Source organism: Manduca sexta, chromosome 24 (assembly GCF_014839805.1).
Source record: "Manduca sexta isolate Smith_Timp_Sample1 chromosome 24, JHU_Msex_v1.0, whole genome shotgun sequence".
Lineage (NCBI taxonomy): Eukaryota > Metazoa > Arthropoda > Insecta > Lepidoptera > Sphingidae > Manduca > Manduca sexta.
Window position 1 is genome coordinate 7,676,449 of NC_051138.1, and position 61,965 is coordinate 7,738,413.

General features: G+C 34.0%; 4 protein-coding genes and 2 long non-coding RNA genes across 7 annotated transcripts; 5 read left to right on the forward strand and 1 right to left on the reverse strand.

Moving 5' to 3' along the window:
* The first annotated feature begins 8,504 nt into the window (after positions 1–8,504).
* Positions 8,505–20,110, forward strand: LOC115446663 (piwi-like protein Siwi). The gene is made up of 19 exons (XM_030173416.2): positions 8,505–8,728; positions 9,344–9,648; positions 12,148–12,288; positions 12,655–12,814; positions 14,055–14,166; positions 14,355–14,480; positions 14,571–14,672; positions 14,747–14,840; positions 15,104–15,231; positions 15,657–15,917; positions 16,080–16,222; positions 16,357–16,502; positions 16,691–16,802; positions 17,380–17,509; positions 17,633–17,870; positions 18,096–18,172; positions 18,256–18,428; positions 18,582–18,681; positions 18,809–20,110. The coding sequence occupies exons 2-19, from the start codon at positions 9,348–9,350 to the stop codon at positions 18,971–18,973; spliced, it is 2,709 nt and encodes a 902-aa protein (XP_030029276.2). The 5' UTR covers positions 8,505–8,728; positions 9,344–9,347; the 3' UTR covers positions 18,974–20,110.
* Positions 20,111–21,155: 1,045 nt separating this feature from the next.
* Positions 21,156–32,827, forward strand: LOC115446670 (coiled-coil domain-containing protein 170). Of its 2 annotated transcripts, XM_030173427.2 has the most exons (12): positions 21,156–21,290; positions 23,744–23,833; positions 23,919–24,657; positions 24,745–24,917; positions 24,992–25,192; positions 25,331–25,474; positions 26,252–26,332; positions 26,800–26,904; positions 27,271–27,438; positions 28,602–28,852; positions 29,605–29,802; positions 31,625–32,827. In XM_030173427.2, the coding sequence occupies exons 1-12, from the start codon at positions 21,213–21,215 to the stop codon at positions 31,707–31,709; spliced, it is 2,313 nt and encodes a 770-aa protein (XP_030029287.1). In that variant the 5' UTR covers positions 21,156–21,212; the 3' UTR covers positions 31,710–32,827. The 2 variants fall into 2 exon arrangements, with proteins under 2 accessions (XP_030029287.1, XP_030029289.1); XM_030173429.2 differs by lacking the exon at positions 26,252–26,332 and having other exon boundaries at positions 21,213–21,290.
* A 2,560-nt stretch (positions 32,828–35,387) lies between these two features.
* Positions 35,388–37,632, forward strand: LOC115446678. Its single transcript, XM_030173443.2, has 3 exons — positions 35,388–35,533; positions 35,673–35,995; positions 37,421–37,632. The coding sequence occupies exons 1-3, from the start codon at positions 35,401–35,403 to the stop codon at positions 37,508–37,510; spliced, it is 546 nt and encodes a 181-aa protein (XP_030029303.1). The 5' UTR covers positions 35,388–35,400; the 3' UTR covers positions 37,511–37,632.
* A 19-nt stretch (positions 37,633–37,651) lies between these two features.
* On the forward strand, positions 37,652–57,505 carry LOC115446676. Its single transcript, XM_030173437.2, is given in 4 exon segments — positions 37,652–38,094; positions 53,589–54,699; positions 54,702–54,880; positions 54,882–57,505. Coding segments are annotated over 4 exon segments (1,767 nt in total). The 5' UTR covers positions 37,652–38,061; the 3' UTR covers positions 55,326–57,505.
* LOC119190475 lies at positions 50,794–51,626 on the forward strand. Its single transcript, XR_005112924.1, has 3 exons — positions 50,794–50,880; positions 51,059–51,215; positions 51,504–51,626. It is a non-coding gene; the product is annotated as an uncharacterized LOC119190475 (long non-coding RNA).
* Positions 51,642–52,128, reverse strand: LOC119190476. Its single transcript, XR_005112925.1, has 2 exons — positions 52,061–52,128; positions 51,642–51,768 (listed from the first exon to the last, which is right to left on the reverse strand). It is a non-coding gene; the product is annotated as an uncharacterized LOC119190476 (long non-coding RNA).
* Positions 57,506–61,965: the final 4,460 nt, after the last annotated feature.

The following is a 61,965-nucleotide window of genomic DNA, read 5'->3' on the forward strand; positions in this document are numbered from 1 at the left end:
GCTGAATCCAGAGATCGGTGTGAATGGGCCCTGATGAATCATGCCCGTTCATACGGAACGATGTACAGCGCATTAGGGCGCGATATACCCGTAACCGCGGACTGCTATTAAAGGGGATTTTAAACATTACAAACAGTTATCTGTTGTATTGAAATATATAATCGGCCTTTATTTTTTAATTCGAAAATGATTACTTTAGTTGCATGTTGCTTATTTTGGCAACACAATGTATTATCAAATCAACTACGATGTTAAAAACATTGAGTTCAAATCCTAAGAAAAGTCGGATAAGTGCAAATTGTATTTGCGCACCGAGGATACTATAATATAAAACTGTAGGTAAGGTATCTATCTAGATACGATCTATATATATGCTAATTTTATAGATAGATATCTAAGTTGAAGCTTAACTTTGTCATTTGATGCCTAGACACGGCTATCACACCGACCACAAATTATAATAGTAAGTAAATTTGCCTTTTTTGTTATTAAATTATATATTTACTGCTTTCATATTTTTTCCTTTACACGTGTAAGACATGAGTTTTTGCCGAATTTCGTAATTCTAAGTCAACGGGTAGTGCCCTATAAATTTTCATTCCCATGTAAAATCGAAAAATATTGGAGAATATGCGACATAATCGGTTATATCTTGTGAACGCGTTGACTTACAAGTTTTATTTTTCTACATCTGAAAGAGACCTTAGACCCGAGTATTTGATATAAATTTTAACTTGATAGCTGTACACATCCCTGAGAAAAATGGGCTTCACAAACAGACAGGTAGATGGAGAACAAAGTTTTCTGCTAAGTGTGCCTTTTGCGGTACAGAACCCTTAAAATATTCCAAAGTTAACAAATTGTTCGTTTGATAGTTAAAAACAAATATAAAGACCTCTCAAATAAAATACTCTGTCATTTCCTGTTTCATAATCTTTTTGTATATCTCATCGGACGTACTTATATTCAAATCAATATTGTAATGTGCCGAATATTATTCGGTCAGATATCTTTACTAACTTTAAAATATTACATTATTTCTGATTAAGCATTCTAAATGAGTCGTAATTTTTTTATATTGTCATTCAATCTAAATTGTTATTTCTTTTAACTTCATTTTTGAGTAACATTTATATCAGTTGTAAATCCATATATATATTGTTTTTTTACTTACACCATAATTCTAGTATGGGGACTAGACTATTAAGACTTTTTCACTTCTAAATTAAATTATATGATACAAACCTTATTACAAAGCGTTTAGAGCAATGTATTTTCTCTAAACCTCTGGTCAATAAATAGCCACAAACAACTCAGCCTTAAACCTAAACCTTCATCTCTTAATGTAGTTTGGAACGCAGGAAAAATAATACTAATTCAAAATGTTGAGAGTGTCAGCGTTGTTCGCAGATAACGAACCTCTACGTTCTAATAACCAAGATGACAATTACCGACTTCGAGACGACAGCCAGACTCATAAGTCTTCATTACCAGTTTCCCCAACCGACTCTGCGAAACTTTGATGAGCCGATACTGAAGCTTATGATCCATAAAACACCACGGCCATTTATCGTCTGCTCAAGATACTCATCCTCACTTATTCTGATTTACAGCATCTTCAAACTTGAATTGATTTGTGTCTAATGCGTGATAAGTTTTATTTCAATATAATGTACGTAAAATACTGTTAATATCCAAGGTTAAAAGAAAATGTTTAAATAGTGCAATATTCTACGTTTAAGGATGTCGCTACATTATAACACAAGTTAAATAATTATTTCATAATATGTGAAATAAAAGGCTGTGAAGTGGTGAAATACGCAGTGCTGAAATAGTGTATAAAAATTTATAATAGACTGCTAAGACACTAGATTAGCGGTTTATTTGCCTTATATAGGTAGATTCTTTGTGAATTATGGCTTGCTTGGTGACCAGCGTGGTGGACTAAGGCTTAACCCCTCTCAGAGCAGGACCGTGCTCAGCAGCGTGACAGTATATATTACAGTGCTGATATTATTGCCTCAGAGATAATTTCCTTTTAAAAAAACACTGTCCTGCCAAAAACAAAATGAAATTAACTAAGAGCAAGTCATTAAGCTATAACAGCAAAGTTTAAATTTAATAGATCACGCGAAGTAGGCGAGCTCTCATTAAATGTGACGAGACAACAGGGGCGCGACAATGATATAATATTTCTCCTCTAATTATTAAGGTTTCATTCTTCAACCATTAAATTGATTAATGTTTTTAAAGTTTATGGATACTTTATTTATATCTTCTTCTACTAAACCTCCATCTTCTTCCGCTCCAATTCGAAGCATCTGAGCAACCATTTACACGCTTGTAAAACTCCTATACCTATATTTATTGACTGAATAGTGAATATATTACTTACAGATTTCCGACTGAGCTTGCCCCTTCATGACAGCCGAGACGATGTATGACTGATTTTTTTTAACTCTACGGACGTTACTTCGTCGATATATTCTGATAGGTTTTCCATTACGTTCTGTGTTCCTTTTAACATTAGATTATGGTCGCGACTTCGCCTGTAAGTATCCTTTCCTCGCGTAAAAGTCTTGCTGTCCATTTTTCTAGAATAAAAGTAACATATTTAAATCAAACTTCTCTTAATCAATGTGCTAAAGATGGTGTATGCGCTAATTTCTAACAAATATCTAAACACAAACTTCCATTTGTAATATGAGCAGTATTGTAAATTAAAAAGAATTTAAATATAGTAAACATCTTATCAAAAAAACATTTAGCAATATAAATCTTAAGGGTGAATTTTGCAAAATCAGTACATTGTTGAGGAGGGTCTGAGCAGGAATGAACGCGCTAGTCCACAAACATACTTTAATTATTCTAAAATATACAATTCAAATAAACTGAATTAAATAACATAATATTGTGTACAGTGTAGACATCTAGTATACGAGTCTAATCTCTAAGCATACATATCACCACCTAGTACCTGCTTCCACCGATTCTTCCACCTAGCAACACACTCCAAATACCAGATTATAGTCCGAAATATAAAAGTACAAATTCAGAAACACTACAGGATATTATCAAAATAATCCGACGATATTTTATTTATATACTGTAGAAACAAATATTGAATATAAGATTATATTCGAAATTAAAAAATTCGATGCGGATTTTTGTTAAGCGAGTAGTAAGCCGGCTTACACACATCGGCATTCGTTACGCGTATCCATCATTATCATATTGAGGGTACATTCGAACTGCGGAAGCGAGTGAATCGAGAATGGCCTCGAGGCGCATCGATATTGCTGTTTGCTGCCGACAAATATTTGTACAGCCAGCCTCCCTCCCCGCTACTTACTGGAGTTAAATCAATATTGAAATGAATTCAAACTTTGATTAATTTGCAGACATTCACATTGTTTAGAATGATGTCTTTCGAATCGAGATTAATAAAACCCACTGTTGATTTAGCTAGAATACCGTATATTGGGGGATGAAAGCTTGGTAACGAATATTAGATAAACAGGAAGAAAAGATAAAGCGAAATACAAAAATTGTCGGGAATAGTTAACGGCGACAAGGTTTTACCACATATGTAAACAAAATAGATGGGTAGTCAAAGAGCACAGAGAGAACATCTCTCCATCTAAACTGCGGCTATTAAACGGTTTTAGGGCATGAATATTTGATGCACGGCGGTGTCACCCGGCTCCCCGGGGAACGGTACACACAAAACACTACTAGCACTTAATTAAGGGGAAGCAGCAAAGGGAATAGATTTTAATTAATATTACTCGGTGATTCACACAGAGGCCTCATTGTTCGAGACAAATTGAAAAGCTTAAGGTTTTCCCGCTTGTATAGGTATGGCTTCAAGATCTTTAAAATGTTGACTTTGTGTCACATAGATTTATTTTAATAACATAATTTTAACAAATATTTCAACAATTAATTTAATAGGTAATTTAAGCGCAATTATCAAAATAATAGTTTATAACTATAATATAATCAAAACAATTGCATATCAATTGCTTAGTTTATCTGCAGAATGAAAATACCTATTTTGATTTACAGATTATATTGATTTAGACCGATATATACTTATCACAATACTGCTTAGAGTATGTACCATAATTGATTCAAACTTCGTCAAATGAAATAAGAAAACTGCATAAAACAATAACAACGTAACTAGTAAACGAAAAAAATAAAACCAACTCACTTAAGACTTCCGAATCTCGAAGAAAATGGAAAGACAAAGAAAAGGAAATATTCTTTTAAGAATTTAAATAAATTTCAACAAAAGAGGGAGAGTGCCCGATCCCGTTACAAAAAGGAAAACGGGAGCTAATAAAAATGCCAATGTAAAAATGCAGTGTCAAATGAATATGAAATCTCTGGTTACTTTATTGTAGCTTGCAAACATGCGGGAGGTATGAATTCTAATGAAATAGCCAACTTTAAAGTAATTTAAGTAACTAAGTAATTTATTAAACTATGCTTTACTTTTAAAAAAAGCGGTGATAGCCTAGTTGGTGGTGGAACGGACTGCTGAGACGAATGTCCACAGGTTCAAATTCCAAAGGCACACATCCCTGACTTTTGTAAAAAATATGTGTGTATTCTTTGTGAATTATCGCTTTCTTTAACGGTGAAGGATAAAATCTCTATAGGAATTTCAAGGGTGTGTGAAGTCTACCAATCCGCACTAGGCCAGCGTGGTGGACTAAGGCCTAATCCCTCTCAGTAGTAGAGTAGGCCTATGCCCAACAGTGGGACAGTATATAATACAGGGCTGGTATTATTATTTATTATATATGCTCTACTTTTAATATTTTGCCAATCCTTAACTATACCATAACATATTTTTCAATAATTGAAATGACTGCATTCTTACTTTAATGAATTCCTTGATAACTATGATTCACACTGTTGAATTTGCTGGGCAATTATACAAGAAAAATCTAGAATTAAATCATTTATTATTTGCATGAATATACGATAAATATCTTAGCCTTATGAATTAACAAATGGACTACCATATAAAACCATTAGGACGTCATTTCTTATTAGAATTATCGCATATATTAACTCGAGAAATATAAAAATCTAGAGGATTACAGATACAGACAGATTACAGATAGCAATTTGTCAAAATATGATTATAGGCTGTAGGATCAGGTAAACAAATTCCTATTTTGTACTGGTTTATTGACTCTTGACGTGACAGGTTTATTTTGGATAACAATTCACAATTATCGCTCCTCGCAATACTACGACTACTCATATTTATTTTGAACCTCTAAATAGCTATCACTTTATTGACACAAGAGCATTGCAATATCGCTTCCCCTCTGATTTAGGATAAAACAAACATCACTTAAAAGCTCTCTTATGATCAAGTTATATTATTTTCTTGCTTTTAACCGGCTTCGAAAATGTGAGTTACCTACTATATTTCCTATGTGTGCATTAATGTAAAAGTATTTCTTTAAATTATAATCTAATGATTTCTTATGTTTACGCGAATGTTAGTCATTAAAATTAAACTATTTGTCTGATTTTATCGCGGTATTTATATTTTAATTTTCTCCCAACGTTTTTTTGTAGCTGCAGCTTTCGTGATCACGGGGGAGACTGAGGTGTTGGTCATCCACAAAGTCAAAGCTACAATATCTACCTACATTTTACAATTATACAACTTCTTAATGTTTTAGTTGATGAGTCTACGCAGATGCAATCTACGCAGAATGAGCTCACAGGGTCTTGTGCTCAGTCTCTTATAATCTAAACAATTAGTAAAATATTTTAGTTTCAGGGTCTAATTTAGGTACAGTTGGTATTGTATACAGAAATATTGAATAAACCTCAACGTAATGCCGGAACAAGTTTAAATCATTATATAAATGAAAGCCTTATATTGTAATGACTGTCATTATTTTTAGCTAAGAAGCCATCTCAAACGACACCGTATATCTGACACAAGTGTAAATGCTGTAAACAATACTTCAACTTAGCGATACTTTGAAATTTCGTGTATATTTTCTTACTTACTTTTTTTCTTTTATTACATTTAAACTACACTGTACGCTGATCCATATATTATTAGTAATAGATTTTTTACTATTCATATTTTGACAATAGATTTCGCCGAATTTGATAGTTCTGCTCTATATTTAACTACATCTATCTTATTTAAATTCTATAGCCTCTGAACTTATAGGAATATAAAATGAATAAAATTATTAATATTACCTTAAGAAAAACTGTTGCAGATTTAATTATGATTTCCTTTTGTGAAAAAAAATTAAGGTGCTGATTTTTAAAAACCTATCTGATACACTTTCTTCGCCTTGAGAATACCAAACGACTTTATATTCTGAAATACCGGACATTCTATGGTTCATTAACGTTGCTAAAGAAATATTTCACAACCTTTGAAGTTCTATATACATACCATGAAAATAAAAGCTCGGGTCGGTTAATGGCCGGTGGAAGCCGTACGTATTCGTCACGCGGTCACACAACCATTAATTTCTATAGAAAAATACATTGGAACCTTTTACGGCTCCTTCGATAACATCAAAACCACATTAGAGCTGCATTTTTTCTTCTTTACTACCGACTAGAATGAAATAGCCATATTACATATACTTAGGTTTTCAAAGAATGTGGTCCGTGAGATAATTAAGAGTTATGTCGGATGAAAAACTTATATTTAAGGAACATACGAAACACGTTTGGCAAAACCAGAAAATAATCAATATTTTCAGGCTCCTAAGAAAAACACAGGTATAACTGCTATAGTAGTAGGAGCCACAGCGAAATCTCTATACAAATACTGCACAAAAATGGAATCAGGCAGATATCATTCAGAAACAGGCATCCAACCACACAACAAAAATAATCAGTAAAGTTCTAGGGGGTTCCCTTTTTCACTTAAAGGGAAACTGGGCCATCCTTTCCCTGAGGGTGTCAAGGGCGGACGCTTCGTACCTAAGTAAATTTAACTTAGCTCGAAAAGAAGAAGACCTCAACCTAATAATATTATATTATGATTGTGGGAGTGTCTTCTGACGTAGATGGTCCGGCTGTAGCGCAGTTGTGCCGTGACATTGGAGCCGAAGTCCGTGCAGGAAGTGCCGAAGGTACCAAGCTTGCATTGGCAGCATGCATGTGGTATCCTTAGTTGCGAGTGCTGGCTGGCTGTGCGAAGTGTTGACTAGATGGGAAGGAAGTGGCGAATGGCGAAGTGGTGCGAAGCGACGATGATGCAGGTGCGGCTGGTCTCGTTGATGACGGTGCGATGATGTTCAGCGTCAGGGGTCACCACTTTAGCGGTTCCAAGGTTGTCACCGCTGTAGAGGAACAGATGGTTGCATTCCTCTATGGAAGGGAAAGTTTTCCAGTCAGGCAGATGTTGCGCCTGACCGGCCGCGGCCCCTCCGATGGTTCCTATTCGGAGATGGTATATATGCTGTACGTCGCGCAAATTGTGCAAGCGGAATTCAGAATCGTCTGTCGCCATCTTGCGTGATTGCTATGCGATAAATCACTATAGTTGTGTCAATACCACATAGGTCTTCTCGAAGTTCTGCTGATGTTGACGAGAAGGCGGTATGTATAATAATTGAACCGCTACATCATAATAAAAAATATGTATAAGCCCACCATAGTGCGTTATGAGTTTATGATTACGCTTTCGAATTTTTTGTGATTGAAATAAATGAATCCCTTCCAGCCGACTTTCGAGAAAGTTCAGCCAGGTACGTAGGAAATATTGTAGTGCACAAGTGTGTCTGCAATATACAAATGCACTGTCTGTTCCTTCACGGTCATAGTCCGGTGAGACAGCAATCCGACCTGACCGGAAAGAGAACAAGCGAAGGGCCAACGACTTTTCATGCTTTCCGAGACATGTGGGTATCACACCGCCAACTTCCTGACTCCGAGTGGTGACTGAGTAATTTTTACGATGAAAAAACACAGTCACAATTATTTTTAGCCCAAACTAGGATTCAAACCCAAGATCTCAACGCAGTAGTCATACTCGTATCGCGTACGCATTACAACTACGCCACCTAGGCAGTCATGAAGTATAAGCCCAGGCTAAGAGTCAACATTCCAGTTCTTAACATAATATATACTACCTGTCGATCGAGATTAGATGTGACTCTATGGTTTTGAATATGATAAAAATAAAAAAATGTCTACAGTTGTAGTGTTGCCATTTATGTAGATTAGCCACCAAAACTGATGGTTTAGACCCCCTTTTTAGTTGAGAAATATTGGTTTGTGGCTGGTGCTTTTGAAGCGAAGTAATTTATAACATTTAGGTGGGAGAAAAACGTAAATCAACTAAAATATTATATACATTTAGGCATATTATATAGCCATTCTCAACTAAAACAGTAGTGTGCGGTCGCCGAGAATATCGAAAAAAATATATTATCGCCACCCTGAACCCTCGTCAGAAAATCAGACTTTTGAGGTTTTTAATGGTTCGAGCAATCATTTACTGCCGGTAGGGATTCAGCAAAAAAGCGTTTGCAACACTGATCATACTTCACTCTCATTTCCTTTTGTTGATAGCTCGATCTTGTATGATGTATCCGGTTTTATTTATCGCCATTTCTTATTTCCTGTCTTCTCGCGTCCATACATGTTAATTGCTTGTAAACAAAAATATTTGAAATAAAAAATACATTAGTTTTCTCGTACAGTGATCAGGAAGGTACGTAAAATTAATTTAAATAGTTCATTATTTTATTAATTCGTATATAAACTGGAATAACTCGTGACAAAATTGTAGTAGTATCCCAACATAGGTAACATGTTACGACAAGCAAATATATGGTAGGTGTACAAATATTCATATTTAAAGGCATTCATATCAATAAAGATTCATTAGTAATAATAATTAACTAGAGTATCCAGTTAAAAGTACTTATTTAAAAGTTTCATCTTCAAAAAGTTTTAACAATATATATTGCTTACCTTCAAAATATTTTATTAATACTAGCATCAGCAATTTCGTCTCGAGCTGGCTTTAATCTGCCTTCGAAGCGGTAAAACGTATCGCCTTACTATTTGAGTAGTAAGTACTACCCACTGAATGCGCCATGATGAAAATTGCAAATCCGTTGTAAACTTAAAATATGAAAGCATAATAAAAATATGAAATTTAGCGAAGGTTGAAACTTCAACTATATTATACTTGTTAGGTACGTTATTTACTATATTATTAGAACTTAATACCCCCTACTTCACATAAAAACTTAAAACATACAAGCTTACACACGCATACTTTTGAATCTGCAAGATTGTTACTATTCAAATCTCATTTTAGAACAATGTCAGATCGTGGTCGGGGAAGGGCCCGTGGGAGGGCAGGTCGAGGTGGCGATGGAACTGGACCGGTCCCGCGCAGACCCGGAGAGCAGGCGGGTCCGGTACCACAACAGGCCGCCCCACCAGGCCCACGGCCACATCCACCCACCGCCTGGGGTCCACCACCAGTAGTGCCGCCAGTCCGAGCGGGAGTACCCACGCCGACAGTCCAAGCTGGCCGCGCGTCTCACCGATCAACGCCATCCACTCATGAACATCCGGGTGATATTGATATTCAGCAACGCATGCAAAGGATTGACTTGGGTATGTGTTACATATGGTTTTTTTAAAGCTTTGAATTACGAGATAAGCTTGCCGTTCGCCTGATGGTAAACAATACGACCGCCCATAAACAGAAGAAACACCATCCAACCCTTAAATTACAAAGTATTGTTTGGTATTCCACTGTGCTCGCCATCGTGAGACATGAGATGTTAAATCATTGTATAGTTCTAATGTCTTGAAAGGTTTTGATTTTGTCTCATTTTATGGAAAAAAATATTGATGGTGCTATTTCTCAAGATTTTTGAGTTAATTAACTACTGAGACAGCATTCATTGATCTGCTTGGAAGCGCCCCACATATTTTTCAAATGATTACTTGCTAGGTTTTGCTTGCAACTCGTAACTGGCACCACAAGATAGGTCTTACCTGGGGTAAAAATCCTACTAAGTATATACTTTCCACACTAACAAGTTGCCTATTTGTTACAGGCATCTGTCTATCTCTATGCCAAATGTCATTCAATTTATTCACTGGCATCTTTGCAACTAGTAACATAAAACCAAACTTTTACAATTTACACATATTACATGCTCAATAATAAACTGAAGATTGCAGTTTATGTCAAAACGAGTTAAGCATACAAAGAGTTGCTTTAACAATTATCTATCTTCCTATTTCATATTTTTTTAGATATCTTGTTTTTACATTGATTTACAACTATAGTCTCTTCACTTTTCACAGATATTTATTACAACCATACATATTGTTATGTGCCCAATAATGCTAAAGAAAAAATAAGATGTTTTTATATTAAAACAATCTATTGATAATTAAGACTGAAAACAAATTTGAAAATGTTTAATATTTTAAAGTTTAACAGGCTAATACAAAATATGTCAAAAGATATATCAACATGTCAATAACTTTTGATAATAAACAGACATAACTTATGTGTCAACTTTCCCCATATTAAAAAATAATAAATAAAACAAATTTCATAAAATATATATTTTTTGTATTTTTATTCACTATTGTTATTATGGTTTATTAACCTAGTTATATTCCATTTTGTAAGGCAAATCATGACTACCGAAACATTTTTTTATTTCACAAAGCTGCCTTTGAGTTAGGTTAGTCAATTATTGAGTGTGCAATATTAACAAGCTAGTTTTGCTGACAAGTCTAATGAAGCCACTTTGATATAGTTTCTCAGAACTAAATACTGTCTTTATTCTTAGAGAAACGGTAGTTTGTATGTTAATCCCTGAATCAACTTGAGTACAAAATGCATTCATTTCCGAATTTTCCTTTGTCAGTTTACTTACAACAAATTAAATATCTTCATAAACTTTTTAATTATAATGAATAGGATGAGTATTTCACATGAAAATTGCAGGCATTTAAATTCTACCAATTTTGCTTTATCTTTGCGATTGTGTGCATTTAATTTCTACCAATTTTGCTTTATCTTTGTGATTTAAGTCAATTTTAGGCACAACTCACCTGTCTCAGGCTGTTCTTAGTTCTTTTTTAATATTGACTATCGCGAATGTTTTTGGCAGCAAAATTTGTCATTAATTTATGCAATAAAAATGCAACTGCTTAAATTTACAATATTTATGTTATAAATTCATCCAATTCTTCCAACTTTCTAAAGACACTTGAACTTCTTTGAATTATTCTTTTACTGATATCCAAAAGTGATAGGGTATTATTTATGAGATCTCTTTTTTGTTTTCGCTTTAAATGACGAGACGAGCTTGCCGTTCTTTTGATGGTGTGCGATACGATCGCCCACAAACAATAGAACCACCATCCAACACCTTAAATTACAAAGCATTGTTTGGTATTTCACTGCGCTCGACTTCCAAATATGTGAGATGTTAAGCCTTGTTATGTCGAGTAGTTACACTGGCTACAATTTTCTTCAAACTGTAACACAAATGTGACTACACACTGCTGCTTGACGGCAAAGATAGACATTGCAAGGCTATCTACCCGGTCTGTCAAGTATGGGAGACCTACCACTTGTACTTTCTGTACCTAATCTGATATACCAAATATAAAATGTAGTATCTACTTCAATATTATTATGAAACTAATTATGAATTATCACAACTCACTAATATTTATTAATAACAAATGTTTTTGTGTAAACACAAAGGGAACATAACAAATCGAATGTTTTCATAATGTTACTGTAAAAGGCCTTATATCTGTATATCTTAGGTAGTAAATCTCAAGATTTACCAATGTGTACTAGTAATTAATGTGAGGATTTTATAACAACGAATAAGTTTTCTGAATATTGTCTTTAAAATGTCGTTCAATAATTGTTTTGAGCGACATTTTAACGTATTCAAATGAGCTATCTGCCGATTTCAGTAAAGGGTCCCAATCGATCTTTTCGATCGATCGTGATAATTTACTAATCAGAACAGTTTTTTACATGTTTACTTTGATGGATTTATTTGCGGGTTTGGATCTAATCTTATGACTGGAGTCATTTATTAAAATCGGCCTGACATTTGCGCGCAGGACAAGGTTCACAACCGGGGGCCAGCGGCGAACCCGGAAGTGCAGTTGTAGGCAGGGGGTCGCGCCGCGGTGGCGGTCGCGTTCTGCCAGAACAACTCAGCGTGCTGCGGACTCGTCCGGCCACTGTGCAGTCCAAGAAAGGTATGTTAACTATTACATAACATTGGTCAACTAGTAGTAATATAACCAAATCTCAATGGAGGTCAGGCCTGCTCAACAATACAACTTTTCCAATGTGTGCGCGCATGTTGCTTATTGCTTGATTCAAGATCTTTTCTGTTTTATACACTATAAACAAAAAATATATTAATTAATTGTATCACTGCCATTTAGGTGTACATATTGCTATGGGTTCTTTATTACCTGAATGAAATTAAATAAAACAATTCAGCATATAAGGCTCATCATGTTCATTTGTCAACATTTTATTAATATTTTTAAAAAATTGGGTACAATAAATGCCACTACAAGCAACACGCGAAATTAACCAAACATACAAATCCACAGGTACATCTGGCACTCCGCTGGATCTATGCGCAAATTATTTCACGGTTCAGACAACTCCACAATGGTGTCTATATCAGTACCACGTGGACATATCGCCCGAGGAAGACAGCACTGGTGTTCGTAAATCATTATTGCGCATACACGCCAAGACATTAGGAGGGTAAGGTCACTTTAATGATTTAAAGTATTACAATTATATATATAATATAGCATCTCACAAAATAGCGGACCTTAAATAAGCAGGTAACACAAAATAATTTCCTTTCTTGTTTTACGAGTATGGATATAGTATGCATTTGCTGACAGCAATTCGACTAATTTGACGATGTAGAGGCGTGGGAAGATGGGGGTCTTGATAGTGTATGGAGTGCGACATATTGTTTTAAATAACGTGAAGTGAAATGAAACCCTAAATGAAAGTAATTGGTGACCCCTTGGTACTTATACCATACACAATAAAAATAGATCCTATTAAATAACCATTTTTGTCGACGTTTTTTGTAGAAACTCGTGAATATAGTAAATTTAAATTACGAAGCATTTACATTTGTACTATTAGAGACATATTTATTAACATACTTGACAAACTTTATAAGTTATATCAATCGCTTCACTTAATTTCATTGTTAAAATGAATAAAACCCTCTCCTGAAGTGATAAATTACTATCTCAACTTGTATTTTCTACAGTTAGAAGGTATTGGCAGTTCACTGTTCATTTGCAATTTGTAAGCAAAATGTATATTTATTTTAGTTGGGTTAGCACAGGATATAGATTAAAATATACAAAAAACATACTATGATAAAATATTTATTACAAATTACTTACTCTGAATATTCTTTTCACCAATTTAAATAATAATCATAAATCGAACAAAGATTTTTAAAATAATACATTGGGAAGTACTTTTTGAAAGTTGAATTTTTCATTTTCTATTCTTGTTCATATAAACAGTACAGTAAAACATATTTACATACATTAAAATTATTTAAATACTATTATTTTTTGCTCATGTGATGTTACTAGATCAAAATGTGCAATGCGCCTGGTGCACCGTCAGTCCTGAGAACATGAGCACAGGCTGAGTCTGTATAAAAAGGTTTTTCTGTGTGTGCTCACACACACCTCGCGTTTCGTACTGTACCTCTCACAGAGCAAATGTATGTCCATTGAAAAAAATGCCAGGGTAAAAACAAGCCTGTATGTTAATCCAGGACATGATCTACCCAGGTACCATGTGCAACCAAATTCAGCAGTTTCTGCATTTAGTTCTTATAAACATTTTTTTTTCTTTTTTGAACTTTCGCCATTTAGTTCTTATAATTTTTTTTTCTTTTTTAAACTTTCGCGTGATCTTTTGACTAAAGCCAGTTATTGCAAAATTTGTTCCTCTTCCACAGGTATTTGTTTGATGGCACTGTGCTATATACAGTGAAGCGTCTTCACCCTGATCCATTGGAATTATATTCCGATCGCAAGAACGACGGAGAACGCATGCGTATTTTAATAAAAGTAAGGAAATTTTCTTATTTAAGCTTAGTATCCCCTTGCCAGTGCATAAGCGCACTTAATGGAAATCTAAAAAAAGGTTTCAACATAAGTTACAATAATTTGTTGTGTGTCCTAAATACATTCATTTATTTATACAAGAGATATGCATGTACTAGCTGTATAATTACAAGTACAATATATTGTTACAGTTGACCTGCGATGTCAGTCCCGGTGACTACCATTACATACAGATATTTAACATCATCATAAGGAAATGTTTCTATCTGCTTCAACTGCAGCTGATGGGCCGTGATTATTTTGATCCTGCTGCAAAGGTAATGTAGCCATAACATTAATTAGATTTGTTTTGCATGAATTTGACCTGTACAACTTTACCATTGAATTCATGCATTTATGTATTACAGATTGATATACCAGAGTACAAACTGCAGATTTGGCCTGGATACAAAACCACGATAAACCAATATGAAGACCGTCTCCTTATGGTGACTGAAATAGCACATAAGGTACTTCATTTATATATTTTTGGAGTTCAATTATAGGGATTCTAGAATCGTCATTTATGTTAAAATATTTCAAGGTTCTACGTCTCGACACAGTCCTTCAGATGCTTTCTGAATATGCTGCAACAAAAGGTAGCAACTATAAGAAAATTTTCCTGGAAGATGTTGTTGGTAAGTGTCACTTACTTTATCCATACTTATAATTGCGAAAGTAACTGCCTACTTTGTATTCCAGGAAAATTTATAGCAGGACTTATATCTTGAGAAAACCTTTGTGACCTTTCTTTAACTGAGAAAATCTATTTACAAATTTCTGCCAGACTAACCAGTTTAAACAATCCCACTGACTAAAATGATAATGTTTTTTTTTTAGCTAACCTAGATTATAAGTTTAATGTGCAGTCAATATCCTATGAGTGTTAATCATATTTTAGGTAAGATTGTAATGACTGATTATAATAAACGGACGTACCGAGTGGACGATGTAGCCTGGACCGAATCCCCGCGTTCCACATTCAAGATGAGGGATGAAACTGTTACATACATTGATTATTATTCCAAGGTAAGCGAGTATTGATTTCTTTTTTCATTTGATGTTCTCTTTAACTTACACATAGCGTAGAAATTTTAGCTCGCCTTACGGTGTGTGGCGGGATTTTCTAACACCGTTGCTAGTGGTAGGATATATTTTATATTTGTCCGGATAATGATCACCGTACACAAGACGTTAAAAAAGATGGCCCACGTAAGTGTCGCGTTCCTGGATCAGTCTATGTACATCGGGTTCCAATAGGCCATAATAATTGTGTCGACTGCCGAAGGGTTATCTCTCCTCAGTCGACACTCTATTGGACCCTACTCAACTTACTATCAAGTGCAGTGGGGCCACCTTGCAATGCACATAAAAAAAACCAAGTGATATTCAGAGCTTTATATTAGAAAAGCACTGCATAAATAAATAAGTTAAATATAAATACTTTATTCTAGAAATACAACATAAGGATCCAAGATGCAGGCCAGCCTTTGCTGGTGTCGCGTTCCAAGCCACGCGAGATCCGCGCCGGCATGCCCGAGCTCGTGTACCTGATACCAGAGCTGTGCCGCCAGACCGGCCTGTCCGATGAGATGCGCGCCAATTTCAAACTGATGCGATCTCTCGACATCCACACCAAGATTGGACCGGACAAGAGAATTCAAAAATTACTCAGCTTCAATAAAAGGTTCACTCAGACACGAGAAGTAGTGGAGGTTTGTGTATACTACAATATTGCTATTTTTTGCCGGCGATGTTGCGACCTTGAGTAATTTTTTGAAAAAAAGCCACTGTTTTTCTTACTATCAAATATTTCACACAGAACTAAGAATATGATATTCAATTTTAAAATTATTCATAATAAATTCCATTTAAAGGAACTAGGCACCTGGTCCCTGAAACTGTCAAACGACCTGGTGAGGTTCAAGGGTCGCCAACTGCCCCCCGAAAATATAATTCAAGGCAACAACATCCGGTACCCAGCTGGAGATACAACAGAAGGCTGGACCAAAGACATGCGGTAAATAATTTATTATAAATAAATTACCACTAATTAAATCTTCCTTATTGCTGACATATAAACACGGACTGCTACATAAGTAAAAGATTCAAAAATATATCTCAGCAAGAAACATATAATTACTTTTGTTATAGATCCAAGCCATTGCTGACGTTAGCCAACATGCCATCGTGGGTGGTGATAATTCCGGACCGCCAGCGACGCGACGGCGAGCCATTTGTCGACCTCATCATGAAAACTGGCGCCGGAGTCGGCTTCAGAATGCCTCGTCCAGAGATTGGTAAAGCAATTTTTTTTTTAAAGTTCGCTTCAACATTATCTATGTTTAATACTTTAATAGGTATAGGGTTTATAACGTTTTTATTTTGAAGTATAATTTTGATTATTCAAACACAGTAGTCTGATGGCAACTAGAATTTCATTCTTGTACATTAAATTGTCTACAAAAAGCAATTCATTATTTCACAGTTGGAATCCGAAATGATGGTCCGATGGAGTACGCCAATATGTGCGAAAATGTTATAGCTCGTAAAAACCCTGCTTTAATCTTGTGTGTTTTGGCCAGGAACTTTTCGGACAGGTAAGTGCTTTATTTTTTACGAAATTATTAATTGACTTTTTAGTTACTTTCAAGTACAGAACAGTTGCTTGCAATAATTATGTTAAGCGGTGATAGCCTAGTTGGGTATGGCACGGACTGTCGATACGAATGTCCGCAGGTTCAAATAGCAAAAGTACGCACCTCTTTCTTTTCTAAAAATGATGTATGTATTGTTTGTGAATTGTTACTTGCTGAAACAGTGAAGAAAACCATCGTGAGGACACCAGCATGCCTGAAAAGGTTTATGTAGGATTTTTGAGGCTGTGTTAAGTCTACCGATCCGCACTATGGGAGTGTGGTGGATTCGGGCCGAATCCCTCTCAGCACTAGGGGAGGCCCGTGCCATACCCGTGCTGTGCCGTGGGCAGTACATAATACCGGGCTAATATTATTATCACTTTATGAGAATAATTATTTTTAAACAACTGAAGCCAGCAGCATTACTGCGCATCATTAAATGGCTTTATTTCTAATTGAAATGCAACAGACCTCGCTCCCTATTGCTTGGAGACAGAAATTCTTATTATGAGTTACCTACATGTCTTTTTTTTTTCAGATATGAAGCAATCAAAAAGAAGTGTACTATCGACCGCGCTGTACCCACTCAAGTGGTGTGTGCCAGAAACATGACCAGCAAATCAGCCATGTCCATTGCAACAAAAGTTGCTATACAAATTAATTGCAAGGTATGTTTTGAGTACTTTCATATTTTACTGAGTTTTAAAAATATGACGAAATGACAGTTGTTAATCCAAGACGTTTATTGTGACCATTGAAAAATGACACCTCATTAAAATATAATTGAACAGCTCGGAGGATGCCCGTGGACCGTGGACATCCCACTGCCATCCCTAATGGTGATCGGGTACGACGTGTGCCATGACACGCGCTCCAAGGAGAAGAGTTTCGGCGCGTTCGTGGCGACGCTCGACAAGCAGATGACGCAGTACTACTCGGTCGTCAACGCGCACACCTCCGGCGAGGAGCTCAGCGCTCACATGAGCTTCAACATCGCCTCGGCCGTCAAGAAATTCCGCGAACGAAACGGTAATTTTTATATTATAAGTATATTTATATTATGAGTAATTTTTGCAACTCATTGTGTCTATAAGGAACAATAACCGATTGCGCTTCTGTTTCGTTGAAAAAAATCAACTCTCGCTATACACAACATGTTTGTTGCTGTTTGAAAAGCTGGACTTGTTTGCTGCTGTATGAAGCCAGGTCACTAACTATTTAGATATACCTTATATTTATATTTTAAACCAACAGGTACACTGCCAGGCCGTATCTTCATCTACAGAGACGGTGTAGGCGACGGACAAATACCTTATGTCCACAGCCATGAGGTAACATGCGCTAACTAGACATTTTGATATTTCAATAAAATATCCTATGTGTTTGGATGCCCTGATTCTATTGAATTTCACAGGTCGGCGAGATCAAGAAGAAACTGGCTGAAATATACGCGGGAGCCGAAATGAAGATGGCGTTTATAATTGTATCCAAACGCATCAATACACGTATATTTGTGGACCGCGGAAACACAGGTGACAATCCTCGCCCAGGCACAGTCATTGATGATGTTGTCACTCTGCCCGAACGGTTAGTATACTTGGTTACTTATGTCAAATAAAAATTTGAACTCATAATAATATGTACAAATTATGCACATATACATTTTCGTTATTCTATTTTAAACTAAAAAGTAACCGAAAGTATTTATGTATGTTTTAAAGTTTGAACTTATTGTTACAGTTACGATTTCTACTTGGTGTCCCAAAATGTGCGCGAAGGCACAATCGCGCCGACTTCTTACAACGTGATTGAGGACACTACAGGCCTTCATCCGGATCGAGTAAGTTGAAAATACACACCTATGTCATGCTCATAAAATTTCTGATCAACTTGTCATCAATATGCTTGCCCTTATTTTCCTTATCAATATTGCTACTCTAAATAAAAGAGTAATGTTTGATTTTCAGATTCAGCGTTTGACCTACAAACTGACGCACATGTACTTCAACTGCTCGTCGCAAGTGCGCGTGCCGTCTGTGTGCCAGTACGCACACAAACTTGCATTCCTGGCAGCTAATAGTCTTCACAACCAACCTCATTACTCATTAAATGAGACTTTGTATTTCCTTTAAATAAGTATGAATATGTATAGTACATAGTACAGTAAAAATGTTCCAAGCGAAATTAATCTACCTTCTTAAATAATATATGTGCGTGACCTGTTTCGTGGTGCCAGAGTATAAGCTATTTTTAAAGTAGAATAAATATATTTTACGACTGGCTAAGCCTTAAATTTTACTCTTAAGTGATAAAATAAGGCCAAAAACAGGTTTACGCGTATTGGGATTAACAAACTTTTTACTGAATATTATCTACACATATACAGCCAGTGTTTAGACATACTGAATTTTGTATGCCCTAAATGAGCAACCAACATCTTACGTTGCATTGTGTCATACAAATTTATTATTTAAGAGTAGGTAATTGGTATAAAGTATGGTCCACCCACCGATTTTCACTTATTAAGTTTACCACATAAAACAATCTTTCAATTATATAATACCCTATATGCATACCAAATTATTATTCCATTAATGTATTTAGTCAACATGGTAAACATATTCGTCATACACTTGTATACACTCAGTTTTGGATGAATAGTTAATATGAGTAAAATGGTCAATTCTCTTTATTTTAAAGGTAAAATTGAGTAAAATCTTTGTTAGTCATAATAATAATACATATATGACCAGGCCTAAGCTGGTAAGTAAGAAGTATTAATTATTAGATTTAAGTGATGTTTAAAAAATCTCAGATCTTAAATAGATCTTTAAATATCATCATTCATACAAGTAATTTGTAACATAAAATGGTGATACAAATCATTAGGATCTGTGAACACCACCGATTTATTTCCTTTTTATGTTTTGTTTCTCAGTTGTTAAGACGTTTTGTGATATTATTTCCTATATTCACTTGTCAGGTATTGAAGGCAAATTCATTTGAGTAAATATGGCCATACTCAAAATAGAATACTTAAGTGAAAAAATACCTGACTTACTGCCAGTGGCATTTATTGTTTTAGTATATTTAGATTTAAGTTTTGATTTTTATTATGACGGTATCATAAAGCTTTCTAATAATAAGAACTTTAAAAACTGCGTTTATGACAGCTGGTCATCGGCAACAAAGTTGATTCTGGTTGCTTCCGATTTATAACAAAATGTTAGTTGTGTTTTTTTTTAAATACATTTTTCTATTTTCATAAATTTTCTTTTAATTATACCTCTTCGAAATGAACTAAATTTGTATTAAAAGTTTCGCCAAATATATTCGTCCCAATACCTAAGCAGCAGATGATATAAGTACAACATGTACAAAATTATACCTGATGATATGATGATGATCATCACCTCGCATCAGTCAGTACCGTCTCTTTCAGTTCGAATGGCTCTTGAATGTAGTTCCAGTGCACTATTATAAATAATTTTACTTTTAATACATCGCTGTAACGTGGCTAAATTGATTCACTATTTTCTTAACTTGAATAGACTAAGATAATATTTAATATTTATCATTCACCTTTCTCCAGGTTTTTGTGACATATATTCGAACCTTGTATTTGTATAGACAAGTTTTTGTATGTGGTCGCATTTTTCTGAAAACTTACGAGATTAAATTATACTATCATAAGGAACAAATACGTAACTTTTTCTTTTCTAAGTGAGTTAAAAACATTAGTAGATAATCGGTAATAAAAAACATAATATGAATATAAATTTATGTAGAAAAGTAATTTTTCAATGGCGACAGTACAATCATCCGTAACTTTTGCAAGACTGTCCCTGATGCGAACTGACACTGGAAAAAATATCAGTAGGTTTTAAGCTGCGTTTTAATTTAGTCCATGAAAAAAACACTGCAGAGGACATATAAAGCAGTTTTAAACCTCTATAAGCAAATGAGTACGACAAATTATTCTAATGGGAATGAGTTGAAGTCAGAATCGAGAGATATAAAAATGATTTAGAACCAATGAACATTGGATATTACCAAATCATAAAGAACTAAGACTCTTAGAATAAATACATACGTGTAACATATTGTAAAAAAACTGTATACTGCAACTAGACTAGACATTTATTATGTTTTTGATGTGGACATCATTGCAATATTGGCCATGTGGGTGAAATTAATTTCTTAAGAATCGATCGATTTCTTTGTTTACGTCTAAAAGAGCCATAGCAACCCTATTTATTGTCCGTCGCTGAATAGAAAGTCGTGCATAGCGATGTATACCTATCTAATACAAAGTGGGCGGGCAAAAAAACATTGTTGCTAGGAACTTCGTCATTTGTTGCTCTGAGCACCATGGAAGACGATAAAGTGTCAGAAGAAGCGGAGAATTGGAAACTATACGAAACACTGCATACAAAAAGTCCTACAGAAGTAAGTTCTTGTGAAATGTTTTTATTTCGAGTGCAAAAACAATTAGGAATATTCGACAGTACCGAATATTACTATAGTATAGTTAGGTACAGTACGTGCTTAGTAATTAGTAATGACTATGTTCTATGTTGAAGGGCCCCGTTTTCGCACTTAGCCCGTAGTAGGTCGGGCCGTTGTGCGTAAATAAGTAACGACTTAATGCTTCGAAAGGAAACTGACAAGTAAAACTTATTTTACAACCTTATGTTCTCAACATACGTAGGTACCTATTTAGAGCACATAGTCCTATACTGAGCGCTAAACCCTAAAACGACAAATACCTACTTATTAAATTTGAATTCTTGCACTGCCATCTAGATACAGAAAACGCAAAAATTGTTTAAATGTTGATTACAAAAAGCTAAACTCTAGGTACGTTGAAAAGTACTTGGGTATCTTGTTCCCAGAAGTACCATAAAACTGGGTGAATGGGACACGAGAGCCGAAAAGGTACGACTTTTAAGTACTCACTTAGGTATATCCCAATTAATTTTCAGTTATAATTATAACTCAACGTAATAATTGGCGCCCATTTAAAATATATAGTATATATTCTGGCTACGCTCTCAAATCTAATAATAATTTAGGGGGAATTTATGGTTTCTCAGACGACATAGTAGTTCAACAAACCTACAGCCATTCGTGTCGGGGGCAATTACGGTGATCCGCAGATATAATAATAAAAATATAATATTACATATCTGCATTTTGTAAGAACGATAATCCCTACCGTTCTTTGACTCTAGAATCTAAATAATATACATAATACCTACTTATGGGTTACGTAACCCAAGACCCAGATAATTATCCGAATCCTAATTACTAATCTCACCGTGTTTAAACGTTTGTAGCACGTAGATATTTGATTCCTATCGAATTTATTGTTTTTATGAGCTGTGTAAATCACTTAACATCAAGTGACCTATTTTCACAGCCTAAACTAAAAAAAATACTATAATAATATAATAACATAATTTATATATTTAATTATTATGTATAAGAAATCCAGGCCACAATGAAGTACAGGCCACAAACCTATTTCAGCAGCAGGTAGTAAGTACAGTAGATACAGATATATTATACAGGCTTTACTTTATGTAACTAGCCATTAAGAAATTATCATCTGTTTTGTAATAAAATAAATAAAAATTATAAGTTAAGGGAGTAATATCTGGGGCCGTAGCTAAGAAGCCTTTATACATTCCTCAACGATGATGTGTATGGGAATGGCATATCCTAGCGATAAACTTCGTTACGTTATATCAATCTCACACATTTTTGTGTTTTCCATAAGCGTTAACGATTGTAGAAATGTTTGACTTAGTCTTCTGGACCAGATTTCTTACCTAACTACGATACTTATAATATTTTTATACTAGATACTTATCGCACTAATATTTATTGACCTTACCGTTGTATTTAGCGCAAGATAAATTGTTCAATAGGTAGTATAATAATAATATCAGCCCTGTATTATATACTTGCCCACTGCTGAGCACGGGCCTCCTCTACTACTGAGAGGGATTAGGCCTTAGTCCACCACGCTGGCCTAGTGCGGATTAGACTTCACACACCTTCGAAATTCCTATAGAGAACTTCTCAGATGTGCAGGTTTCCTCACGATGTTTTCCTTCACCGTTAAAGCGAACGATAAATTCACAAAGAATACACACATGATTTTTTAGAAAAGTCAGAGGTGTGTGCCTTTGGGATTTGAACCTGCGGACGTTCGCCTCGGCAGTCCGTTCCACACCCAACTAGGCTATCGTCGCACCCAAATAGGTAGTATTATTGAACAATTTATTTTACTAACAGTATTAATAGATCATATGTTTTTAATCCACAAATTAAATTTAATCTTCTTTTATAATTTTTAAAATATTGTACCTATCTAATTCACAAGAATTTGAACGATGAAAACGAACTCAGCGATTCCGTTGTGTTAGCATTTTATTACTAGAAATTTGGTAAACAATACCCACCCCGTGGTGTAGCGTGCAACGCTTCGTACCACGTACGGAATGCTCTTCTCTTGTAAACGTATACATACTTTGTTAGACGGCATTCTTGAAATTGTTTCTACCCTTACTTCCTTCCTGCAAGCGCTCCAAAATCAATGACGGTTGTCACGAACTCGCAACCAATCCAATCATCATACTAATAAATAATAACGTCCCTGGATTTATGTTAATAAAGCTGTGCATGTATATAGTATTATATCGTGACTCCCGCCGAGCAAGCTTTAAATAGCAATCCGAAACACGCTACGTTTCAAGCAAGGAGTACTTTAACTTCAGTAGTCTGCTTTTGCACGGCACGTGAAACTGTCTTTCAAAAATGCAGTAACCTTATGGAATTCTGGAAATAAGATATTTAGACGTTATAAATAATGTTTTGTCTACATTCTAATATAGATGGAAGGTGATTCTGGAAATGACATAATCACTACCTTGAGAAGTGATCTCGCGGGCCTACAATACAAGAGAGATAAATTAATATCTGAAGTAAGCATCAACTACATCGTTGCATGATATTAAATTCATTTTAAAAATATTATAACAATATCTTCATTAAGAATCACGTTTGCAGAATAGTGACTTAAAAAACCAAATGTTGTCACGAGATCAAAGAGTGTTTGAACAGCAAGTGGAAATAGATCATCTACGCGAACAAAATGCTCGCCAAAATGCTATCATATCATCTCTCAAAAAAAAGATTCAAGATCTTGAAGAGTTACACCGAAATCTTCAAGCGGCACAAGGGCGCAGTGACCTGACAGTACAAACTTTACAAAGAGATAATAGATATAGCGAAGAAAAAATTAAAGATTTAGAAAAGAAGTTACGTTCCCTTGAACTAGAATGTCATAATGAGGAACAACAAAAAGAAAATGCGCGATGCCAGTTCCATGATTTAATTCGAAGGCTATCTGCCGCACTAGATGCTGATTTCTGCGATTCTACACATACTCACTCGCCGGAAAGCCTTATAATTAAAGCCGCGGAATTAGTTCAGGAAATAACTCGCCTAAAGAACAAATGCATGAATACAATGGAAAATCTCTCATCCTTAGAGCAAGACTTACGAAGTTGTAGAGATGCTTTAGAAAGATCTAATGCAGACAAGGAAATATTACAAAGACAGCTTTCCTCGCAACTTCTCGATATCGAAAGGTTGAAACAGGAGAAAGAATCATTAGCGGTGCAGAATCGGGTCATTGAACGTGAGTTACACGAAGCCAGAGACAAATTAACACATTGCACAAAAAATTTAAACGTGGTGACCGATAATGTAAATCAGAATGAATCTATGATAGTTCAATTAAAAGGTATATTTAATTTAAATATTTCTATGTTTCGCTATTCTCAGCTTATTGTCGTTACCGATTTTAATCAATTTATTGATTTATTTTAAGAGGATTTAAGGCATCGAGATGAAAAGTATCAGCGACTACAAGCTGAATTCCGCAACACAATGGAGTCCATAGCTATCCTTCTTAGCTTGCCAACAAGATTTGTAGAAGCACATGAAAGTACGATTAAAGACCGTATACGAGAAATTTTGAGTGATAATAAAGATAAATCAGTGGTGAGATTCATGTCAAAAGAAATTCTTTTTTATAAAAAGATTACATAAACATTTATAAAATATTTTTTTATTAGCAAATAGACGCTCTACGTGATAAATTGGGAATGGAATCCCAACAACTGGGCAGAACTGCACACTTACACGATCAAGCGACGACGCGAGTTCGCATCCTAGAAGATGAAAGAAATATGCTCGAGGCAAAAGTACACAAGTTAGAATCGGAACTCAATGCTTTGGAACTCTCCAGAGAAAGTCTTCGGAAAGACAAGGCCAACGTAAGTCCCTAACGTGATTTACATTTAAGGTCTATGCATTTCGATTATAATTAATGTAACTAGTTTAAATAAGAGTAATAAATGCGGAAGTACCTATATTGTATCACGCGCGTCGCGCACTCTGCATTACTTTTACAGTTTGTAGCATTCCTGGAGCGTCTAAGCAGAACGCTAAATATGGATGAGTTGACTCAAGATGTCGGCATAGAATTGCACACTGAATCCATTATGCACCGCGCCGAGCAGTTAGCGAGACTTGAGAGCGATAAAATTGTTGACAAGGTCAGTCAGTGGGTTGCATGTAAGTAAACGCCTACTCGTATAGCGAGTAATGCTCTTGAGTTATCTTATTATATTAATGTAAACTTATTATTCAACTCAGTGAAGTTTCATATTTCGATAGCATATTTAATACTATGTTGAATTTGTACTTAAGAGAACCATCCTTCTATATCTTCTATATTTTTTTTATAGAAATAGTTATATATTGTTACGTATCCTAACCATCGGCAAAAGGTTCATATAACCCGATTCTTGTCTGCTCATCTTTCGTACAATCTCAATATCATTAGAACGATTTGCATACATTAGTACATATAATATGTTGTGCCGGGTTCTCTTACAGAAAATTAACGATTTGCCACTGGTCCCTACTTATATCAGAATCTCTTGCAAGATTGACTTGATAGAATAGCTTTGATCGTTTTTACGTGATAAATTCAGTCTTAGAATGTCATTAAATATGAAACTAAAATTACTCCGATAGGACGAAAATACGTGATTTCCATGGTAATATAAGCAGGTATTACATTTTGTTCTCGATTCAGACCGCGCTTTTTCCAGAATAGCAATCTAAAGGTACGATAGGTTTCGAAAGCTTTATATCTAATGAAGTAATTTAGGAACTAGTTTAGGGGGATTCCGAGATCATTCCTACAAAAAAAAATACTTTACATTAACTAATGTATCAGATATTGATTTTATCATAACATCTAATTTTGTCACATTAAACATTACTCATGTGTTGTGTTATATATTAATTGATCGTGTTTTATATAGCTGCTATATTACGGATACTATGGCACACTACCGCGGCTGCGCAGAGAGCGATCTTTCCATGATTTGCCCTATCTAAAAGAAGTAAGACCTAACCCAAATTGGCATGCAATTAATATTGATGCAATATTTAACGATCAAACACATTATTTAGAAAAGCCACCAACTTCATTATGTTCAACTGGCTGGTCTGTATGGCTCAGGCATTGTAGTCGTAAGTGCATTTGAAACAAATGACAAACTAACAGTGCAAAACAAAAAACCTGATCACGCTATTAAAAACCAATTAACACTTATGCCATGATTGGCGACTTAGTAGTAATCATTAGTGAACTCATTTTGTATTTTAATTTTGTATTTAGATTTTTTTAATAAATCTTTATTTCTCATTATTGTTAGTTTTTATTTATACTAAATTCGTGTCTAGTATTGGATATTCATTAGAAACAGTAACTTTTGTCGTAAAATTGTTAATTGACTTCAAAATATCAACACCTGTAAAGTAGGTACTTACCTTTATATGTTTTTTTGTCATAATCTTATTTTTGCAGACAGCTGTAGTGTATCAATTACAGAGACGAATAAAAATCCTGAGGGAGCAGCTGCAAAGAAAAGACTTACACCTGGACTTACTGCGCCGCAAACTGAGTGTGCAAGTTGGTGACTATGTAGAAAATTAATCTAACCCAAGTTTACATGCAAATTTTATAAAATCACACACACACACACACAAGGAAAAATGCATCACGCAGCGGTCTCTTTAACGGTATTTATTATGTTAGCAACGAATCTATACAATTTTACTCAAGTGTTCAAAGAACTAATTGCATTCTAATAGACGACTGTTTTACATACGACAGGATATATAATAGAAATTTGTGTGCTATTGCAACTTTTATGGCAAATTCTGGGTCGCAGGTAAATATCGATTTAAAAGATATAAAAATACATTATTCAACGCAGCAAAAGTTAATAGATGTTGCGCACGACACTTTCCAAATTTCATCACAATTTAATCACAGGACGAAAGTTCTCGCGTGCGCGCAGTGCTGCAGGCAGAGCGGGATGAAGCAGTGTCGCGCAACAAAAAGCTGGCACGCCAGTGCGACAAGCTGGCCGTGCAGCTCGGTGATGCGCGCGCGCAACTACGAGACCTTAATGCACAGCTCGCAGACGCTGCTGAGTACAAGGTAGGAATGCAATACTATAACAATTTTGCATAATGCAGACAATTATGACGGTATCAGTACACACTCAAATTCTTAGTGAAATCTTCCATGTACGCGATGTATGGACGGCTTGCGCATAACAACATACAAGTTCAGTCAGACTTTTGCTAGTCAACCAGAGTTCTGGGCAAAGCTTACCATATAAAAGTAAAGTAGTTGGCAATATTTTCAAGGTTATAAAAATCTAGATATTTGAAAAAATATATATGAATATATTATGAATTGATGAAATTTCCTTATTAATCCAAATGCGTCAAATACAACACAGTCACAGAGTCAAATACAACAATAACAGTTCAAAATAAACAAGTTCTCGGTATTATCACATTTATTATATCTATCTATACTTTTGAATAATCACAATATACTACAATATAAAGTAGAATGCCGGATACAGATGTCCAGGTTCACTTTTTGTTTTGTATCCTGTTTTTAGGCCAGAATATTTTATTTTATTCAAATGTCATGAATTAATATCATTAAGTAATGCCGCAACACTTTTCTTAATAACTGTACAGTTACAATTTAAATTTATGAGGTAGGTAATTACTTATTTACCATATTCTTGAAAAATATAAGAAACATTTACACAGTGTAAACTAACGTTTTTATTTGAACAGTAGTTTACTTACATTGTCATGGCATGTGGTCTAAAACACCTTGGCCCACACTCACCTTCAAAACCCCTATTACGGAAGTGTCGCATTCAAATTAATACCTAGATAGTTACTCCAAATGTTTTCTTTATTACGATTTCGTATAAATTAATACCTAATTGAATATAATATTCAATAGATGAATGAGCTTTGTATATATTTCCGTTTTGCTGGCGTTAGTATGATAAAATATTATTTAGGTAGCTACAAGGAAGTGGAAAGTAATATTACATAACAATTAAAGTTTAAATAAATTTAATAGAATATTGTTATATAGGTATACACGTTTTACTAGTAGACGGCAGATTACTGGAATACCAATTTACATTAACAAGGTTGAAGTGATTATCTTAATAGAATCGTGGTCACATTTACTCACTATACATACAGTCTTTGTACCAATAAATCAATAAAGAATTTTATATCAAGTAAAGTGACGATAAAAACTAGTTATCGGTAATACATTAGATCACGTCATTGGAACGAGCACGGAAAATAGAAGAATTGCAGAAGAAATTGGACGAATCGGAGATATTGCGCTCTCGGTACAACCGCAAGGTCTGCGTACTAAAGGACCAGGTCCGCGCCACGGGAGAAACATTTGAACAAGAGAGGACTACTACTGAGCACCAGATAAACATATTGCGAGATGACCTTGCCAGGACGAAGGAAGCGCTCGCCGAATGTCAACGGAGAGAAGCGCAACTGCAGAGTTTTAGGTAAATACGCATGGTTGTATTAGTAAACATATTTAGAGTTGAAAACTGACCATCATATCACAATTAGCAGGATAATATTTTGCAATCGTTTACACTCATTTATTAAGTTACTTCTAGACCTTGTCTACATTGCCATTATTGATAAAGGACAATTAGCAGGAGAACCTGTTAGCACACATGCAGTATTAGAGTCACATTCCAATAACATCCTGAACTTCTCACGACGAAGCGACATTGTTATTCAATATAATATTATCGTGTAGTATACGATCCGAGAAATGACATGATCTGCCTATATTCAAACCTGCCCGGCGGAATTTAAGTGCTAGTCTCACGGAGTATAGAATTATAGTCCTCCGATCTGCAGACCAAAGCCATAATAAAGTTTTATCTTATTTAGCAATTGCTGCTGTTTGCCGAAAATTTTGGAATAACATGAGTCACGTATGCCGATCAATGTCCGGATGTTTACTTTTCGCTTACGACTTAGTTTCTCACTAATCTTACTCTTGTCATTTTACAATTAGTTTATTTAAACCTTTAAATCATTTTTATTATTACATATAGCTAGTTAATAGATTTTTATATATATATAAATAAATGGTGCTGTAAAATTTGGATTCTAAGTAATATAAGTATAAAAGTAAGTACACATCTTTCGAAAGCAAATTGTAATTCCGTGGAGAACATTGTGCAGTAAAAGTTCATGGTTGTACTCTGTTGTAATGCGCACGTTTTTCTGTATGGTCTAGGAACTCAATTGCTAAACTACTTGGAATTTTGGTGCCGGCGTCGGTGTCTGATTTCGAGATGGTCTCCCGGCTGCAGAAGCTTATAGATGCCCACCACGACTTCACTGTCGTATCGCGACGGTATGACGACCCAACATTGCTGCGTGCTTCCTCCCGGTCACCACCACCATCGCGATGCAGGACCAGGACGCCAGATAGGTAATATCTATAAATAATAAAGATTTTTCTCATAAGGAGTTTGACATTTCAGTTTTACCTAAGGGCCGAACATTCGTCGCCTAATTATCTGCCATGAAACGATGTAACAGCATCAGCTGACTAATTTATGCAAGTTAACAGAAGCCCCTTCAAATCAAACTTTACCAAACTAAAAAAAAAACAATTTGTAAAATGTAAAAGTAATTCTGGAATACTTAAAATTTGAAATGATTTGATAGGTAGAATTGTTGGCGAACATTTGTCAGTTCCGTATAGTTCAATTTATTTGTAGAGCGTGGTTCGCGTAACATCTTCTTGGGTTGGTATGCGAGACACACTATAAATATTAAGGAATGTTAATATAAAGCATCTGCCTTGGGAGTGTAGATGTACCGCGTACGCGTTACGAAATCGCTCTGAGGTCCTAGGTTCGAATCCCGGGTACGGCAAAATTATAATTGGGTTTTTCTGCTTTAGAATTTGTGCCCAATATGGCGACAGGCTCACCGCCTACTAAATCATGGGACGGAACACACACCGCGAAAAGTGGGTGTTCTGGTCACCTCTGCCTATGCATTCGAAGGCATGATGTGTATATTTATTTTTTGTTAGTATACTGTGGGTTTGTAGGTATATCCATAGGTCATAAAGTTGTTCTTGACGATGGTTATGTGTTTATTACTTAAAACGCTATCCTCGTCTGTAAAATATCTCCCATAGGAGGTAAGATTCGTCTTTGTTACCTTTTTGGAACGACTATTAACGCTAAATTATAACGCGATATTATCAAACCTTATTTGGTATGCACAAAGCCACACAGTTTAAAAGTAGCCTTGAATCTTTGTGTGTAAGCTATAATGTGATTTAAATCCCTAAAAAGTAAAAATATAGAACACATGAATAAATCGTTGGTGGCATTGACAGTATGGTAGATTATTAAAATTAGTGTTGATACGTGGTCATGGTCATGTTAACATATTTTAAAATCCATTGAATTCTACTCTACATGGGGTTTTATACTTATTCATTTGCAGCAAATAGACTAAACTAAGCATACAAGTATATAAAATTGGTATTTAAATAATTTTCCGGCCAAATTAGACAGGGTGCTAGGCTTTTCGTCTCTGACTTATCTGTAATACCAGCTGCTAAGTACTCACACGCATGGATCTCATGTATTTCTCTATTTATTTAAATACTAAGATTAAAATTATTACAGGTTATTGAAATCTAAAACTGCCTCAGTGGCGTACCTAGTTGTCATGATTGCGTGAGCGATACGATACCAATCAAGTCCTGGGATCAAATCCCGAGTCGAACAACTGATTTTGGGTTTATTTGCAGTACTTATCACCCTTTACTCTGGAATTAGTGCCCAATATAGCGACAACCTCGCACTCCTCGAACAGAAACGAAAAATTCGTGCTCTGGTTGCACCTCTAACTACTTCAGGGATAAAACGTGATCAGGGGCGGCTGTGGATGTAGACTTAGACTTAGATTTCCGTCAGAGGAAGCCTGCAGTCGTCCCTAACGCGCCGAGGAGGGCCACCGCGGAGCTTTAGTTGGTATGCCGTGCGTTGTATATAGGTTAGGGACTCGGCCCGGCGGTCGCCTGTAGGTCGACATCAAATCCGGGCGACGCAACGCCGGGTCGTAAGACATGGTGACCCCAACATAATCGCTCAGTCGCCCCCACGAAGGCTAAGCGGTAGTCATAAAAAAACTTTCTCCGCGGAAAAAAAAAACGATAAAACGTGATGTGTGTGTGTGTGTCAAATGTAACGCCATCCACTATATTTAAAGTTTTTGATTGATTTCAGATCCCTACGTTACGATGACTCTGGGTATGCTGATCCCGCCTTCGATCTTGAGGATGACTTGTACAAAGGCCGTGCGGCCTTGTGACAGTCGCGTCGACGCGCACTAGATTTCAATCGCGCGCGAGGATATGCAAAATATGTTGAATCTTAGAGGAACCCTATAAAACCAAGGTATCAAGTAATAATGTATCGGATATGACAAATTATATTTACCTCATAAAAAATATAGATATATTGTGAATCGGATGACAATTATGAGACTAACTGGTTACTTGCCTAATGATTTGCCATTCTACATAAAAATTAAACTGCAATGCACTGCGCTGCGCTCGTCATACTGAGATTTAATAATATGATAAGTCTATAATGTGAGTACACGAGAAATTACGGCGCACATATAATAATTAAAATATTCGTTTACTAATATGTCAGTATTACCAGTACGACAGAAATTAAATCATGTGGTAAGATATATTTTATATCCGCCAGGATAGCGACCACCGCGCCGTACATAAAGTGTTAAAACCTGCCATAGTTGCCGACATAAGTGTGTCGCGTTCCGGAATCAGCCCGTGTATATCCGGTTCCAACAGGCCGGCATAATTGTGTACCCACTCCACTTAATATCAGGTGCAGTGGGGTAACTTTGTCGTGCACGTTATAATAAAAAAAAAAAGTGGTAAGTACTCCCAACTCAGAGTTCCACACAGACTCTCGCATAGAGAAACCTGGCCAGGCATATAATTGGGATTATTAACCTATAATATAATCGATGTAAGCACATAAGGTAGTTATATATTTTGAAATTTTATATATCTACACACCCCATAACATTTAATATACTCGTAGATGTAGAGTGCTCACACAAAATTATAGGTAATAACTATATTAAAATTTATAGTGTAAAATACACAACATGAAAATCGTACTGTATGTCTAAATACAGATATATAAACTTTTAGGAAAGAAATATCGAATGTTTTGTTATTATTGTTAACGACAGGATTATATATAAATATAATAAGTATATAGCGTAAAGACTATAATAAAGTATGTGTTCAGTGTTATTTTATTTTTTTATGTTATCGGTATTATATTAAGTCTCGTAACGAATAGGTAGCACCTATCTACAGTAGAATGTAATGTAATTATTTAGTCCTTTTTCGAAAAAAAATATGTCTGCGCACATATTTATTATTTGTTGCAAGTATTATTAATTTTTAAAACATCATAAGGATATTTAAAGCTATTTATTAAAGAATTGACCATCACTGCGTTTTTTATTGATAGAGCGTTTCCATTGAATTTCCTATATTAACATTAAGTATTGACATAACTTCCTGTACAGTGGCGCGCCATTTGGCAATATGCTTAATAAATTATTCCCGTAAATAAAGCGACCAACTTTTTTGACTATCGATTAACTTATGTCCCGACTCATGCGCTCGTGTCTCTTCGATAGTTGAAAGTAAATCAAGTCTAAAAGACAGAACAAGTTATCGTTGTCAATAATAGTGCAAAAGCTATATGTGTGTAATATAACATTCAAGGGCGATTTACCAACCTGTATGACGCGGAAATTCTTTGTAATGAGTATCCTATCCACACAGACCTACGAGTTCCAGAAATGGTCCCGCATAGGAAGACAAATATACCCCCTTATTCATAGACTTATCTATCTAAAGACGGAGTAAAGTTGTGATAACAAGTCCGTTTCTCAGTGCTGACGGCATAGCAGCCTTCGCAGTGCCTAGACATGGGGCCGTTTGATTGGCTAATATTGAGATAACAACAATAAGTACCACATTACAAAGCGTTGTTTAATGGATATGTTTAATCCCCTACACAAAATAACTCTAAAAGGAAAAAAATAGTATGAATTTGTCGTTTCACTTTATTATAAATATCTAGTAACATTTTTTGCCAAGCGTCTTCTCGTAAGAGGATCGAACAACGGACCGGAGAAATAAAAAATGTTTAATGACAAACAATTATATTTTTTGTCTTTTAGAGACTTTTTGTGTCAGGGGTTATTTAAACTTTTAATTATATATTTATTTCAATCTTTTTAATATCTATTTCTCGATCATGGCCTCGATACCACGTCTGAAAAATACCACCTAAGTAATATTCCATCAAATTTAACATCAATCAGACCTGTGATACAGGAAACATACTGAGAATTTTCAAATGCCAGAACTGATCTTCATAAATTGCAGCTAAAGACTATCTTGATCACGTCAATTTGCAACCAAAAAAATCGGTCCATTCATTTGGGATCTACTATTCGACAGACTTACAGATACACAGATACATGCCTTAAACTTATAACACCCTCCTTTTTCCGACGAAGGTTAAAAATAGTTAATAGGGTAAAAACTGTTTTCTATCACGAAAACTGGAAATAAGTTCGCCGAGCTGAACCCGCATCAAGCTACAGATTAAGGATAAAATCTTAAAAATTATATGTGGATACGCAATATAAATGTGGATGACTGTACCAACTTATACTTAGATACCACTCATGTAAATTTATTAGTTTATCTAATTACGTATGCAAGAAATAAAAATGTAACAAAACCACTTCCATCATTAAAATTAAAATCGAAATATCCAGACGTACTCATATTATTACAAGGGTTGCCCCTACAATAATTACCTTACATATTTTCTTTTATTTTTTCGGAAAAACTATCGGATTGTAATTTCCTAAACGAATTTAACTGTAAATGAATATCTGCGATACAGTACATATTAATTCGTTCTTGTTTTATTTATTGAAAATAAGTTTTAAGGATACTTAAACATTAAAAAAAAAACATAAACACAACTCTTTACCAAGAAGGTTCCTTTGCTTACATTAGGTACCTACTAGTAGACTGGAATCGTTATTTTAAAAAATATTATATTATAACCGGTTTCCACAAAATAGCCACATATTTTTCCCTGAGGATTACGAAGCTTACAGATATCCCCAACCCACGCTGTGACCTTAAACAGCCATTATAGGTGCCACAGCCAGTAAATGCTTGAGAGAGGTTCCTATCGATAAATTTTAAAGAACTGCATTGTTCGTTTCCATATTAGACTTTATTTGATGTATCTATCCCCTTGACGTTTTGGACAGCCCTTGTAAGTAAATAACATGCAAGTATTGAAAATATATGATGTAGGTACCTATGAATTCGAAATACTTTACTTATTTTTTGCCTCACTAATCTATATTCTATTTTAATTATCGTAAGCACGTTTTGTTACCTGATTTCAAACCAGTATATTCATAAAGCTGGCCTCTTATTTATTTCGATACTAGACATGCAGAAGGGTAGTCCTGCAATAAATATCTAGATTTGTCTAGTTTTTGCAGCTTAGGAAATAGGGACCTATATAGAGTATCGTAATTTACTAGATCATCACCACATTAAACTTAAAGAAGTGGGCAGAATAGGTACATTATATATGATTTTATGAGATACTTAAGCAAACAGATGTAAGTATCTTAAATCTACAAATAAAATCTATATCGGTAAGGGAGGCGTAATCCCTTCAGTAAGTACCTACAATACCTGTACCAAATATTTTAAATAGGTATTTACGATATAAAAAATAGCTAAAAGATATTACGGCAGTAACTAGATGTTTATAACTACCTACAGGATATTGTTGATACATATTGTAAAAAATATTATGACAATCGATATCCAAATTTAATGTTTATCGCACATCACTTTATAGAACAAAGTTTAGGGTAGTCATAAATAATTTTGCTACCATGCATGACATCTGATATCCGTCGTGTATATTGCAGTGCATATTTGAAAAGAGTTAACATGGCCGATGTCGCAAATTTTGTAATAATCCCTAAAATGGTCCCGCATATATTTTGCGTTGTCTTGTTATGCAGTCCATGTGAGTACATCATTTATTTTTTATTTAGTAATTAAGACGCCAAATGCTAATAATTTGGACATGTATATTTCAATAAATAGTTTCTAGTTAAATTAACTAAGTACTTCGTTTTACAAGTTTGTATTTCCTTTTTCGCCAGCACTGTCAAGGAACGTCCCTCGCTTCAGTGATCTCGATGAAGAAGACCAACATTTATTCAGAGCTGCATATGATACGCCATCTTATGATAATGAGGAATACCAAGAAGAAGAGGATTTTTCATTAGGCAAGCTGGATTTGCTTAAAAATGGCATGTGGGCTATCAAGGCAAAACTAAAAGAGTTAAAAGCTTTTGATAAGGCTTTGGCTGCGAACATGTTATCCACAAAGCTGAAATTAAAGGAATTAATAGAAAATCATTTGCTACCCCTAAAGAAGCATAAAGAAACAATAGAAAAGAAGAAACCGTATTACAATTATCAGGTACGCTTTTCCTAAAAGTATGTTCTAAGTACTTATCTTAGTAAAAAAAGGTTATACTAAACAGGTAGGTACTTATTAATATTATTGTAGTCGGAATTTTTTCGTGTAGATGTTAAATACTTTTGATAGTAACAAAATGTGGGGCTTAAACACTATTCTTTAAGACCCCGTTCAGATGACGAGCGTTAGGCGCGCGTTTTGTTAACAAAAAATAAGTAATTCAATGCCACCGGACTTTTAGTTGGCATTGAGGGTAAATATTTATGTCGCCTAGGTATCTGTGCATTAGAGGTTTGACTAAATACTTGACTATAATAAATTTACCTGAACTTGTACCCAATAATAATTATTTTAATATTTGTAACATAATGTGTTAAATATTATATACCTCAGTGGATTATAAACAATTTAAAAAAAAAAAAAAATTGTCAGTCACCCTTTCTGGTTTGAAAACTACACTAAAATATTTCTGCAACACATTTTTTGATATTTTTGCGCTCAGCTGATTGTCTGGAGTCAATCCTCTGTGCCACGTGTACATAGTGTAAAACAACATACCAAGTGTTATGTACCAACCCTGAAAATTGAACCCAAAATCTACTCAGTCAACAGCCAATATCGACTGCCTTCAGACAAAGTAGTCGACCTAATTACTGAGTTGATAGGTATTTATTAATAATTATCTCTCCTTTATTTGTATTATCCACAATTTTAATGTTGAAATTCCAACATTAAGTATATTTTGTTTTTCAAAGTGACGATTTTTAAAGTTCAGTGCTAAAAATTCTTAGAAAATTGTCAATGGTTGTCGTTTTATAAACTAGTCTAGTCGGTTTATAGGACCACTTTAACCGCATTAGTGTTTCCTAATGAGTTTAACTTGTATAATATGTTACTTGTTCATTAATAATGCTTATTTATATTATGTTTGGAATTCTAATAACTGCTTATTCAATTACCAAACTGACTTTAAACAAACAGATTAAGTTTGTACAATTACCCAATAAATAGTGTCTTGAAAGACTTCATCGCTATATATCTGACAATTTGCAGTGTTTAAACGATAATATTCAACAGTTTTGTTTACGTCTCTCGTAACAGTGGCGACAGACATGTTCTATTTTATCTATTTCTACTGCCTAACGCACGCGCTATGGTGTACTTATTTGAAGGACATTCTATCTAGTTTATATATCTACTAGGTGATACTCAACATGTTATGTCCTTGACTGATAACCGTACTCCAGTTCCGTATAAGGCTAGACATGACTTTTCCCATTAACGAGGGAATATCAGGTCCCATCAATCAGTCATATAAAAAAATATAAATGGTGTACGCTACTGATGTCACCTAATTTTCCTCCTAAAATGAGACAAACCAGTTTAATTACAAAGAAATATTTAAGCTTTTTATTTATTTTCCAGATTCCAACGTACCCCCCATATGAGCCACAATATAATGGACCACATTACGGACCTCCTCCACATGGCCACGACCCCTACTATGGACATTGAACGTTTAATACCTACAATATAAATTATCTCAACTTTCTCTGAGAAAAGAAAGGGAAACATATATTTTTACTGAATTAATGTTATAAGTAAAATTGATTTAATTATATATCACTATAATATAGCAGTAGAGTTTTCTTTGGGATAACACTAGTACAAATAATTTGTTTAGTGCGTTCACGGTAAAGTAACACGTCATAAGAAAGTGCATTAATAAAATTGTTAATTGTTAAGGTCACAGGTAGTTGAGCGGCGTAGTTGACCGCGGCGCGCGCGCAGACCACTCGTGTACTAGAAGCGAAATCGCTTTTTCCTTAAATTCGTATCGAAAATCGAAATAGAGGAATTCGCTTAGTTGTACCGAATATATTGACGCGCCTTGAAAACTGTTGTAACAATTTCATCTCGATGTGTTTTTAAACTAAAACAAATACGTTATTTCATCTAAAAGATGTTTTTGTTAATAATTCCGGATCAAGTAGACATGTCTCTATCGATACAATAGTATCAGAAGGCGTGTTAACTAAAGTGCAAAGCGCTTGTTTTACGACGAGATGAATTACAACTTATCATGGATTTTATTCTTGGTATGATCTAATTTCATTATATTTTTTATCGTATGATACATATTTATTTATTTAATTATACACATACAGTAAAATTACATCCCGACCAGTTTTATAACTATAAACGGTTCATAGATAGGCAATGTAGACTCTACATCGTATATTGTAGAGCAACTATTGCTATAAAATTTATTTTAGTAATAGGCACCCATTTCATAATTTCTCACCAATATAGACATTCTCAAACACTCAATAACGACTGTGAAGTAATTATACTGTCTTATCAAATAAAAATAGGAAGTTGATAAATATTTTACAATGCGTCGTTGCTATGCAATGCTCTGAAAAACCTTCCACCGGATGCAGATTACCTTTTACCAAAAAGGCTAGTTACATTCTTGCAGTGTAATTAAACACATAATTAAATAATAAAACACAACAGTAAGCGTGGGCAAGGCTGATTTTATTATGATAAAGTAACCACGTTAAGTATAAATTACATTCTTTTCATTTTAAAATGAAACTAAATTGTTGAACAAAAGTAGTTCAATCTTTTTGGTGTCGAGGTCCGAGATATTATACCTGTAACAACACTTGATTACTGGTAATAAGTTTGTGAATACATAAAACATAATTATGAAGATAGAAAGAACTTAGTTCAATTTAAAATAAATACAAATATGCTGTGCACACGCACGTATGATAAATGTCAGAGTGATCTTTAAACAAACTGGATCGAAGCCGCACACTAAATTCACTTCAGCTGACTGAGGACGAAACGAGTCTAGAGGACTTCCTGATGTTTTTATAAAACGTCGACAATTAGTGGGTGGGCATACAATTAAATCATGAATTCCTTTACAGTAGTATGTCCCTGTCGTAATAAATGTAACCTGTTTGACAATGTCTTATAACTTTGCCTTTGCCACCATAATTATCGGTCTGACTGACTTCTACGAATATGATTACTGACGTGTATTTAAAATGCTATAACAAGTGTATCGCCTAGTACCTATTTGATTTTAGAATATTATGTTTTATCTGAAAAATAAAAGATAATATTACCTTAATGGTTATGTAATTTTTTCGGATTTTCAAAGAAATAAAAACCTTTTCTATATAAGAAAAAAAATTAAGTTTAAAAGTTTTTAATACAATTTAATAGGCCAATATCAGGCTAACTATTGTGGGAATCTGAGATACAATTTTAATAATAAAAATGCTACTTTTCACGTGTACGGGCACAGCTTCCGCGCATTATTATGCACCAGTATGTAACATAAGAATGACTAGTTACTATCTCTTTGTGCACTCAAGTTCTTTACCAGGGGTCAATATATTTGCATTCGATTTTAAAATACTTCACAATCTGGTAAATCAGAACTGGTTTACCCGCCTCACCCTGCACTACTAGTGCATGCCTTATAGGTAATAAAGACAAAGAATCACTTACAAAATTAACATTGCTTTACGTAATTTATTTATGTTATATAGAACATTTTTCTGACATTGTCTAATATACCACATAATCTTATAATGAGACTTAGGTATCTTTGCGTTTATGGTAGTTACTTACTTAATAAAAATATTATAAGCATGCTGTCTAATTTTTCCAGGACAAGCTTTAAGTAGCCTCATTACTACTATAGAGGATAGTATGGTGTGTATGGGCTATGGGCTCCGAATTTTATCGTTTAAAATCTTTTCAAGACATTGAAATATCTTCACAAACTTTGACATTTTTAATAAAAATATAATATAATATACTTATCTTACATGCTTAAGAGGAAATCCATAAATAACAATAAAAGTTATTCTTTATAAAGTAGTACATGAAGGTACCAACATTGATAAAAATATTCCTTATACAGTACCGATATTTTTATTCAAAAACCTTAACATTCAATCTCGAAAAAAAATACATGAATTTCCTTGATACAGCGGAACATCAGGAAACATTTTATAGTTTAATTATTTAAAAATCACAAATAAACACGTGATTCGCGAATTCACCCTCTAGAATAGCAAATGTCGAAACAAGACGGGATGCCAGTGATTTAACCAGTATTTGATCGACTGATAGACTGTGGAAGGATGTGGGAAATTATATATTTCCAACTTTATAGTTCTTTAACTTTAAATCTGCTTAATTTTGCTGTTGATATAAGTTGATTTAGTTCGACCAAAATTCCAATTCATTTAAACTTACCTACAATTCTAGCACATTAGGTACTACGAATAAATTATGAGAAAATGTATTGGATAGCCCTTTGTTCGTGGAGTGGTATAGGCTATATATCATCACGCTATACCCAATAGGAGCGGAGCAGTAATGGCTAATCTCAGGAACTACTGGTCCAAACTGAAAAATTCTTTTGCGTTGGATAGCCTTTTGTGCGTGGAGTGCTATAGACTATATATCATCACGCTATACCCAATAGGAGCAGAGCAGTAATGGCTAATCTCAGGAACTACCGGTTCGAACTGAAAAAATATTTTTGTGTTGGATAGCCCTTTGTTCCTGGAGTGCTATAGGTTATATATCGTCACGCTATGACCAATAGGAGCGGAGCAGTAATGAAACATGATGCAAAAACGGGGACAATTTATTAGTTTTGAGAGCTTCTGTTGCGTGCGCTGCGTAAACGGTTAAAGTTATGCAACAATAATGTATGACGGGATTGTTCCTCTTAAAAGTTCTACAAAAATATATCATAAAACAAAGTCCCCCGCTGCATCGGTCTGCCCGAACGTGTTAAACTCAAAAACTACCCAACGTATTAAGATGAAATTTGGTATGGAGACAGTTTGAGACCCTGGGAAGAACATAGGCTCCCGGGAAAATATATAGCGTGACTTTTATAACGGAAAACTTTAGCCCGAAAAACTTTATAACGCGGGCGGAGCCGCGGGCAAAAGCTAGTATCTTATAAATAGAATTAAGTAATACCTTCTTACACTTGCTTTAGATATTCCCTTTCAATATTTTCGTCACAACACACTTTGTTCCGCGTATTTCATAAATAATTATTATTTAACTTTTTTATTACTGGCCGCTTGGATAGTAATTTCTTCAAAGATCCAATCTTTGGCAAACTCATAAATAGCGTTACCCGAGCTGGGAATGTTACTCAGCACCTTCCCACCCGTAACCCATGAAGTCTGCTAGTGCTACTAAACTAAGAGGCGGACAAATCATTTTACTGTAATAAAAATTAACTACAATACTACCTCCTTCAATACATAAATAAATAGGTACCGTCAGCCCCAAAATGTAATGTATAAGTTTATTGACAGGAACTGGTTTCATAATGCATCAATCGGTCTATAGCCGTATATATATTCATTTGAGCCTAACTGTACCTCTTATTTGTGACTTCTGGCAATTAAAGGTAGTCTAAATTTTACTGTGACTCTACTTAACTATATCCGTAAACAAGACCTGCACAATTTTTATTACCACACGGATTATGAACCCACAGGCTATTCAATAAAGTAAATTTATGACAACCTCCGAGACCATTCAGAAATATCTCGTCAGTCTTTACAAATTTTGATCAAGATCAAAGAGGTATACTTAAGTATTATTGATAGAGAAACGAACAATTAACTGCTGTTTCTACGCAAAGGAAAAAAAGTATCCATTATCTACATACTAATAGTTAATGGATGTTATAATTTATAAATAATTGTAATATTAATTTGACATCGCTTTCGAAAATATTATGTGGCCACTTAGCATACACCACAACGGTTTTTATTTATTGCATTTGCCATTAATTCGTGGAGATAATTTAACATTACGTAGCCACCTAATATTTTAGGCCCTATCATGAGCAAGTGACTTAAGCATTCGTTCCACACAATTAAGTACGAGCGTAAATATGCAAAGATGTATGAATGCTTTAAAAACCCAATTTTTGGTCTTTATCATAATTTTAAACAACCAAAAATATTCCTTATTAAATTGTTAAGTGAATGCATATAATCAACAATTTAAGTGGCATTTTCATTGTGGAAATGAAACAATATCGGCATTATAAAAAAATAAACAACCAAAGTAAAGATAACCTGTAGAAATATATATATATATATATATATATATATATATATATATATATATATATATATATATATATATATATATATATATATATATATAGTAAGTATCTATACCACTAATATAAAAAGGAAAAGTTTGATTTTTTGTAGGTTTCTAGGAGCTAATCTCTGAAACTGCTGAGTGGATTTTGAAAATTGTTTAATAAGAAGCTACTTTACTCCTGAGTGCTATTGGCTATTTTTTATCCCGTGGGAATATAAAACAAGACTCTTATACCGAAAAAACTATTTAACACAAGCGGTGACGCGAGCAAGAAGTTATTAATTAGCAATCACACTAGTTTCAGTTTCATTCAAACTACAAAAAAATAATGATTTAGATTGCTACCCGGTGATGGAAATTGGCTCAATTGTGAAAACTTTTTATCTCGGAAAAATATTTATCCCAAATTATATTTTTCACTCGGGCGGAGCCGAGGGCGCAACCTATTCATTATACATATCATATAAATACTAACTTCAGTTTTCTGTGAGACAGTGGAAACGGCCCAATGGCGTAGCTATCATAGGGCTAGGCGATGTACGGGGGCCCCCAAAGCTCCGGAAACCTCAAACCCTGACCACTGACCTTTTTTTTTAGGTCACCATCCTACGAAAACTAATAAAGCATCTTACCAACCAACTATTGAATTAACCATGAACCATATTATTTGTTTCCGCCTGTGTCCTCGCATCGGTTTAGGAGCCCCATTATTCGGTTTTGCACCTAGGCCTTTGGTTATTTGTCTAAGACATTGCACCGGCCGAGCCAGTTCATTCATGCCGTATTACTATCTACAGCGAGGCTCTATCACTTTTAGTTTAATCAAATTATACTTACCTACTTACTTGAGTCTCCATTGCCAAGTAATGATGATACAAACATTTCATAAATTTATACTACTTATAACAAAGACTTACTACTTTCTAATTTATTTGAAAACATACTCTGAGACATAAATAAATCTATTCATTCTTGTAACGCAATGGTAGGTATTTACGGTTTGATTTGTATAATTTACGACAAGTACGCTGAGTAAGACAAAAAGACATGATATAGTTTGATAATTCAACTAGATCAATGTCTCTGTTCATATTAATGAGTACTCATGTAGGCACGAATTAAGTAGTAAACATAGACTAATATATAATACTGGAAATAGACTGGCAACTCTCAGTTTGACATTTCATAACGTTGAGCGACATCTGAACGCCAAGCAGGGAACTAAAATAAATATACCTATGTATATATAGATAGGTTTTGTAACTTTCAAAATGTATTAAATTCCGATTCAATCGACCCATCGGTAGAAAAGTCTTGATTGTAAAACACTGATTCTTAGTAACAATTTTTCGAACATATGCTGTTAATGTTAATCAGTGTTTTACAAATAAACTTTGTTCTACAGATGGGTCGAAATGTATTGGTTTGAACCAATACAAAGATAAATAATACAATAGTATATTTTAAACTAATTTATTTCTTTTACACATTTATTAATACATTGTCTGATGTTCCGGGACATTATGTAAAATGTTTTACAAACAACACTACACTGATATAAATAGTTCAAATTTCTTATAGAGGACCCATCTAATGTATGTCACTAACACTTACACAAACACAGTCAATAGGTATTTCTTAAATACGGAAGAACTGAAGCTCAATTCAACGTAAATATACAATAAAAACAAAAATCACAGGAAAATGCGCACGAGTATACAAATTTACCGACAGAAAAATATCTTATGACGTTTATTAGAAGTTGCTATTGTTTGTTAGCAGTAAACTACTATAAAATACTAAAAATATTGCTATTCGTCCAAATTTATTTTAAAATTATAAGTATTGTAGATAACTTTTATAGGAAGTAATAAATTTTATTTTTAAAGCATAACTGCTTGTTTAGTTCTAGCTTAAATAAAAAAACATACCAGAATTATCAAAATTTATACGTACTAAAACTAACATATAATGAACTAGTCACACTGAGAAAAGATATTAAGAAATTATTGCCATGTATAGGGGAGAGATGGCGCTTATTCTAAAAAAAATAATTAGTTCGAAGTTACCAGGGCATGGTAGTAAAGTACCTATGTCTAACCAATATAGAAATCGTAAGTACATAAAAAAAGTATGGTAGAAAATTGTCATTACGTCACTTTTTATGCAGGTGTGATAGTTATTCGGAACGTTTGTTATACCTAGTTACGATATTTATGTATTGTCCACGCACAGTGGACGGCCTTCATTCGCCTCAATTTGCATCGCCCTTTATCACACTTGTACTAGTCTGAAATTGGCAATCAGACAATCCATTATTTCCTAAACATTTTTTAAAACGAGTCCGAAAAAGGAAGGTTCGTTGATCTCGTCATAATATTTTCTGTTTGTTCAGCGATTTTACCCCGTGATATGATTTTAATGATTGACGCAAAGAGGTTCGATTAATTAGGAATCATTAAAACATGGGTAAAATAGACTTCTTTCCAAATCATATATTTATATTGTTTACTTATATGCATACAAAATATTGTTCGAAATTGATGAATAATTTAAAATGGTAGCTAAGCTACTTCGCTTATTAAATACAAAGTAAGTACACAGGTGGGTAAATTATCCCTATAAAAATTAAGTAGTTACCTATTAGTCATATGTCATGATTTTATTACAATGTCGTACGTTATATTCAATTATCATTATTTACGCTTGTACAGGGTTCATAATATAAATTTGCATAATTTGGCATATAGAAAATTTGTATGACTTTATTAGTTGATAAGAAACATGCGACATAAACATTAAGTAATTAAATTAGTTATTATATAAATATATAGTTATACGTCAATTATTTTGATCATAGGCGTAGCCATGGGGAGATTTTAGGGATATTGATTGGTGGAAGATGTTTTAAGACAATCTTGTGATATTTTTTTAGACGATATAAATCTTGGACTGGGATTACGACACCTGCCATAAAAATAATTATTACTTATAGCACATTTAAAAATCAATTTAGTTTTTAAAGGTATTCATAATATAAGAATTGTGACATCGATGCCTCAAAAGTATAATACCCGATCATTATTTAAAATATTTAGAAATACTTACACAACGATAAAACAGCGGGTACAAACGTTCGAGTAAATAAGTACGCGTACCTATATTAAATTTATGTGTGTTAACACTCTCTTTTGGTTGGTTCCTTTACCCAGATTCTTCGATGACAACTTCTTTAACTGTTTTTCAAAATATAATAATTATCATATTATTCCTAAACACCAGTATGAGCTAGTCTGTCTTGTGTGGCCGACATCGAGCCGGGTAAGTAAGTACGTCACATAATTTTAAAACCGCGAGTTTAAACTTTACAGCTCGTACGTCTATCACCCACTTAACGCCATATTAGGATAGTACTATGCGCCCACGCATCGGTGCGTGCTAGCCAACAGATAGAATGACACGTGTTCATAATGGCATTCAAGGAAAGAAAATTTTGCGAATTTCGGATTACGGATCTCTAAGTTTTTAGGGAGAACGTATTTTTTACTTTATAATAAATAAAGCAATTTTAATGTTCTTTATCAAATAGCATCTTACTAATGTGTTAAACGTACATTTTTATTTTTCATTAAAAGCACCAAAGTTTTTCATTAAAACAAGAATAAGTATGTACATGCCTATTATTGATAGAGGATAGAAGACCAGGACAGCGAGGAATACAAATGAAATAAGTTCGATAGTATTGAATGGCACCCGAAACTCTAGAATCCAATTATTGATAGAAAATCAATTAGGTACCTACTTAAAGTTGAAATGAATACTGAGAAATTTATTTCAAAGAATAAAAATATATAAATGAATAATGACATAAATTATACTTTAAGGTTCAATTGCTAATTTTACAATAAATCTACATCGTACGTGAACAAAAAATGTTTCATTTCTAACAGATATATCCTCACACTAAAAATGACATGAGGCATCCAGGCGTAGGCGTTTATCTCCTTTGTTATGACGGATATTTGTTTGCTTATTTTCATACGTAAGGAAAATGCTTTTTACATTACCCGATTTAAGCTGAAGGACAGGTCTTTCGATTATAATCATTAAATTCTTTTCCATAATGTTAATCGTCTTCAAGTCATAACTCGATTTCGTGAAGTGGGGCGTCTATACCACAATTACCCTACGCTATATTGATACCTCTGTTATTTTTCTGTTAACAATTGACGTATAGTACGGTTTATATAATATATTCGAAGTGTAATCTGCATATTGGTGTTACTTCACATGGCTCCATGGCATGAGCGTTCAGTAAGTCTCAGTAAAGTAACAGGTTTGCGGTTGCGTTTCATACGGTTAGTGAAGAGATCCAACTAGTCTCTATCCGTTTCTTCTATTCTCCATCTCTTTTCTTAGCGATTAGCAATGTGACCTAACGTTTCTCTGGCATTCTAGGCCAACACGAGTGAGACAAACAATCCACTTGCTCATTTGCATGTTATTTGGACTACCGAGGAGACATATATCCTACACATACTTACATACGATCCGGCATGGACATTTACTGAATCAGCCATGCCCAGTGCGTACCAATGTCAACCGAAAGGTTGCCGTACCGTGGCGCCTGTCCAGCCACTCGGCAAAAACAAGTCGCATTACCGCGACGGCCCGAAGCCTCGTTGAGGGGGCCTCCAGCCTGACCGGCCTCCACCGCCTTCGGGGCCGGATGCTGACCGCGACTGAATGACTGACTGAACTGACTCCTCCCGCCAATGAAAGACATCAGGCAGAAATTTGGCGTTCAGATCCCAGGGCAGGAATCCGGCCCACAGGCAAGCCACCTCGTACGAAACCGTGTAAATTCTATCGATAAAATACTTTTGTTCGAATATTACCAACAATGTCGAAGCTGAAGTGTTCGCGAAATTTTAGAACCACAAAATATAAGACACAATAAGAGACAGGATAACGCAGAAGATTACTTCCATGACTACATACCTATTACTTAATTTATTTCAATGCAAGTAATTACTTAATCCTTGATTGATTCTTCGTGACTGTCAGCAAGTCCTGTGAAGGAATGGAAAGGCTAAAAATATCCATCCATTGCCCATTTACCTATAGCGACCAAAGTATTTATAGACCTGCGGTTCATACGCTGTGAAAAGGAACTTACATTTAATAAGCGGCTACGGAATCACGACAAGTATGTCCCCTACTAGGAACCAGCTCTAAAAGTCAAAACCATTCGAAAACTTTTTATTTTACGAGTACCATATCAGTCAAGTTATGACGTTATTACCAGAAGTCATGACGTATGCCGCTTTAAGTTTTTGTTGTGATTTAAAGATGTAAGTATTGCCTACTACCGAACTGCCCAAACCATCTGAAATGCAAATTACGTACGTATAAATAAGTTTTTAATTGCTATTATTGAGTACTACACTCGCACATACTTGATATTATTTTGTATGAGTTAGCGACCTTCACTTTTTTCACTGTCACGGCGCAGACGCATGGATAGCGCCCACTGTACACTCGCCCGTCTTTGTCCTTATAAACTAGCTCAATCTTATACTAAAATACCTACAATATGTACAATCTTTTTAAGCATGACGACCAAACAAAATACTTCCAAAATATTTTAAAACTTTATGTTGCTATTTATGTGTTATTAAAGATATCCTTATTTGGTAGGTGTCATATTATTTTGTGTATAATAGAAGTGTAGGTAAAACAATTAACTTTATCACTCGCCTGTTATAATCGAGCTTTAAAGCTTCCCGTATATAATTTTATTGTGTCGAGATTATTAAAACACGTAGCTTATATCATAGACCAGTTATAGTAGTTTGCGTGATAGACAATTATTAAAGCTAAACGTTGTAACAAAAGAAAAACAATTTTGCACGTTCGTGTGCGACATTTTTTTACCAATATGCAGTAGGTATTCAGCATATCTATATATTCGAGTAACATAACTTACCGGTTCAACTGAACTCGGTTCAAAGATATTAAATGAATAATTTAAATTATTTATGTTTTTAATTAAATAAAGGAATAATAAAATCTACTACATGGCTAAAACCTAATTTAATTTAAAAGAAATACACTAGCACTACTGCGTTGCTCGCTTATTTATATAAATATGTAAGTAGTAGTTATTATGAGACCCGACTAAGTACCCAACGGTAACAAAAACACCCAGAACTTTAAATTACAAAACTAATTCGCGGCACTGACCATAAGTAACAAGAAGATACACTTAAAATGTTGAAACCTCACATGTTGAATCTCGTAATGGCTAGTAATTACAGTGGCCAATTATATTGCCCGCAATATTGCTTGCACATTGTTACTAGGCGACAATCTATATATATAAATGAATCCCTATTTCCCTTGTTCACGCCATCACGCGTGAACGGCTGGACTTCGATTTCACTTTTTCTTTTTTTGTTGTGGTTGTTATGATCTGGAGAAGGATCTTATGAAAGAAAAAAATAAGGAAGTTGAGCGGAACGTTAAAAAATTTAAGAAAAGTTAATTTCAGCGATTTACAGAATGCACGCTGCAAATTCATAGTTAAGACGGGACAACGTCTGTCGGGTCAGCTAGTAGATAATATTATTATCCAGAAGTTGAGAGCCAAAACCGCTACTTTTTCATAAAATCTGTAATTGCGGTATAAGGTGACATTTATGGTTGGTTCAATGCCAAACGCTAACGAATCATTCAGACTAAAGAGATGTCTAGACTATAAATGTGACCTTACTATAACAGATTTAAGGAAAATAGTTTTAGTTTTAGCGCTGCTCTCACCAGGAAATACAACGGTGGACCTACCACCCAGTCCAAATCCAAAAATAATTTAAAACTTATCTATACTTATAATAAATCTGTAGAGAGGTCAATTCTGTACATGAAATATATTTCCAAAATAACTATCAGGGGTGATTAGGGATCGATACTGATGCCAAAAATGCAATTAGTAAAATTTTTGTCTGTCTGTCTGTCTGTCTGTATAACCGTTATAGAAACAAAAACTACTCGACGGATTTTAACGAAACTTGGTACAATTATTTGTCATACTCCTGTGCTGGTTATAGTATACTTTTCATCACGCTACAATTAATAGGAGCAGAGCAGTGAAGGGAAATGTTGGGAAAACGGGAGAAGTTACTCCATTTTTAAGCTTCCGTCGCGTGTGCAACCTTAATGGTTAAAGCTACACAGAAATCATGTATGACGGAAATGTTCTCCTTAAAATTATGTAAAAATAACCCACGACAGCATATGTCTATCTTTTATGGTTGACTCACAATAACACGTGTAACTCCCGATAGCTTAGCAGTTCGAAGCTTTCTCATTATATTTGTCTACTCTTACGTTTATAACACTCTCAGTCAGCCCCGGATCTAGGGGGAGGGGGGCAAGTCAGGGCCCGTGCCGTGCGTGGGAAACTATTACTTTTATAATGGGAAACTTTAGCCTGAAAAACTTTATAACGCGGGCGGAGCCGCGAGCAAAAGCTAGTCTTACATAAATATCCGATTTTAAAATTACCGAAGTTGATCATATTTTAATTGAAAATGGCTTATATTCGACGATATTTCAAAGAATACCCTATATATTTTCCATTTACGGTATTATGGATCAGGATCGTTCTCGGGAATTACATTTAGTCTATAAGGTAAAGTTACTGCGCTACACCATTGAATTATGATATAAAGTAAATTATGAATAACGAAAATATGTATTGACCAAATTTGTTTTAAATAAGTACGTGTTATTAAGTACACATTGTATTTTCCCAAAACTATACAATTATCATACAAGTACTCCAATTCGCGTATTCAAATTTAAAGAATTGGTTTAATAATATAAGTATGAAACGTAGCGTGATATCCGTTGATTTACCAATTAGGTATTAATTAAACATATAATTAAACACACTGTATATGAGTGCAGTCGGTCCATAATAATTCGATCAATAATTCTTCATATTTGGAGTTCGCATTTATTTCAATAGTAATTATGCAGATTCCAGAACCATTACTTATATCCAATATTCATTTACTTATTTTATACCTTCGTAACATAAAAGGTACCTACTTCACTAAATACTATACGGTAATATTACTAGGTAAGTATAGTTTTTTGGCCAGAATAATAAAATCATCGCTGTCAGAATGCAATTTAAATGCTAAAATGCCCTGAGAGTCTACTTCGAAAAACGAAATCCGTAGTTTCGGATGACGGATCGTACATTTTGTTACTACGAAGTGTTACGGATCCGATGATGGATTCGACGACGGATCCGTAATCGGATTTTGACACTTATGACATTTTTACTTTCGTTGACCGCACTATGAAAACCCATTTGACATAAAATACATCGTTTCTTCGTTCGGATCTTAGCGTCAATTTTACGAAAGCTCTAAGCCTTTCGTTTGATTTTCGTTTGGTACTCCAGAGGTTTGAAAATTGCTCAATAACTCCTGTGTGAAGAATTGTTGCAATAGGAAAGTGCTGGGCGAAGTTGGAAGCGTCTCTAACTGCGTAAAACCTTCGTAACATGGAATTTGTAAGAGCTTATAGGACTTTGCCACCCCTTTTGAAACCATCTGCGAGGATATAGTTGTGTATAGTACACTAATTCCTCCAAAGAACATATACGGGGAATTGATACTACCACTAAGGTAAGCTACAGAAGAAATATTACTTTGTACCTTTCTCAAGAACCTAGCTGGTATTAGTATTGTAGTATTCTTAACGTCTAAATTATCTTGTTTTTGTTTTTTGATGCATTGTACTAAAATGTATATAAGTAATACTTTTCTAATTTCATATTTTGACTGCGCTACATTTTTATTCCAGGAGTTGTTAGGGAGCTGTGGAACTAAGTGTAGATGGGTCCATGGCCCAGCAAACAGTCTCTGAGTGCCTCAGGCAAGTGTCTGAGTCAGCCTCATATATTGACTAAATTTATAAAATTTCCACAAAACCGACAAGAAAGGACTCTTATTAAAGAACAGTGAGTTAATAAATATTAATCATTCTTAGAAAGTACCTAAGTATCATCCACATAGCATTAGCCTTTAATTTAAAATAAATTTAAACACTTTATTTACTTAGGTTAAACAAGCCATTAATAATTTCTCATTTTTCATAAATATGTAATTCCAGGCAGAAATGTATGTGGGTGCATTGACTGCACCCATATAACCATTAGAAAACTTTTGAATTTTATGCCATCCTTTGTACAAAGTGCCTATGACTTTGAATTTATTAGACTTTAAACATATATGTTTTCTTGTTTCAGAATCAAATAATTAAACAACTACTAACTCGCTAGAGCTGCCATAACCAACACTGCATCACGCATGGAAGATTAACTACCAAATATATGTTATCGGAAAATAAAACATTATTACAATCATTTTTATATTTGTTTATTATTTTTTTTTTATTCATTTCTTTTAACTCTCTCCAGTACTTCTTTTTTTTTCAGTTCAGTCAATGCGAAGGACCCGATTAGAGGTCCGCCTGTGTCGCTGGGTGCACTCGTCGTCGTACTCTCCTTGAAACTGTTAGGTGGAATCATAAATCATAAAAATGTTAATTATTTATTGTAAACATCCTAACACAGGGTACATAAATATATGGGTTCTTATTCCTACTGGGATGAAAAATAATAAAATTCATAGAAAGATTGAATAAATTTTACCATAAAAACCATTGTGTATATCGATGGGCAAAACTAATGATTTCTTTAATAGATCAAACCAAAAATTTACTTGTTATTACACAATAACTGCCTTTACAATGAAAAGATCATTTGTTTAAAGCGAGTAAATAACATTTTAATAATAAACTTACCAATACAATCAATAATTTTACTTGTAAATGACAATTCCAATTTGTTGTGATTTTCGCCAATCAACTTGTCAATGTCCATCAATTGTCAAAAATTCTAATATTCCACAGATTAAAACATAATGCAATAAGACCGTAGATTGCATAATCAGTAAAAATATTTATTATTTTGTCATTAATAAACATTTAGAGTTATGAAATAATAGATAGATTGCAGAAAACCTAATTAGACATCCAATTTATATGTTTTTTTACAAGAATGCCATGATAGGTAAAAATTACGGTTTTTGAAGATACACATCTCTAATCCGACACAATATTTTCATTCGAACGATTGTTTATGGTTCCGAAAGAAACGATGACGGATCCGAAGTAATTTGGTAGTAGGGTTAAATCCGAAGTTCGTCGTTTCTTCGTTTCGGAACAACGTTTCGATGTTCGTTTTTCGAAGTAGGGCCTCTGGTTAATACGTACGCAGGTAAATTAGATAAAATCAAAGATAAATGTAGGTACATACCTATAAACATTTTTAAACCTTAAATATACATTTTTTATACTTATTTCGCAAAATTTTATATATTTTTTTACCAACAGAAATTACTGGTAGATGTCATTGGACTAAAGCAACGTTTTTTGTCTACAAATTCCAATGAAATCGAGTTCTGTTTTATTTGATTGCAGTCATATTTTTGTCTACATAAGTGTCTTGTAACTTTTAAAATAATTGTAATTCAACTCGAAAATTTATTAATACCATTGTTGGTGAAAGTATGAAACATAATATTAAATTAAATTACTAATTTTATAACGGTAAATATTCTACATCCGTCTAAACAGAATTTGCATATTAAAATGTTAAATAAGTTGTTATTACACCCTAAGGGTGTGGACAGATTAAATTCACCTGATTTTTGTTTAAAAAAATAGTAAACCTTTCATAAAGAAACTCACTAACTAACTAATGACTTACAAATATATCACGGTATTATACCCTGCTCACGATATTATACGGAAGATATTTGCTACGATGAAACAAATGAAAAAAAAACAATATATACGGAGATTTTTCTTTATTTGGTTCGTTGTTCCCAATTCTCATTCTTGATACTAACAAGTAGACTAAGTAATTCACATATCAATTGCGAGCTGCAACCGGTTTTTTAATACTCATTTACATTACATGCCTGTCTGAAAGATTTGCATTATCCATAGGATATTTATAACTTGGTAGTGTTGAACGCGCAAATTTTGCGACGCGTCCAATATTTGCCGAAAATGAATCAGATTTTTCTGAATTCATTTTTAGGCAACAATCAATATTTTCCGTCGTTAAAAAATAGCCCATAGCATCCAGAAGTAATGTAGCTTCCTATTACTGAAAAAAAATCTAAATCATTTTTGCAGTTCCTTAGATTAGCGCGTTTAAAGAAACTATTCAGCTTTTTATAAATGCATAGATACAGATTTGTCACATTAACTTCGTTTTAAAATAAAAATACTTTAATCTAAAACTTCGTTATTTCTATTTCAGATGCTACAATTCACAATCGTGATACTGCACCCTGTTCACAATCAACGAGGTGCAGATATCGACCACATTGGAAAGATTTCGCCTGCCGAAGATACTATACCAAAACAAGAAGGCGCTTTCCATCATCAAAACGAACGAGTCATATCTGTCAGAATAACATCATCGGTTGCTGTAGGACGAACGAAAGATAAAACACAGACAAATCTAAAAAACAATGGCAAGTCTGTGACTCATGAAAGCAATGTTACACCGACTTCAGAACCCATAGATATAAGCGAATATTCTAAAAACAAAATGACTGATATACCTCCAGATTTAGCAGGTGCTAATATAGAATTCATTAAACAACTTAATGCAAAAAAAGAAGCAAAAGAACACAACTTAGAAAACATACATCCGTTTAAATTAGTAATTAATAATCAACGTTATAACACAGATGACGAAATTCTCGAAGAATCTACTTCTTTATATGATGACATTGACGAAGTAGAAAATTTAGAAAATGTTCCCCTTGAACGAAAGATACCATCGTCTGTCAATGCTAATCACGTAAGTGAAAAGTCTGAACCTCCTCAACCGCAGGACTCAAATGAATCATACGTGATAAAACATGACGAAAAAATTGAAAAAAATTATAGAATTAATAATGATACCATAAAAGACATACAAAACGGAAAAAGAAAGTTAGATATCAGCAATATAAGTAAAGATAGGCAAAGTGATAGTCGTGTCCCCGCTGACGAAGAATCTGAAAACTTTAAAATAGACGATGAACTCTATATTGGTGATAATTACGAAGACAATAATTCTAACCAAACGTTTGACTCTACAGCAGAATCATCTCTTAAATCTGTAATAGAAGTAACGACAAAATTAATTGATGATGCAGATGCAGAACCACAAGTTGAACAAGTAGTATCATCTAATCAAAACTACTTACAAGAATTTAGAAATAAACCTTTAAATGGAAGAGGGAATATTCCCAGACTAACAACGGTTAGTTTTAATATAGTTCATGATAATGTCAAGGGGGCGGAAAATTATGATGAACAAACAACATATAGAAATCCAACACACTCCCTCGCTCAGCCTGTGCAAAATTATGAACAACCAAAATTTACAGTGAACCTGCGCGTATATATAGTGAACCTGCAAAGTTTTATAGTGAACCTGCTAAAATATATAGCGAACCTGCTAAAATATATAGTGAACCTGCTAAAATATATAGTGAGCCTGCAAAAATTTATAGCGAACCCGCCAAATTCTATAGTGAACCCGCTTCCCTGCATCTGGAGTCCAAGCGCTACCCCAAATTTTACACCGTGGCAACATTATTCACAGTCTGCAGGTACCACAACCATTAACACTACACCCGTTACGATGATTACAAATCCATCCATGTCACGAAGTATGCCAAAAGTGGATCTTGAACCGGAAAAAAATTACGAAGTGGACGAGAAACTCAGCATCGTAACTAATGGACGTAGTCATGGTGTCCAAGAGTCAACTACGGAGAAGTGCAAACAAGACAATTGCAAAGTGGGATACGTAGTGGAAGGTCGGCAATATAAAAAATACAGAGTGGAAGAAAGGACGTCAGACGGATTTATAGTTGGGGAATACGGTGTTGTGAGGAATGAAGACGGAGCTCTCCGGGGTGTCAGATATACAGCCGATAGCGACGCTAGTCCTCGTCTCATATACGATGCGCTTATGAAGTTCCTACAGCTCAGATAAATGTAAAACTAGTACTAAATATTTTTTAAAGTTCCAGTGGGTTGCCATCGTCGGTTTTATGCTAAGTATAAAAAATGGTCTAATTTTATTTGCTCATTTATTTAGCTCTAGGAAAACGGTGTAGTAAGAACAACAAAGTGTGTTTCAACAGCTCGTTATTTATTATTAAGACTGATTGATTACAACGGTACAATGTCATGACGTACCACATAATACCGACTACATAATATTGATTGTTTTTAGGGTATGTTCATATTGCGTCACAGATAAGATTCATAGAATTAGGATTACAAGCATGTTGCTACTATTCCGATTGATTATTAAAATGTAATTTAAATTTGTGTTACTTCTCTTTATAGAATTTTCCGCATTAATCTCGTAACTAAAATCTCGACATCGTTATAATATTTAATAATTCATGGGCGTAGGCTGTTTCAACTCAGGGGTAAGGGCTAAACGGAAACTTCGTATGCTATATAGTCCCAATAACTCAATAAATGTATGGAGGCATTTGTGTTGAATCCAGGAGAGAGGGCATGTGCCCATCCCTGCTCCTATCAGCCTACGCCTATGCAAAGGGTTCTTTCGATAGCACAAAAACCTAAAATGAATACTTACTTAGCTGCTTTTATTATAATTAGTAGGTACTCATGATCATTTATAATATAAGCATGTCCTTTAGATATCCCGACTCCTTTTATACGTTTAATATTATGAATCCATTTAATATTGTTTTATTTCATTGATATTCAAAAATAAATAAAGAAACAAAGGAATTCGAATGACATAAATTGCAACAGTACCTAAGCAATTAAGTATCTGGGTACCTACTAGGTACTTATAGAGGATAGAGGCAAGGAGCACCATCTTTTATGGGGGAAAGTTGAACAGTCCAGCGGTAAGCAACAATTAACAACTTACAAACCCACCACAATAGAGCTAGTGTAGCAAGAGGATATACTTAACATGAAGTTAGTTAGTTGTGAACGGAGTAAAGTGCTAAGTTGGACAATTTAATTACTCTATTGACTAGTCAACTAATGAAACCTCAGTATATAAAATCACAACTATTGACGTAGTCCAAAATAATTTGGTAAATTTAATCTTTAAAAGCTACTGTGACATTAATTCATGATCCTACTTTATTCAATTTTAGCGCTATCTTTAAAATTGTACCATTTGCTACCGTGGCGTCACCAATTTCACACTTTTCGACGGACACCTTTTCATACACAGAGAAGGTGCTTCTTGCCTCTACCCTCCAAATTACTGCTAGATATTGTTAATTTTTGGCGTAGCACAGCAACATAGTGCTTGTAGCCAAATATAAAAAAAAACTGTTAATATGTTAAGCACTTTAAAAACGATGCACTCTTTGTTGTAAAATATATGAATTTACTCATTTTTTTATATACTCTTAATTATTTAAGTAAACGTCGAGATGGGTAGCGAAATGCCTGACCAATTTGAAACAACGCTCTTCAAGTTTCGGAATTACCTACATGCCTAAACCAAGTACTACCCAGTAATGTCACTTGTTACAATGGGACGGTTTATTGTATGTCTGTTACGAGGTTTATGCAGAAAAAATACCTATTTAAATTATGCTGGTGCTGCAAGGCGCAAGATACAAAATTTTATTTAATATGGATTATGATTGTATAGGTACTGCATAATTCAAATTTCAATAGAACTATGTAGACAATATTCTCATATACTAATAGATAGATAAGTAGATTTATGCATTATGTTTAAAATGAAGCGGTGTAACTGCGGTGCCATTTTCATTAATATTAGTTGAAATTTTAGTTAATAAATCACTCGCTAATAATTAACTTTATTAAATAGGTAGGTAGTCCACTTATATAATAAAATTGTGATCAATAATATTTCTTTCTTTTTTTCAATCACTTACTTAGTGTCGACACAATTCATGTCACAACAATCCTAGGTATTCACAATTCAGTCCGAACTTCGAACTGAAATAAGTAAATAGGTATCTAGGTAAGTATATCTATAGGTCTGGGATTTATATTATACATTCAAAAATGTGTATTAGATTACCATGTCGACGTGAATTTAACCATTAAAAATATCAATCAAATGGTACGATGCCATGAAAATCTGATTATGACCTACTGTAAGCGTTCCTGACATGTTTGTGATATTTAAAAAAAAAACAAAATTTTATAAGTATTTTAATTACTGTCACTGTTGATGGGCTATTTTTCCCGCACTTCGCTAGTAAAAGGTTGGGACGTTGTGCGTGTTGTCCCAGTTAAAGGTCTAGCCAGCCCAACTCATTCCAGAAGTGCGGGATCATCAAACTATTATGGTATTATAAGATAACAAAACTGATAAAACACAATGTTTTTTAAATACAGGTCTTCCACTATAATGACCAAAAGTATACGTATAACTAATAATTTAGTAATTAAGTATTTCATCTTATTAAAACACAAAAATGATGTGCAAAATTACAAAGTAAAAAGCATTTAATATAAGATATAAAGCATTAGATAAACAGTATCGGCCATATAGGCCGCGACCTAGGGTACAGCTTATTTCTAAGTTTGCGCGGCCAACCTTATAATGGCAACCTGAAAATTTAAAGTAGAACATATTGTGTCTGACCTGAGGACCTCTTTTCAGGTGTACCTAAAGTCTAAACTCCATGTGTGAACTGTTACCGCCTTTTATTTTGCTCCCGAGGTATATGTGGGGCTGCACGAACTTAGTATCCGAATACTGTACTGGTTTAAAACCAAGTTTTTGATACAGATATGACCGAATAATTTTGTTCATGTATTATATGACAAATGTAATGAAAGAAAAATTTGAAGACAAATAAATTGATTTAAATAGGCGAGTTTATTAGAAACAGATAAATACTTACTATTACTTATCATAACTGATAAAATGTAATATCTAGTATTATTTGCATTGGTACAATACTAGCATGATTAGATTTAGATGCTTACCTAACGGCCGATCTCAATAACTGACTAACATTTAATTGGAATTTGCCATCTCAGCTAGGTACTAAATTTACGCTGTTACTGCTGTTTTAATATCAAAACTTTTTGTGAGAGCACCTGCCAAAGTTTTTAATTTTTGCCTAAAAAAATCTTAGTGAATGCTTCTTATGTTTTAACTATGATTCTTTTCAATATTTTTACATTAAGTATATTTTATGTAAAGGAATTTAAATAAAATTCTGCATAATTAAAGCAATGATCCATAGCTAGAGCAATCTCTTTCATCTTTGGCAAAAACGAAACGCACCGATGACAGAAAAGATATTTGACACTTTGATAGATGTTGAACTTCACAAATAAGGTATTCTTATCTATCTTTGTTTATAAAAACACAGATAATCACCAAAACATAGCATTTCAACTGTTTGTAATGACAGTAAGATATTGAGATCAACTGTAAATGGATTAAAACGATAACACAAGATTACATCAATGACACTTTACTTTGTAAAATTTAGAATTACCCCTGTGACAGCTTTCCAACGCAGACGCATTAGCGTCTGGGTTTGGGAGCATATTAAAAATACATGCTTCGTATTAGTAATTATTATTACAATTTTTATAGATTAATAACATGTTTGGGATGAAAATAGTAACTTATAATAATATTTCTAAAATATGAAAAATAAGTTCTATATTTTACACATTTCGAAGTATTTTTAAGTAGTACACATTCATTTTTAATTTCAGGTAATTATTTCTATTTCATATATTTTACTTCCCAAACCGAGAGCTTATCATCAGTGGTACGAAGCGTTACTATGACTGCAGAACTTGCACTAATAAAGTATGATATTTTTGTCGTACATATTGCACTGTTCAAAAATTCTAAAGTTTATAGACGTGATTTCAATGACAGCTGTCACAGGTCTCATCTAAAATTGTATAAAGTATAACAATTATTTTAATGTCGGTGATTGCAACATATTACAGCTGTTCCTAGCCACACAGATAATACACGTACAGTTGAATAAACTGTGTTTACAATAATTATTAGGTACTAACCATTCTGAGACTGACTATCGCTTCTAATTTTTTCCGCAATAAACCGCAGCTTAATATGGTTTAATCTACAATTTACTACGTGCGATAGGCCGACAAATACAATCTTATCCACTAATAATATTATTTTTATCTTACAATAAATATAAATGAGTAAAATTAAATATATAAAATGTGTACCTATAATATAGCATTCAACTTAAACTACGTTCTATTAGTTTAACTTTAAATATAGGGTCTTTTGGCCCCGCAATTTTGTGGTAACAATTCAATAGAAGAAGAATTAAATTAAAAGTGAAACCTGTTTCAAGGAAATCTGTTTCTTTATACTTTTATCCTAAGTTTTTGTCGTAATAATATATAATCTAAAATTGGGCAGCTATTCTTTTCCAATTGTTAACGCATTCGGAATAACGATTCTTAAACATTAATTCATTCTTTATTTTATCAACTCGATCAAGTTTCAAATTTCTTAATATTAGTATACAATTGAAAACTACATGCCTACTTTGAACAACAAGAATTTCCGCACAAACATAACAGTTAAAGCAATTTACTGACAATATATTATGTGTATTAACCAACAACAACAATTTAACTATTTGTGGAAACTGGAAGCACATTAAAACACTGGTGTACCCAGCCGTCACGTGCGGCGGCGACTTGCCTTCAAAGCACATTTATTTATTAAATCGTTACAACACTCTTATAACTAACTATTCGATTTTTCATACGATTAAAATGTATAACATTCTGTTATACGCGTATTTTACTATAAAGCTAGATAGTAGAGTATAGTGACGCCAATAACATTTATCTCGCCCAAAATAAGTACTTTTTTGTCCCTGCTACAAAATAATTGAGGGACGTTTCGCTGAAATGCCAAAGACATAATTTTTTTAAACGGTAAGAAAATAAGTGTAAAATAAAAGCATCTTTCAAAAATTATTATGAATTGTTGATCTGATCCACATGTACCTAAATATTGAAAATATCTGAAAATGTTAATATATCATGTAGACACGTACAGTGTTTTGAAAAAACTGATTTCAATATGGTACTTTGTGGCTTGCGTAACAAGTCTCACGCAGCATAATTATATTCTAAAACTTGATAATTGCTTTGGAATATTAAAATTGAGCAATATGATATTTCTTGTGTACAATATTTTAACACATTTTATGCAATTTTGTATATTACAAATATATATTTTTAAAAACACTTTTCCATCTGCGATATGTTTGTGTGTTTCACAAATATATTAGATAAATATGTACTTACATACTTTATCAAGGTACAATTTGTAAGGGTCTGATTAGTTGGTTAATTTAACAGAGATTACAAGACATACCTTTTGTTAAATCTTAGTCTTCCAAACAGTTCAAAGGGGTAAGTATATTCAAATGCGTTATATGTAAAAGACATAAAGTAATTCATTTTTCATTATAATATAGTAAAATTTTACATATGGGAACAAATTCAAAGTAAAATCTCAAGAACGTTAAAGTAGTGCATAGAAGAGTTTCAAGTCAACATTTTGTATATATTTTGTTGGAATTTCTTACAAGTTATTTATATCATGTTACTGAATGGGTGACTTGATTAAGATATCTAATTAATATTTTGTAATAATTACCTATATTTAAAATTTAATAAAATAATGTGCTGGGCACAGTTAGTTATTTAAGTCTGTATTAAAACGACACTATGATTATTGTACATGTTCACTGAGCTATTTTCAATTATAAACATAGGTGAAACAAAAAAAAAGGACGATAACATATCGAATAGTTGCAATAGCCAATCAGTATTGCAACAATAACAGAATATGTAATCAGTTTGAAAGTATTATATTTTAAATGCCTCGAACCACGGGACTACGTTGACAAAGCAGAACTCCACTGACTATCGAATTTAAATCTATCTATTGTCGTTCCAATAGCGCCATGTAGTTACTTGTGGATTAGAAAACTTTTTATTTAAAGTAGTTCATACCCACCTGAATTGGCGCTACCAGCTCAATGCAAATCAAATAAATAATTATATTAAGGTAAAAAACTCCAAAGTTAAGTCGTACAAATTCTACCATCAATTGCTAGAAGTAGTAGCCAAATAAAATTACTTTCGTTTTCAAAATGATTCCATAATTAAATTACATATTGTGCCCCTCGTTTGCATAATATAGGTAGGTACAAGGAAAACTTTGGTATTTCTTACCTCAAGTGTGTATCTACGTATCATAATTGCCATGGTACAATTATAACTACAATTAAATTATAAATCCTGTTGCAATATAACTACTTATATTGAAGAATCGAAGAAAGTATATATAAGTTGACATATAGTAATCTTACATCATAGTAGATTTTGCTTTCCATGTAGATAATAAATAGAAGTAAAATGCTTGTGTACATTTTAGATCACATTATCAAAAACACATATGTAGGTAGATATGACGAAATACATTTAACCTTAATAGTCGTAGCTTGATTTTAAACGATATTTATAGTTCATGTATTTTTTATAAAAGTATAATTTACTTTGAAAGACAATCCCAAAATTTAAAAATCCTCAATTGGATATTCAGATATAGATAAAAT

What these genes read in the sequence shown, in the direction of transcription:
- LOC115446663 (XM_030173416.2), top strand. Translation starts at nt 9,348, where the DNA reads ATGTCAGATCGTGGTCGGGGAAGGGCCCGTGGGAGGGCAGGTCGAGGT. An exon ending in ATTTTGATCCTGCTGCAAAG is followed by an intron (nt 14,481 to 14,570) that starts GTAATGTAGCCA and finishes TATGTATTACAG; the next exon opens with ATTGATATACCAGAGTACAA. An exon ending in TTTCCTGGAAGATGTTGTTG is followed by an intron (nt 14,841 to 15,103) that starts GTAAGTGTCACT and finishes ATCATATTTTAG; the next exon opens with GTAAGATTGTAATGACTGAT.
- LOC115446670 (XM_030173427.2), top strand. Translation starts at nt 21,213, where the DNA reads ATGGAAGACGATAAAGTGTCAGAAGAAGCGGAGAATTGGAAACTATAC. An exon ending in ATACAAAAAGTCCTACAGAA is followed by an intron (nt 21,291 to 23,743) that starts GTAAGTTCTTGT and finishes ATTCTAATATAG; the next exon opens with ATGGAAGGTGATTCTGGAAA. An exon ending in TTCGGAAAGACAAGGCCAAC is followed by an intron (nt 25,193 to 25,330) that starts GTAAGTCCCTAA and finishes TTACTTTTACAG; the next exon opens with TTTGTAGCATTCCTGGAGCG.
- LOC115446678 (XM_030173443.2), top strand. Translation starts at nt 35,401, where the DNA reads ATGACATCTGATATCCGTCGTGTATATTGCAGTGCATATTTGAAAAGA. An exon ending in TGTCTTGTTATGCAGTCCAT is followed by an intron (nt 35,534 to 35,672) that starts GTGAGTACATCA and finishes CTTTTTCGCCAG; the next exon opens with CACTGTCAAGGAACGTCCCT. An exon ending in AACCGTATTACAATTATCAG is followed by an intron (nt 35,996 to 37,420) that starts GTACGCTTTTCC and finishes TTTATTTTCCAG; the next exon opens with ATTCCAACGTACCCCCCATA.